Raw genomic sequence first — 61,994 nt, forward strand, 5'->3', positions numbered from 1 at the left:
CGGCGGGGGAGGGGGTGTCGGGCTCTCTGGGACGTGCTGCCCGGCGGGGGGGTTCGGGCTCTCTGGGGCGCGCTGCCCGACGCGGTTGGGGGCACTCTGGGGCGCGCTGCCCGGCGTGGGGGGGGGTTCGGGCTCTAGGGCGTGCTGCCCGGCGGGGGTGGGTGTCGGGCTCTCTGGGGTGCGCTGCCCGGCGTGGGGGGGGTTCGGGCTCTCTGGGGCGCGCTGCCCGGCGCGGTGGGGGGCTCTCTGGGGCGCGCTGGCCGGCGGGGGGTGGGGGGATGTCGGGCTCTCTGGGGTGCGCTGCCCGGCGCGGCGGGGGGCTCTCTGGGGCACGCTGCCCGGCGCGATGGGGGGCTCTCTGGGGCGCGCTGACCGGCATGGCGGGGGGCTCTCTGGGGCGCGCTGCCCGGCAGGAGGGGGGGTTCGGGCTCTCTGGGGCGCGCTGCCCGGCGCGGTGAGGGGCTCTCTGGGGCGCGCTGTCTGGCGGGGGGGGTGTGTGACAATGCGGTTCTGGCGGAACCCAACTGAGAGTGCCAACTCAGGACAAATTGCTCAAACAGGGCAGTTACAGCCCAAGGCTGGGGTTTTTCCACCTCTAAGGCAAACCAAACCAGCCAGACTAGGAGGACTTCGGTCTCACCCCCTGGCTAACCGCAAGTCTCACAAGCAATCTCCTTAGACACCCCAGTTTCCCAGTATTACCACCAGTGCCACTCGTTATGGGGACAAATGGTTATGAAAACCAATACCCCAGTAAAAGAAAAAGGTTCTCCTGATCCCAAAGGACCAAGCCCCAGTCCCAGGTCAATAGACAAATCAGGTCTTACCCACAAATCACGCTGCTGCCAATCCTTTAGAATCTAAAATCTAAAGGTTTATTCATAAAAGGAAAAAGATAGAGATGAGAGTTAGAATTGGTTAAATGGAATCAATTACATACAGTAATGGCAAAGTTCTTGGTTCAGGCTTGCAGCAGCGATGGAATAAACTGCAGGTTCAAATCAAGTCTCTGGAATACATCCCCCGCTGGGATGGGTCATTCAGTCCTTTGTTCAAAGCTCCAGCTTGTAGCGAAGTTCCTCCAGAGGTATGAAGCAGGATTGAAGACAAGATGGAGATGAGGCATCAGCCTTATATAGTCTTTTCCAGGTGTAAGAACACCTCTTTGTTCTTACTGTGGAAAATTACAGCAAAATGGAGTCTGGAGTCACATGGGCCAGTCCCTGCATACTTTGCTGAGTTACAAGGCGTATCTGCCTTTTCTCAATGGGTCCATTGTATAGCTGATGGTCCTTAATGGGCCATCAAGCAGGCTAGGCAGAGCTAATCTCAGCTTGTCTGGGATGTCACCCAGAAGCATAGCATAAGTTTGAAATACAGATAGTATAGAGCCAATGTTCCTAACTTCAACTACAAAACTGATACACACATATAGACAGCATAATCATAACCAGTAAACCATAACCTTGTCCTAGACACCCCATTTGACCCCCTTTATACCAGATTTGGGTGCCACTACAGGACCTTGGTTGCAACAATGATCTATATGGTCCCAGATTATATCAATAACGTCACAGGGGGTGTTGGGCTCTTTGGGGCGCTCTGCCCGGCGCGGTGGGGGGCTCTTTGGGGCGCTCTGCCCGGAGCGGGGGGGGCTCTCTGGGGCGCGCTGCCCGGCGTGGGGGGGGGCTCTCTGGGGCGCGCTGCCCGGCGCGGTGGGGGGCTCTCTGGGGCGCGCTGCCCGGCAGGAGGGGTGTTTCGGGCTCTCTGGGGCGCGCTGCCCGGCGTGTGGGGGGGTGTCGGGCTCTCTGGGGCGCGCTGCCTGGCAGGAGGGGGGGTTCGGGCTCTCTGGGGTGTGCTGCCTGGCGCGGTGGGGTCTCTCTGGGGCGCGCTGCTCGGCACAGGGGGGGGCTCTCTGGGGCGCACTGCCCGGCGGGGGGGTCGGGTCAGGCTCTCTGGGGCGCGCTGCCCGGCGCGGTGGGGGGCTCTCTGGGGTGCGCTGCCCGGCGCGGTGCGGGGCTCTCTGGGGCGCGCTGCCCCCAGCCGGCCCGGCTCTGAGGCGCGGTGCCCCGCAGTGGCAGTGGTGAGGACTCCCTGGACACACTGTTGAGCCGCCTGCCGCTGGCGCCCGTGCCGTCCCCGCGGAAGAGGACCATGAGCCAGTCGAAGACGGAGCCCCCGCTGCTGCGGACCAGCAAACGGACCATTTACACGGTGGGGCGGCCGCCCTGGTACACCGAGACGGGCACGCCCTTCAAGGAAGCCTTTGTCATCGGTGAGACACCCCCCTGCCCGGCTGCAGCTGTGTCAGGCGCGGGACCCGCCAGGAGGGGCCTGCCCCAGCCGCATGCGCAGCTGGGCTCCCCGATCCAGCTCCTGGCCCCACGGGCAGCTCGGGCTGCCCCCGCCGCTCCATATTCGTGGGGGTTATAGTGGACCACAAGCTAAATATCAGTCAACAGTGTGATGCTGTTGCAAAAAAAGCAAACCTGATTCTGGGATGTATTAACAGGTGTGTTGTGAGCAAGACACGAGAAGTCATTCTTCCGCTCTACTCTGCTCTGGTTAGGCCTCAGCTGGAGTATTGTGTCCAGTTCTGGGCACCGCATTTCAAGAAAGATGTGGAGAAATTGGAAAGGGTCCAGAGAAGAGCAACAAGAATGATTAAAGGTCTTGAGAACATGACCTATGAAGGCAGGCTGAAAGAATTGGGTTTGTTTAGTTTGGAAAAGAGAAGACTGAGAGGGGACATGATAGCAGTTTTCAGGTATCTAAAAGGGTGTCATGAGGAGGAGGGAGAAAACTTGTTCACCTTATGTGACAATGCGGTTCTGGCGGAACCCAACTGAGAGTGCCAACTCCGGACAAATTGCTAAAACAGGGCAGTTACAGCCCAAGGCTGGGGTTTTTCCACCTCTAAGGCAAACCAAACCAGCCAGACTAAGACTTCGGTTTCATCCCACTGGCTAACCGCAAGCCTCACAAGCAATCTCCTTAGACACTCCAGTTTCCCAGTATCACCACCAGTGCCACACGTTATGGGGACAAATGGTTATGAAAACCAATACCCCAGTAAAAGAAAAAGGTTCTCTTGATCCCAAAGGACCAAGCCCCAGACCCAGGTCAATATATAAGTCAGATCTTACCCACAAATCACGCTGCTGCCAATCCTTTAGAATCTAAAATCTAAAGGTTTATTCATAAAAGGAAAAAGATAGAGATGAGAGTTAGAATTGGTTAAATGGAATCAATTACATACAGTAATGGCAAAGTTCTTGGTTCAGGCTTGCAGCAGCGATGGAATAAACTGCAGGTTCAAATCAAGTCTCTGGAATACATCCCCCGCTGGGATGGGTCATTCAGTCCTTTGTTCAGAGCTTCAGTTTGTAGCAAAGTTCCTCCAGAGATAAGAAGCAGGATTGAAGACAAGATGGAGATGAGGCATCAGCCTTATATAGTCTTTTCCAGGTGTAAGAACACCTCTTTGTTCTTACTGTGGAAAATTACAGCAAAATGGAGTCTGGAGTCACATGGGCCAGTCCCTGCATACTTTGCTGAGTTACAAGGCATATCTGCCTTCTCTCAATGGGTCCATTGTATAGCTGATGGTCCTTAATGGGCCATCAAGCAGGCTAGGCAGAGCTAATCTCAGCTTGTCTGGGATGTCACCCAGAAGCATGGCATAAGTTTGCCATACAGACAGTATAGAGCCAATATTCATAACTTTGACTACAAAACTGATACACACATATAAACAGCATAATCATAACCAGCAAACCATAACCTTGTCCTAGACACCCCATTTGACCCCCTTTATACAAGATTTGGGTGCCACTACAGGACCTTGGTTGCAACAATGATCTATATGGTCCCAGTTTATGTCAATAATAGAACAAGAAGCAATGGGCTTAAACTGCAGCAAGGGAGGTTTAGGTTGGACATTAGGAAAAAGTTCCTAACTGTCAGGGTGGTTAAACACTGGAATAAATTGCCTAGGGAGGTTGTGGAATCTCCATCTCTGGAGAGATTTAAGAGTAGGTTAGATAAATGTCTATCACGGATGGTCTAGACAGTATTTGGTCCTGCTATGCGGGCAGTGGACTGGACTCGATGACCTCTCGAGGTCCCTTCCAGTCCTAGAATCTATGAATCTATGAATCATAATATAATATATTTAATTTAAACCATGGTTTTGGGCAGTTCATTTCCCTTGTTTCTTGAGGAAGAGGCGTTAGTGAGGGAGCATGACTGGAGGGCACCTATGGGAGGGGAATGATCTGCTATTTTAGCTACCAGCTCTGCCCTCCTCCTGGCCCCACCATGTCCCCGGTAGGGCTGGAAGGGCCATGGGAAGAACGGAGGATGGTAACTGATGGGGTGTGAGGAGCACATCCACCAGCTGGAGGCAGCAAGAAGAATAACAGAGACCTCCAGGAGCTCTCCACTTCAGGGAGCTAGTGCAAAGGAAGGGGCTCTGCACAACCCTCTTCAGTGTGGGAGTGTCACGGAGTATTGGGGAACTCAGGGCCCTGCACCCCCGGCTTCCTGCGATTCACTGCGACTCTCAGCCAGCCAGTAAAGCAGAAGGTTTATTTGGATGACAGGAATACAGTCCAAGACAGGTCTTGCAGGCACAGACAACAGGGACCCCCTCAGTTAGGTCCATCTTGGGGTCCCAGGGCCCCCAGCCCAGCCCCCCTTGGGAGGTCAGAGCCATCTCTGCCTCCCAGCCATCTCTCCAGCCTGCTTCCAACACCCTGCCTTCAGCGACCCCTCCCACAGCCTTTGTTCAGTTTCCCGGGCTAAGGAGTCACCTGGCCTTCAACCCCTTCCTGGGTTCTTATGTTACACACTCAGGTATGCGCCCTCGGGCAGTCTCCCATCCTCCAATGCAGACTATCCCAGCCACACTCTCCTGTCAGCATTCACAGACCACAGTGAGAACAGGCCCAGTTCGTCACATCTCTCCCCCCTTCGAGACCGAACTGAGCAGGGTCACTTTAGCCAGTGACCCGGGGAAGTTCGAACCTACCCCCGTTCCCATGGATGCCCCCGCATGCCTCCCAGTCCTTGGTGAGAATTACACCAGGCCCCTTCAGTTTCACGCCCCCCCTTAGGTCGGGGGTGCTCGATGGCACTTGCAGTTCGCATGTGGGAAGGTTTATGCGGCCTGTGCCCTTTCCCCACCCCCATACCTCTGGGGCTCCAACTGGGCTGTGGTCTTCTCCCAGCGCTCCAGTCTGGAGGTCTGTGCTTTGGGCTCTCTTGGTTTAGAGCCGCCCTTTTAACCTTGGCCACCCTCCGGAAAGGCTCCTCTATGCTGGGCAAGGGTCCTAAAGCTGTTTTCCCCTTGTCCCAGGCCTTCCTCCCCCTCTGACAGGGGTCACAGGATCCGCAGTACTGTCGGACAGTAACAAAGACCCCAGGCCAGTAAAAGCTCCGTAGCAGCCTCTGCTGGGTACGCCAGGTTCCCTGGTGCCCTGAGAGGGGAATGTCATGGGCCTGGCACAGCAGCTGGCGGCAATACTTCTGGGGTACCACCAGCTGCCTCCTGATCCCCCCTGACTCCATTTTCCCTGGGGGAGCCCATTCTCGGTACAGGAACCCCTTCTCCCACAGGAACCTTTTCCGGCCACCTCGTCCCATGGTCTGTACCGCATTGAGGTCGGCCAGGTCCCTTATCTTCCGCAAGGAGGGATCTCTCTGTAACTCGGCCTGGAACTCAGCAGCTGGGACAGGGATGGCCACCTGCTCTTTCTCGCCCGCTGGGTCTGAAGCTGCAGCCTCCCTGAGCCGTGTCCCTGGGCGTTCCCTCCCCACCAGGTTAGGGTCCTGCGCCTCAGGCAAGGCACCCCCCCCAAGGCCAGGGCGCAGTGCCCCTCGCTGGCTCTGACTGCGGGTCACAACCAGTGCCCTTTGGGGGTTGCTTGGCCAGTTCTCCAGGTCCCCCCACATCAATACCTCAGTGGGCAAATACGGGTGTACCCCCACATCCTTGGGGCCCTCCTTGGCCCCCCACTTCAGGTGTACCCTTGCCACGGGCACTTTGACTGGTGTTCCGCCCACCCCCGTTAGGGTCAGGTAGGTGTTGGGCACCACCTGATCTGGGGCCACCACCTCGAGCCGGGCCAGCGTCACCTCTGCGCCCGTATCCCAGTATCCACTGACCTTCCTCCCATCCACCTCCAGGGGAACAAGGTACTCTCTCCGGAGGGACAGCCCTGCGCCTACCGTATAAACCAAAAACCCTGAATCTGGAGCATCCAGCCCCCTAGAGGAGCTGGCCTGGAGCTCTCCTCCCTCCTTAGCAGGTGGTACTCTGCCAGCCCCCCTTCCCTGGGAATGCTGCCTCTCGCCGGGCTGGGTCTCTACCCAGTCAACCCTCTGTGGGTTCGGTCTGCTCAGTCTGTCCCTGAGCCTGGGGCACTGGGCCCGTATGTGGCCTTTTTGGCCACAGTGGTAGCAGCCCATGTCCCATGGGTCCCCCCGGGTGGGTCGGATGGTCCTGACGCCGGATGTTCCCCTCTGATGGGGTTTTTCTGTACTTTCCCACAGGGAGGTCCCATGGTGACTCTCTCTCTGCGTTGTGGTGGGACTGTTCCTTTGGGACTCCTCCCTTCTATCTCCTGACCGGCTCTTTACAAACTCATCGGCCAGCCGGCCTGCATGTCGCGGGTTCTCTGGCTTTCTGTCCACCAACCACAGCCTCAGGTCGGATGGGCACCGCTCATACAGTTGCTCCAGTACCAGCAGTTTGACCAGGTCCTCCTTCGTCTGGGCCCCATCAGCCCACTTGCTGGCGTATCCTTCCATGCGGACGGCTAGTTGCAGATATGAGATCTCAGGGGTTTTATCCTGACTCCGGAACCTTTCCCGGTACATCTCAGGAGTCAGCCCAAACTCTCGTAGCAGGGCCTTTTTGAATAGCTCGTAGTCCCCTTTCTCTGCCTCTTCCAGTTGGCGGTACAATGCCACGGCTTTGGGGTCCAGTAAGGGGGTAAGGACCCGGAGTCTGTCCGCGGGATCAACCCGGTGCAGCTCGCAGGCCGTCTCAAAGGCCTCCAGGAAGTCATCCATGTCCTCCCCCTCCTTGTATGGGGCCATGATGCACTTATCAAAGCTCCGTGCAGTCCTGGGTTCCCCCTCACTCACCGCAGCCGGGGGTTCGCTGCCCTTCAATCTCGCCAGTTCCAGGTCATGCTGACGCTGTCTCTCTTCACGCTGATGCTGTCTCTCATTCTCCTGTCTCTGTCTCTCATTCTCCTCCCGTTCATGCTGACGCTGTCTCTCTTCATGCTGTCTCTGTTGTTCCCGATCCTCCAGCTCTCTCAGTTTTAGCTCTTTCTCCCATTCCAGCCAATTCCGCTCCACGGATGCCGAACGTCGCCGGGAGGGTCCCCTGCTGGCCGGGGGGCCACGGCGCCTTCGGTATTTGCTGGGCTCCTCCCCACCCTTCCCCTAGGCATAGGAAGGAGGGGTCTCGGGAAGCCCTCAGCAGCCGGCTGACCACTCCCAGCTGGGACAGACACTGGTGCCTGCGCTGCATTTGCCAGGCTGCTTCCCTGAGACACAGGGATCAGTTCATTCGCGCGATCTTCCGCCTCCAGCTGGGCAATGAGCTGTTCTTTGGTGAGCCTCCCAATGCACAGCCCCCTCTGCTTGCACAGCTCCACCAGGTCGCTCTTAAGCCGCTTGGCATACATCTTCCTGCTGGCCACTCACCGGCCTGTGTGCTCACAGCTCCCCACAGTTCCCAGGGGGTCCCCTAGTGTGCCAGCCCTTCTCGAGGTCACCACCTCTCTGCCAGGGTCGAGCTGCAGACTTCTCCGCCCCTGGGACCACTCGCTGCGATCCCCCCGGGGGACCCTGTTACTGCAAAAGTCCTTCTCGCTGGTCACACACTCACAGGGGTAATAACCGTCTCTCTCTCACTCTTCAGCACGCCTGGTCCCCGTCAATCCCCCTTCGTTTTACTGCTCCCCAGTCACTTACTGCAGGAAGCGCCGTCCACGGGGTGCAGTAGATCCCAGCGCTGCCACCAGTTGTCACGGAGTATTGGGGAACTCAGGGCCCTGCACCCCCGGCTTCCTGCGATTCACTGCGACTCTCAGCCAGCCAGTAAAGCAGAAGGTTTATTTGGATGACAGGAATACAGTCCAAGACAGGTCTTGCAGGCACAGACAACAGGGACCCCCTCAGTTAGGTCCATCTTGGGGTCCCAGGGCCCCCAGCCCAGCCCCCCTTGGGAGGTTAGAGCCATCTCTGCCTCCCAGCCATCTCTCCAGCCTGCTTCCAACACCCTGCCTTCAGCGACCCCTCCCACAGCCTTTGTTCAGTTTCCCGGGCTAAGGAGTCACCTGGCCTTCAACCCCTTCCTGGGTTCTTATGTTACACACTCAGGTATGCGCCCTCGGGCAGTCTCCCATCCCCCAATGCAGACTATCCCAGCCACACTCCCCTGTCAGCATTCACAGACGACAGTGAGAACAGGCCCAGTTCGTCACAGGGAGTCCTGTTGAGGTGTGGAATGGCCCCGTCAGTGGGGTGTGCTCAGATGAATTAGGATGCTTCAAAGAGATGAATAGTCTCGGTTCTGGAATACCAATGTTCAAGGCAACAGAGTGTCCTGTGGCACCTTTAAGACTAACAGAAGTATTGGGAGCATAAGCTTTCGTGGGTAAGAACCTCACTTCTTCAGATGCAAGTAATGGAAATCTCCAGAGGCAGGTATAAATCAGTATGGAGATAACGAGGTTAATTCAATCAGGGAGGGTGAGGTGCTCTGCTAGCAGTTGAGGTGTGAACACCAAGGGAGGAGAAACTGCTTCTGTAGTTGGATAGCCATTCACAGTCTTTGTTTAATCCTGATCTGATGGTGTCAAATTTGCAAATGAACTGGAGCTCAGCAGTGTCTCTTTGGAGTCTGGTCCTGAAGTTTTTTTGCTGTAAGATGGCTACCTTTACATCTGCTATTGTGTGGCCAGGGAGGTTGAAGTGTTCTCCTACAGGTTTTTGTATATTGCCATTCCTGATATCTGACTTGTGTCCATTTATCCTCTTGCGTAGTGACTGTCCAGTTTGGCCAATGTACATAGCAGAGGGGCATTGCTGGCATATGATGGCATATATAACATTGGTGGACGTGCAGGTGATTGAGCCGGTGATGTTGTAGCTGATCTGGTTAGGTCCTGTGATGGTGTTGCTGGTGTAGATATGTGGGCAGAGTTGGCATCGAGGTTTGTTGCATGGATTGGTTCCTGAGTTAGAGTTACTATGGTGCGGTGCGTGGTTGCTGGTGAGAATATGCTTAAGGTTGGCAGGTTGTCTGTGGGCGAGGACTGGCCTGCCTCCCAAGGTCTGTGAAAGCGAGGGATCATTGTCCAGAATGGGTTGTAGATCACTGATAATGCATTGGAGAGGTTTAAGCTGAGGACTGTAGGTGATGGCCAGTGGAGTTCTGTTGGTTTCTCTTCTGGGCCTGTCTTGTAGGAGGAGGCTTCTGGGTACACGTCTGGCTCTGTTGCTTTGTTTCTTTATTTCCTTGTGTGGATATCGTAGTTTTGAGATTGCTTGGTGAAGATCTTGTAGGTGTTGGTCTCTGTCTGAGGGGTTGGAGCACATGCGGTTGTACCTCAGTGCTTGGCTGTAGACGATGGATCATGTGGTGTGACCGGGGTGGAAGCTGGAGGCATGAAGGAAGGCATAGCGGTGGGTGGGTTTTCGGTATAGGGTGGTGTTAATGTGGCCATTGCTTATTTGTACGGTGGTGTCTAGGAAGTGGACCTCCCGTGTAGATTGGTCCAGGCTGAGGTTGATGGTGGGGTGAAAGCTGTTGAAATCATGGTGGAATTCTTCCAGGGTCTCCTTCCCATGGGTCCAGATGATGACGATGTCATCAATGTAGCGTAGGTAGAGAAGGGGCATGAGTGGACGAGAGCTGAGGAAGCGTTGTTCCAGGTCAGCCATAAAAATGTTGGTGTATTGTGGGGCCATGCGGGTGCCCATAGCGGTGCCACTGGTCTGGAGGTATATATTGTCACCAAATTTGAAATAATTGTGCGTGAGGATAAAGTCACAGAGCTCAGCAATAAGTTGTGCTGTGTCATCATCAGGGATACTGTTCCTGACAGCTTGTATTCCATCTGTATGTGGGATGTTTGTGTAGAGAACCTCTACATCCATGGTGGCTAGGATGGTGTTTTCTGGGAGGTCACCAATGCATTGTAGTTTTCTCAGGAAATCTGTGGTGTCACGGAGATAGCTGGGAGTGCTGGTGGCGTAGGGTCTGAGTAGGGAGTCCACATATCCAGACAGTCCTTCAGTGAGAGTGCCAATGCCCGAGATGATGGGGAGTCCAGGATTTCCAGGTTTGTGGATCTTAGGCAGTAGATAGAATAACCCCGGTCGGGGCTCTAAGGGTATGTTGATTTGTTCCTGTGTTAGTGTAGGGAGTGTCCTGAGCAGATGGTGCAGTTTCTTAGTGTATTCCTCAGTGGGATCTGAGGAAAGTGGCCTGTAGAATTTGGTATTGGAGAGTTGTCTGGCAGCCTCCTTCTGGTAGTCAGACCTGTTCATGGTGACAACAGCACCTCCTTTATCAGCCTCTTTGATGAGAATGTCAGGGTGGTTTCTGAGGCTGTGGATGGCATTGCGTTCTGCATGACTTAGGTTATGAGGCAAGCGATGTTGTTTTTCCACAATTTCTGCCTGTGCACGTCGGCGGAAGCATTCTATGTATAGGTCCAGACTGTCATTTCGACCCTCAGGAGGAGTCCATGTGGAGTTCTTCTTCCTGTGTTGTTGGTGGGAGGGTATCTGTGTATCAGTGCGCTGTTCAGTGCTATCTTGAAAGTATTCTTTGAGTCGGAGGCGGCAAAAGAAGGCTTCCAGATCACCGCAGAACTGTATCATGTTCGTGGGGGTGCTGGGGCAAAAGGAGAGCCCCCGAGATAGGACAGACTCTTCTGCTGGGTTGAGTGTGTAGCTGGATAAATTGACGATATTGCTGGGTGAGTTAGGGGTACCCCCGTTGTGGCCCCATGTGGCAGGTAGGATTTTAGACAGCTTACGGTCCTTTTTCCTTTGTAGAGAGGAGAAGTGTGTAATGTAGATCTCACTGTGGTCTGTGCAGGTAATCGCACTATGCAGATCAGTTTTAGAGCAACTGGAATATTAACATTTTCTTCTCTTTGGGGGGGCGGTATCTGAGGAACGCCTGAGCCAAAGATGTGGTCTCCTCATCTCAAAAAAGACATACTGGCATTAGAAAAGGTTCAGAGAAGGGCAACTAAAATGATTAGGGGTTTGGAATGGGTCCCATATGAGGAGAGATTAAAGAGGCTAGGACTCTTCAGCTTGGAAAAGAGGAGACTAAGGGGGATATGATAGAGGTATATAAAATCATGAGTGATGTGGAGAAAGTGGATAAGGAAAAGTTATTTACTTGTTCCCATAACATAAGAACTAGGGACCACCGAATGAAATTAATAGGCAGCAGGTTTAAAACAAATAAAAGGAAGTTCTTCTTCACGCAGCGCACAGTCAATCTATGGAACTCCTTGCCTGAGGAGGTTGTGAAGGCTAGGACTATAACAGTGTTTAAAAGAGAACTAAATACATTCATGGAGGTTAAGTCCATTAATGGCTATTAGCCAGGATGGGTAAGGAATGGTGTCCCTAGCCTCTGTTTGTCAGAGGGTGGAGATGGATGGCAGGAGAGAGCTCACTTATGTTCTTATGTTCTAAATTATTCCAAACTTGCACCATTGCCCCTGTTGTGGCATACCGATATCCTAGATAATCTAATTATGCATGTGGATTTTAGAGTACTTTGAAAATTAAAAGAAGCTCATAATGCAGAGGGAGGACATGTATTGGGAACCTCTTGATCAAATGACCTAAATTTGCACCATAAATTCTACCCCAGTCCCTGAATAGCTTTTTAATTATTGCTTCCCCAAAATGGAAGTGGGTGGTGGAATTTATCCATGACTGATCCCGAGAGAGTAATATCAGGATCAGAGCCATAGTTTGAGCTCCAAGCATGTGTAAAAAAAAAAAGTTAGAAGTGTAAAATTTGGATGTTGCTTGATTATTTCAGTGGGACTGTATCTCACTTAAACAACCTCTAAAATCTTGACTACTAAACCAACCCTGTGGCTATTTTCAAAACAAGATTTTTTGAGAGCCTCTTTCCCCTAATCAGCCTTCTCTTACCCTAACCTATTCTGTCATGCTACCAGCACTCTGTTCTATATGTACTTGCAATGGTGGAAAGGAGAAATTTTCACACCTGGATCCAGTCTTTCAGGCCCACAAAGTCAGCAGTTACTCTGATTTGGGGGAATTAGGAATGTAAAGGATAATTTCATTTTTAAAGTTGATCTGTAAAGGGGCAATAACAGAGACTGTGCCTTCGTTTGATTTTCTTCTGATGTGTAAAGAAGGCATGAAGATTTGGGGGCCTAGGTGGTGGTGTTGTGGTTTTTTTTTTGTTTGTTTGTTTTTTTTGTATGTTTGTTTTTGTTTGTTCTGAGGACGGAAGATACATTTATGTTGCCTCCTTTTATATTAAAAATCCAGGTCCTGCCTAGCCTGGGGGACTCATGCTTTGGCTTTGTCTAGACTAGAGTTGATGGTCCTGTTCTAATTTGAGCTAACTGATCGTAAATGCTAATTGTGTTGATAACGGTGGCTCTCCACAAATGTTTGTTCTGGGGCACAAGTTTTGTGGTTTGCCTGAGACTGAGTCACCATGTCCTGATACTTTGCAAATGTTTGTGTCTAGATTTCAGAGTAGCAGCTGTGTTAGTCTGTATCCGCAAAAAGAACAGGAGTACTTGTGGCACCTTAGAGACTAATAAATTTGTTAGTCTCTAAGGTGCCACAAGTACTCCTGTTCTTTTTGTGTCTAGATTAGCATTCACAGTCACTTAACAAGCAACTGACAAGCCTATGATACCAGGAGAACTAGTTAGATGATATCACAAGAGTCAAGAGACAGAAAATTGAGCAATGGAGATGGGAAGGGATTTTAAATCACACTTCGAAAAACTCTGTTTTGTCTGATTTTGTTAACACCTATTTAACTTCAGTGCCAAATGAGCCTTTTGGATAAAGAATGCCTGGGTGCAAGGGAGGATGAGAGAGACAAATTTGCCCCCAGATTTTTACTATCCTGGGGGGCCAGTACAGTCCCATCCCTTCCTCCCCTAAATGGCACCCCGAGGACAGACACGTCCCCATCTAGGCAGAGCAGCTCGGCACTGGCAGAAATGGGGGAAGGCAGCGGCAGTGACTCTGCATACCCCCAAAATGCATCCAGGGTGGACTCCCGTCCCCCTCTCCTGACACTGCAGTGGGCCTGCCCGGCCGGCTCCCTCTGCCTGCAGGACTCACCCAGGGCTGCCTGCAGTTGGAGCCGGCTGGGAGCTGCAGCTTTCCCAGGAGATCTAGGGATCACGCTGGGCTTGTGCAGAGCAGAGGAAGCATGGGCGGCCGGTGACCCGGCCAGTGACCCAGCTGCCCAGGGAGGCTAAGCCCCGGACCCTCCCCTTCTGTCACATTGTGGCCCGGGCCTTCAACATTCCTCTAATCTCCTTAACATAGACACAATACAAGATCCTGTCTCTTACTTACTAAACCTTAAAACAAAGAAATGTATATTTAACTAGAGTGCCTAATTTATAATACATATAGGAAACCATAGTAGACATTATATCCTAAAACAAAAGGGTGACCATATTCAGTCATAAGGATTGTTCTGGTCTGTCCCTGCCTTAACATCAGTACAGACACTGGCAGTCTGTCAGATGCGTTTCTACCAATGCCCCAGACGGTCATTCCTTTGTGCTTTTCAAAAAGAGTGGCTGGCAGGATGATCAAATCATACATTAATTCTTATAGTACAAATTCTTATAGTAAAATCCTGCTCCTACACCCCTGTGTTGCCCCAGCTCTGCGCAGACAACAGGCATGGCAAACCTCAAGCAAACTGCCCAGTGACCACAAGATCCGTTAAGGTACGAAGGCGCAGAATTTTACATTTTTTGTTGCAGAATTTTTTATTTTTTGGCACAGAATTCCCCCAGGAGTAGGAGATGCAGGGGCGTCCTACTGAGGACAGGTTTTGGGGGGGTCGCACGACTCATTCCAAAGAGAGGACAAGTTGGGACAGTCACTACATTAGAGTAAAACAGAGTCTGAGCCATTTATGAGTGGGATCATATTATGGGATTGCTTGCGATGGTGAAAGACCAGAGGCGGTGCCAGGCTCTTCCCGGCCAGGGGGCTGAGGTGGGCTAGACAGAAAATTGGAGGGGTGCACCCCCCACAAGGCTCTGCCCCGTCTGTGACCCCACCCACTGCTCCTCTCCCAGCAAGTGCCAGCCCCGCCTCGTCCTCTCCCCCTGAGACTCCACCCCCTTGGCCAGGTGTGACATTATGAGTGTAATATAATATCTCATTGAAAGGTGACAGGGCCAAAAAGAGTTAATTAACTCACAGACTGACCTGACCTATGGCCGAACCTAGACTGGTTAGGAAGATCTGTAAATGAACAGAGCTTTGAAATGCAAGTCTGCATTGTTAAAAGTAAAAGGGTAGGTGTTTGCTCAGGTCTTGTGATGTAAGCAAACAAGTCTTGTCCATTGCTTTTAAATCAAAGATCAAAAAAGGAATATTAACATTTAGGAAGACACTTGAGTAAAATAGTATTATTGTCTCTATGTCTCTTTGAAGGTTGTGGTAATCTGTATCTGAACTGTTTAATGGATAAATGACCCTGTGCTAATTGCCAGGATGTTTGGGAGAAGGAGAGTTAAGCCTATCGTTTTCTCAGGCCAAAAGGCTGCTGGAAATGTATAAGAACCCTGGGACACGATCCTGCTTCATCTCAGATCTGCTTTGGGTTTCAAGAGAGGGAAACCTTAAGCCACAAGGACTGAGATCCCCAGTCACTGACTGGAGCCACCCTGAATATGGACATTGCACTATAACCTCTGGACTATTTCTAAAAGGACTTTTGGCAACTACAAGCTCACCTCTGCTATGTGTCTGAACCTCAAGAATTGAATTCAAGTCTGTCTGTAGATTGATCTTTTAACCAACACTCTCTCTTTTCTTTTTTAATAAATTTTAGCTTAGTTAATAAGAATTTACTATAGTGTGTATTTTGGGTGAGATCTAAGCTATAATTGAACCTGGGTATGTGGCTGATCCTTCGGGGTTGGAAGAAGAGGCCTGAGGCTGGGCACTTTAAGGGAACTGCGTTGTTTGGACTCTGAGTAACCAGTGAGGTCGTATAGAAGCTGTTTTGTGCTGGTTGGTAAATCTAAGTATTGGAATATCCACCAGCGTTTGGGGTTTGTCTGCCCCGTTCTGTTTGCAGTTCACCCGAATTGAGTGACCTCAGCTGGCTCCCACGGGCAGCACCGTCACAGGCAGCAAAGAATCAAGGCACCAGGGCAGGCGACCAGGAAGCGCCTCCCCCAGCTTTGTCCCTGCTCACGGCATCCAGGGGAAGTCCGACCACAGCCCCCCCGCAGGAACTCCCCCAGGGGAGATAATCTTAGCATTCAAGAGGCTGCCATAGAGCAGATGAGTCTCTGTGGGAAACGCTGGTTCTGTTCTTGTTCCAGATCCACACACGCCCCGCCCCCGCAGCAAAGTATCAGGTGCTTGTCCCAGCCCTGCAACTCGCCCCATACTCTGTGCTCACAGTAGAGCCCCCCTTGGCCCTCCCCGACCTCGATTGTCGCCAGCTGCCCCCCACAGCCCCAGGCCGGATCCCCCTCGCAGCGCGCCCTGGAGAGCCCCCCCCCCCCCGGGCAGGGTTTGGGCAGGCAGTGGGCGGAGCCATGCAGGAGGTGGGCGGAGCAGTGGGCGTGGCCGTGGGTAGGTGGGCGGGGCCATGAGCAGGGTTTGGGCAGGCAGTGGGCGGAGCCATGCAGCAGGTGGGCGGAGCAGTGGGCGTAGCCGTGGGTAGGTGGGCGGGGCCATGAGCAGGGTTGGGGGGCAAGCGGGGGGCCAGTTTATGGGGCAGGACTGGTGGGGGTGACCATGGGGCAGGCAGTGGGCGGAGCCATGCAGCAGGCGGGCGGAGCAGTGGGCGGGGTTTGGGCAGGCAGTGGGCGGGGCCGAGGCCCGCTGCCCCCGCGCGGGGGCTGCCGGGAGCTGTAGTTCCCGCGATCCCGCCCGACGGAGCCACGAGACACGGCCCTGGGGACCGCAGCTCCCGGCAGCCCCTGCGGCAACCGGCAAGATGGCGGCGGCGGGCGCGGAGGAGCGGCCGGGCTCGCGGCGGGACAGGTGAGGGCGGGGGGGCTCTCTGGGGCGCGCTGCCCGGCGCGGGGGGGGGCTCTCTGGGGCGCGCTGCCCGGCGGGGGGGTGTTCGGGCTCTCTGGGGCGCGCTGCCCGGCGCGGTGCGGGGCTCTCTGGGGCGCGCTGCCCGGCGCGGTGGGGGGCTCTCTGGGGCGCGCTGCCCGGCGCGGTGGGGGGCTCTCTGGGGTGCGCTGCCCGGCAGGGGGGTCAGGTCAGGCTCTCTGGGGCGCGCTGCCCGGCGCGGTGCGGGGCTCTCTGGGGCGCGCTGCCCGGCGGGGGGGTCGGGTCAGGCTCTCTGGGGCGCGCTGCCCGGCGCGGTGCGGGGCTCTCTGGGGCGCGCTGCCCGGCGCGGTGGGGGGCTCTCTGGGGCGCGCTGCCCGGCGCGGTGGGGGGCTCTCTGGGGCGCGCTGCCCCCAGCCGGCCCGGCTCTGAGGCGCGGTGCCCCGCAGTGGCAGTGGTGAGGACTCCCTGGACACACTGTTGAGCCGCCTGCCGCTGGCGCCCGCGCCGTCCCCGCGGAAGAGGACCATGAGCCAGTCGAAGACGGAGCCCCCGCTGCTGCGGACCAGCAAACGGACCATTTACACGGCGGGGCGGCCGCCCTGGTACACCGAGACGGGCACGCCCTTCAAGGAAGCCTTTGTCATCGGTGAGACACCCCCTGCCCGGCTGCAGCTGTGCCAGGCGCGGGACCCGCCAGGAGGGGCCTGCCCCAGCCGCACGCGCAGCTGGGCTCCCCGATCCAGCTCCTGGCCCCACGGGCAGCTCGGGCTGCCCCCGCCGCTCCCCTGCCTGCCCTGCTCTCCGGTGCCGTGCGTCCCGGCGAGAGCGCAGCATCGCTGGGCCTGCGTCGGGCTCGGGCTGGCGTCCAGGGCGGCTCCCCAACGTTGCTAGACTGGCGAAAGGTTCAGTGTAGACCTGGCCTCACGCTGCTCGGTCGGCTGGGCCCGGGCCCCGGGGCGCCCCAGAGGGAAGGGCCGAGACCTTGAACCTGGCCTGATGCCCGTGGGCAGGTGGGATGTGCTGGCAGGAGCCTGGCTGCGGTGGAGACGTGCTGCGGAGGCTGGGCTGGCTGGAGTCCCCGCAGTGCCCAGGGCTCCCTGCCCAGGTGTGTCGCGTTGCCGTGATGCAGATGGGGGCTGAAGCCCGTATAACTGGGGCAGGTCATTGCCCGCCAGGAAGGAGACCCGGATGGGGTCTCCTAGCCAGCCGGAGGTTGTAGGCAGTGTTGCTTGTGGGTGTTGCTGAGCGAGGACTCCAGTATGGATTGCCCTGACTGTCTGTGGGTGGGTGTGAACCTGCCGCTGTGCACCCCTGTCACGGAGTATTGGGGAACTCAGGGCCCTGCATCCCCGGCTTCCTACGATTCACTGCGACTCTCAGCCAGCCAGTAAAGCAGAAGGTTTATTTGGATGACAGGAATACAGTCCAAGACAGGTCTTGCAGGCACAGACAACAGGGACCCCCTCAGTTAGGTCCATCTTGGGGTCCCCGGGCATCCCAGCCCCCCTTGGGAGGTCAGAGCCATCTCTGCCTCCCAGCCATCTCTCCAGCCTGCTTCCCACACTCTGGCTTCAGCGACCCCTCCCACAGCCTTTGTTCAGTTTCCCGGGCTAAGGAGTCACCTGGCCTCCAACCCCTTCCTGGGTTCTCATGTTACACACTGAGGTATGCGCCCTCGGGCTGTCTCCCATCCTCCAATGCAGACTATCCCAGCCACACTCCCCTGTCAGCATTCACAGACCACAGTGAGAACAGGCCCAGTTCGTCACAACCCCTCAACCTCCAGGCCTCTCCTGCCCACCCAACCACTCCCCCACCCCCTGATCAGGCCCGGCTCTGCGCTGCTAGCCTCACCCCTGCAGCCTGGCGCCGTTCCCCCGCTCTGCCTTCCCCCCACTGGGCCTTGCTGTGAGTAGATGAGCTGCCTGCTCCAAGCACTGCTGCCCCTGGCACCAGCTGTGGAATACCCCCTCTCTTTCCCCAGTCTGAGCTCTCTGGGGCACAGTGGGGCAGAGAGCAAGGGGGGAGGGAGGCAGTGTGGCTGACATGTCAGAATGGACATGCTGACTGCCTTGAAGGGTCCAAGGAGGCCCTGAGTCAGCAACTGACAGGGTGGACACAGGGATCAGAGGGGATCATGCTTTGGGTGGGGTGACGGCAAGCGAGCGTGGGGGTTATAGTGAGCTTAAGGGGGCAGGGGGTGATGGGAAGTGGAGGGAGGAGCGGGGGGGATGAGAGGGTGAGGAGGGAAGTGGCCAGTAGGCAGGGGATGATGGGCAGTGGGAGGGGCAGGGTCAAGGGGTGACAGTGAGCTGGAGGGGTCAGCGGGTGCTGGTGAGTGGCGGAGGGGGCGACACAGGCGGGAAGGGGCAGGGAGGGGACGGGGGAGCGGGGTGAGAGTGAGCTGGAGGGGTCAGCAGGTGCTGGTGAGGGGGGGAGGGGTGACATGGGTGGGGAGGGCAGTAGTAGGGAGGCACCAGGGGGTCTAGGAGTGACAGTGACTGGAGGGGTCAGCAGGTGCTGGTGAGTTGTAGAGGGGGTGATGCGGATGGGAGGGGGCAGTGGCAGGCAGGGAGGGGACAATGGAGAATGGGGGGGCAGGCTCAAGGGGTGACAGCAGGTGCTGGTGAGTTGGGGAGGGGGTGTCGGGGCAGTTCTCAGAGCTGCTCTAGGAAAGGCCTTGGCCCTTTGCCCAGCAGTCTGCACCGACCCACCTGGCCTCTGCCCCTGAGGTTAGCCCCGGGCAGAGTCTGCTAAGTTTGGAACAATGCTACCAGACAGCATATTCGGGAGACGATGTGGGTCAGACCAAGTCTGTCCCGTCCTGCTCCCCAAGCAGGGACCAGCTGCCCTGAAGCCACGGGGACGGGCATGTGTTGCCTGCCGTCTGTCCGGTGTTCCCCCGTGTGGCCCCGAGGGTGCCAAGGGCCTGCAGGGGCAGCAGCGTGCATGGTGGGATGTTGATACCCCTTGGGGGTGGGGTAGGGTGACTGTCATGGCTGAGGGTGTGGCTTAGCAGGGGCTGGGAGCCCTCGCTAACTGGCCCAGAGGGTTCCCTGAGGGGCTTGCTGGGTATGTGGGGGGCGGGCCCGAGCTGCAGCGTGCTGGTGACAAGCCCTTGTCGACAGGGTTCCCGTGCCCCTCCCCAGATGGCGGGTGGGATGTGGCCATTTTCTCCATGCTGACCTTCCTGTGAATCTCCTGGAGGGGGAGGCAGCTCTGGCCCCTCTGCGTGGCACTGGGGAAGCAACGGGTAACGCCAGCGTCCCGGGTGGATTTCTCTTCCCAGGCCTGAGTGGAGGGAGCGCGTCAGGCAAGACCACGGTGGCCAATAAGATCATTGAGGCCCTGGATGTGCCCTGGGTGGTGCTGCTGTCCATGGACTGCTTCTATAAGGTGAGCCGGTGCGCCCCTGGGAGAAGAGGGAGCCCTGACAGGGCTGGACATCTCTGCTGCACAGCGCTCTGGCACTCCGCTGCCCCAGCCCTGAGGCTGACCAGCTGCTGGGAATGGGGGTGGGGGGCCAGAGCCTAGCTGAGGCTGAAGGCTTGGGGAGCTGGGCTCCCTGGGAGACAGCCCTGGGTCCCCACCAGTGGGGCAGCTGCTTGGGGGGTGTCAGGGTGGGGGCACTGGGCTCCGTGTCTGAACTTTGGCAGATCGAACGGACTAAGTTTCTTCCATCTTATCAACCCTTCCCCGTGCCCCTCTCCCTCCCTTCCGCGTACTGCCCCCCTGCCCCTCTCCCTCCCTTCCGCGTACTGCCCCCCTGCCCCTCTCCCTCCCTTCCGCGTACTGCCCCCCTGCCCCTCTCCCTCCATTCCGCGTACTGCCCCCCTGCCCCTCTCCCTCCCTTCCGCGTACTGCCCCCCTGCCCCTCTCCCTCCTTTCCGCGTACTGCCCCCCTGCCCCTCTCCCTCCCTTCCGCGTACTGCCCCCCTGCCCCTCTCCCTCCCTTCCGCGTACTGCCCCCCTGCCCCTCTCCCTCCCTTCCGCGTACTGCCCCCCTGCCCCTCTCCCTCCCTTCCGCGTACTGCCCCCCTGCCCCTCTCCCTCCCTTCCGCGTACTGCCCCCCTGCCCCTCTCCCTCCCTTCCGCGTACTGCCCCCCTGCCCCGCTCCCTCCTTTCCGCGTACTGCCCCCCTGCCCCGCTCCCTCCTTTCCGCGTACTGCCCCCCTGCCCCGCTCCCTCCCTTCCGCGTACTGCCCCCCTGCCCCGCTCCCTCCCTTCCGCGTACTGCCCCCCTGCCCCTCTCCCTCCCTTCCGCGTACTGCCCCCCTGCCCCGCTCCCTCCCTTCCGCGTACTGCCCCCCTGCCCCTCTCCCTCCTTTCCGCGTACTGCCCCCCTGCCCCGCTCCCTCCCTTCCGCGTACTGCCCCCCTGCCCCTCTCCCTCCCTTCCGCGTACTGCCCCCCTGCCCCTCTCCCTCCCTTCCGCGTACTGCCCCCCTGCCCCGCTCCCTCCCTTCCGCGTACTGCCCCCCTGCCCCGCTCCCTCCCTTCCGCGTACTGCCCCCCTGCCCCTCTCCCTCCCTTCCGCGTACTGCCCCCCTGCCCCTCTCCCTCCTTTCCGCGTACTGCCCCTCTCCCTCCTTTCCGCGTACTGCCCCCCTGCCCCTCTCCCTCCCTTCCGCGTACTGCCCCCCTGCCCCTCTCCCTCCTTTCCGCGTACTGCCCCCCTGCCCCTCTCCCTCCTTTCCGCGTACTGCCCCCCTGCCCCTCTCCCTCCCTTCCGCGTACTGCCCCCCTGCCCCTCTCCCTCCCTTCCGCGTACTGCCCCCCTGCCCCTCTCCCTCCCTTCCGCGTACTGCCCCCCGCCCCTGTACACTGCTCCACCCTCTTCCCTCTGCGTCCGCCCCCCCAGGTGCTAAACAAGGAGCAGCAGGAGCTGGCTGCCCACAACGAGTACAACTTCGACCACCCCGACGCCTTCGACTTCGACCTGCTGATCAGCGTTCTGCGCAAGCTGAAGAAGGGCAAGAGCGTCAAGGTGCCGGTGTACGACTTCGCCACCCACAGCCGCCGCAAGGACTGGGTGTGTGGGGGCAGGGCGGGGAGCCCCTCCAGCCGTACGGCTTCCCGGGGGAAGGGGAGGGCTGGGGAGCAGTGGGGGCAGGGCGGGGAGCCCCTCCAGCCGTACGGCTTCCCGGGGGCAGGGGAGGGCTGGGGAGCAGTGGGGGCAGGGCGGGGAGCCCCTCCAGCCGTACGGCTTCCCGGGGGCAGGGGAGGGCTGGGGAGCAGTGGGGGCAGGGCGGGGAGCCCCTCCAGCCGTACGGCTTCCCGGGGGCAGGGGAGGGCTGGGGAGCAGTGGGGGCAGGGCGGGGAGCCCCTCCAGCCGTACGGCTTCCCGGGGGCAGGGGAGGGCTGGGGAGCAGTGGGGGCAGGGCGGGGAGCCCCTCCAGCCGTACGGCTTCCCGGGGGAAGGGGAGGGCTGGGGAGCAGTGGGGGCAGGGCGGGGAGCCCCTCCAGCCGTACGGCTTCCCATGGGCAGGGGAGGGCTGGGGAGCAGTGGGGGCAGGGCGGGGAGCCCCTCCAGCCGTACGGCTTCCCAGGGGAAGGGGAGGGCTGGGGAGCAGTGGGGGCAGGGCGGGGAGCCCCTCCAGCCGTACGGCTTCCCATGGGCAGGGGAGGGCTGGGGAGCAGTGGGGGCAGGGCGGGGAGCCCCTCCAGCCGTACGGCTTCCCGGGGGAAGGGGAGGGCTGAGGAGCAGTGGGGGCAGGGCGGGGAGCCCCTCCAGCCGTACGGCTTCCCGGGGGAAGGGGAGGGCTGGGGAGCAGTGGGGGCAGGGCGGGGAGCCCCTCCAGCCGTACGGCTTCCCGGGGGCAGGGGAGGGCTGGGGAGCAGTGGGGGCAGGGCGGGGAGCCCCTCCAGCCGTACGGCTTCCCGGGGGAAGGGGAGGGCTGGGGAGCAGTGGGGGCAGGGCGGGGAGCCCCTCCAGACGTACGGCTTCCCATGGGCAGGGGAGGGCTGGGGACAGTGCACAGTGTGTGTGTTTGTGGGGAGGATGGGGTGTGTGGGGACGGATTGGGGTAGGGCAGGGGCATGGGGTGCAGTGTGGGAGTGGACGGGGCAAGGTTACCGGTCTCTGAAGCGTGGTGTGGCCCTTCTCTCCCTGCAGAAAACCATCTATGGGGCCAATGTGGTAGTGTTCGAGGGGATTTTATCTTTTTCCAACAAGGAGCTGCTGAAGGTATGGGGTGCCTGTGGGGCAGGGAGGGCTTCCTGAGTGCCTGCGGGGGCTGGGCGCTGCCTGGGAACCGGTGGGGAGGACAGGTCTGTCCTCAGAGCACCCTGGCGGGGTTGGGGAGACTGGCCTGGCCAGCTGGCCACTCCTGAGAACCCCCCTCTGTGTGGTCAGAGCTGGGTGTGCGGGAGGGGCCCAGATGGGTGCTGACCCTCCCGGCCCCCCAGCTCCTGGACATGAAGGTGTTTGTGGACACGGACTCTGACATCCGGCTGGTGCGGCGGCTGCAGCGTGACATCATGGAGCGCGGGCGGGACATCGTGGGCGTCATCAAGCAGTACAACAAGTTCGTCAAGCCGGCCTTCGAGCAGTACATTGAGCCCACCGTGCAGGTGGCCGACATCGTGGTGCCCAGAGGTGAGGCCAGGCCGGGGGGAGCGGGTCTCCGTGGATCTGGGCCTGAGGCCAGGTTCCAGGTGGGCAGTGGGTGTCAGGGTGGGCGGGGCTGTCGGGCAGACAGGAGAGGCAAGGGGGGTGAGGCAGTGCTCTGGGTATCTGAAGGGGTGTCAGGGTGGGCAGGGCCGGGCGGTCAGGGTGGAGAGGTCGGCGGCTGGGCTCCAGGGGGGTGGAAGTGTTGGGGTGAGTGGGTGGGGAGCTGGGCTGGGGATCAGCGTGGTGTGTGGGCAGGGCTTGGGGATTGGGGTGGCAGGACAAGGGTGTCGTGTGGGCAGGGCTGTGTTCCAGGTGGGTGGAGTTGTGGAGCGGGCAGGGCTGGGGTGCTGGGCTCCAGGGGGTGGAGATGTCGGGGTGAGAAGGTGGGGAGATGGACTGGTGGGTCGGGGTGGTGGGTGGGGAGGGCTGGGCTCCAGGGAGGGGGAAGTGTGGGGTGGGCTCCGACGGGGGGGGGCTGGGAGGAGCTGTAGGGCTGGGGGCGGGGGGGCGCTGTGGGGCTGTGGTTCATCTCCGATTCTTGCTCCCGTCAGGTGGGGAGAACTTTGTGGCCCTGGATCTCATTGTGCAGCATGTGCACAGCCAGCTGGAGAAGGTGAGAGGGGGCTGGAGGAGGTGGGGGGGGCTGGGCCGGGGCCAGGGCAGGGGGGTGTCACGGAGTATTGGGGGACTCAGGGCCCTGCATCCCCGGCTTCCTGCGATTCACCATGACTCTCAGCCAGCCAGTAAAGCAGAAGGTTTATTTGGATGACAGGAATACAGTCCAAGACAGGTCTTGCAGGCACAGATAACAGGACCCCCCTCAGTTAGGTCCATCTTGGGGTCCCAGGGCATCCCAACCCCCCTTGGGAGGTCAGAGCCATCTCTGCCTCCCAGCCATCTCACCAGCCTGCTTCCACCACTCTGCCTTCAGCGACCCCTCCCACAGCCTTTGTTCAGTTTCCCGGGCCAAGGTGTCACCTGGCCTCCAACCCCTTCCTGGGTTCTCATGTTACATGCTCAGGTATTCGCCTTCGGGCCGTCTCCCATCCCCCAATGCAGACTATCCTAGCCACACTCCCCTGTCAGCAGCATTCAAAGACCACATTAAGAACAGTCCCAGTTCGTCACATCTCTCCCCACTTCGAGACCGAACTGAGCGGGGTCACTTTAGCCAGTGACCCGGGGAAGTTCGAACCTACCCCCGTTCCCATGGATGACCCCGCATCCCTCCCATTCCTTGGTGAGAATTACACCAGGCCCCTCCAGTTTCACGCCCCCCCTTAGGTCGGGGGCGCTTGATGGCACTCACAGTTCGCATGTGGGAAGGTTTATGCGGCCTGTGCCCTTTCCCCACCCCAATACCTCTGGGGTTCCAACTGGGCTGTGGTCTTCTCCCAGTGCTCCAGTCTGGAGGTCTGTGCTTTGGGCTCTCTTGGTTTAGAGCCGCCCTTTTAACCTTGGCCACCCTCCGGAAAGGATCCTTTATGCTGGGCAAGGGTCCTAAAGCTGTTTTCCCCTTGTCCCAGGCCTTCCTCCCCCTCTGACAGGGGTCACAGGATCCGCAGTACTGTCGGACAGTAACAAAGACCCCAGGCCAGTAAAAGCTCCGTAGCAGCCTCTGCTGGGTACGCCAGGTTCCCTGGTGCCCTGAGAGGGGAATGTCATGGGCCCGGCACAGCAGCTGGCGGCGATACTTCTGGGGTACCACCAGCTGCCTCCTGATCCCCCCGACTCCATTTTCCCTGGGGGAGCCCATTCTCGGTACAGGAACCCCTTCTCCCACAGGAACCTTTTCCGGCCACCTCGTCCCATGGTCTGTACCGCATTGAGGTCGGCCAGGTCCCTTATCTTCCGCAAGGAGGGATCTCTCTGCAACTCGGCCTGGAACTCAGCAGCTGGGACAGGGATGGCCACCTGCTCTTCCTCGCCCGCTGGGCCTGAAGCTGCAGCCTCCCTGAGCCGTGTCCCTGGGCGTTCCCTCCCCACCAGGTTAGGGTCCTGCTCCTCAGGCAAGGCACCACCCCCAAGGCCAGGGCGCAGGGCCCCTCGCCGGCTCTGACTGCGGGTCACAACCAGTGCCTTTTGGGGGTTGCTTGGCCAGTTCTCCAGGTCCCCCCCATCAACACCTCAGTGGGCAAATACGGGTGTACCCCCACATCCTTGGGGCCCTCCTTGGCCCCCCACTTCAGGTGTACCCTTGCCACGGGCACTTTGACTGGTGTCCCGCCCACCCCGGTCAGGGTCAGGTAGGTGTTGGGCACCACCTGATCTGGGGCCACCACCTCGGGCCGGGCCAGCGTCACCTCTGCGCCCGTATCCCAGTATCCATCGACCTTCCTCCCATCCACCTCCAGGGGAACAAGGTACTCTCTCCGGAGGGACAGCCCCGCGCCCACCGTATAAACCAAAAACCCTGAGTCTGGAGCATCCAGCCCCCCAGAGGAGCTGTCCTGTAGCTCTCCTCCCTCCTTAGCAGGTGGTACTCTGCCAGCCCCCCTTCCCTGGGAATGCTGCCTCTCGCCCGGCTGGGTCTCTACCCAGTCAACCCTCTGTGGGTTGGGTCTCCTCAGTCTGTCCCTGAGCCTGGGGCACTGGGCCCGTATGTGGCCTTTCTGGCCATAGTGGTAGCAGCCCATGTCCCATGGGTCCCCTTGAGTGGGTCGGATGGTCCTGACACCGGATGTTCCCCTTTGATGGGGTTTTTCTGTATTTTCCCACGGGGAGGTCCCATGGTGACTCTCTCTCTGCGTTGTGGTGGGACTGTTCCTTTGGGACTCCTCCCTGTTGTCCCCTGTCCGGCTCTTTACAAACTCATCGGCCAGCCGGCCTGCGTGTCGCGGGTTCTCTGGTTTTTTGTCCCTCAACCACAGCCTCAGGTCAGATGGGCACCGCTCATACAGTTGCTCCAGTACCAGCAGTTTAACCAGGTCCCCCTTCGTCTGGGCCCCATCTGCCCACTTGCTGGCGTATCCTTCCATGCGGACGGCTAGTTGCAGATATGAGATCTCAGGGGTTTTATCCTGACTCCGGAACCTTTCCCGGTACATCTCAGGAGTCAGCCCAAACTCTCGTAGCAGGGCCTTTTTGAATAGTTCATAGTCCCGTTTCTCCGCCTCTTCCAGTTGGCGGTACAATGCCACGGCTTTGGGGTCCAGTAAGGGGGTGAGGACCCGGAGTCTGTCCGCGGGATCAACCCGGTGCAGCTTGCAGGCCGTCTCAAAGGCATCCAGGAAGTCATCTATGTCCTCCCCCTCCTTACGTGGGGCCAGGATGCACTTATCAAAGCTCCGTGCAGTCTTGGGTCCCCCCTCACTCACCGCAGCCGGGGGCTCGCGGCCCCTTAGCCTGGCCAGTTCCAGTTCATGATGCCTCTGTCTCTCATTCTCCTCCCGTTCATGCTGATGCTGTCTCTCTTCATGCTGTCTCTGTTGTTCACGATCCTCCAGCTCTCTGTTTTAGCTCTTTCTCCCATTCCAGCCAATTCCGCTCCACGGATGCCGAACGTCGCCAGGAGGATCCTCTGCTGGCCGGGGGGGTCACGGAGCCCTCGGTATTTGCTGGGCTCCTCCCCACCCTTCCCCTAGGCGTAGGAAGGAGGGGTCTCGGGAAGCCCTCAGCAGCCAGCTGACCACTCCCAGCTGGGACAGACACTGGTGCCTGCGCTGCATTTGCCAGGCGGCTTCCCTGAGACACAGGGATCAGTTCATTCGCGCGATCTTCCGCCTCCAGCCGGGCAATAAGCTGTTCTTTGGTGAGCCTCCCACTGCGCAGCCCCCTCTGCTTGCACAGCTCCACCAGGTCGCTCTTAAGCCGCTTGGCATACATCTTCCTGCTGGCCACTCACCGGCCTGTGTGCTCACAGCTCCCCACAGTTCCCAAGGAGTTCCCTAGTGTGCCAGCCCTTCTCGAGGTCACCACCTCTCTGCCAGGGTCGAGCTGCAGACTCCTCCACCCCTGGGACCACTCGCTGCGATCCCCCCAGGGGACCCTGTTACTGCAAAAGTCCTTCTCGCTGGTCACACACTCCCAGGGGTAATAACCGTCTCTCTCTCACTCTTCAGCACGCCTGGTCCCTGTCAATCCCCCTTCGTTTTACTGCTCCCCAGTCACTTACTGCAGGAAGCGCCGTCCACGGGGTGCACTAGATCCCACCCCTGCCATCAGTTGTCACGGAGTATTGGGGAACTCAGGGCCCTGCGCCCCTGGCTTCCTGCGATTCACCATGACTCTCAGCCAGCCAGTAAAGCAGAAGGTTTATTTGGATGACAGGAATACAGTCCAAGACAGGTCTTGCAGGCACAGACAACAGGACCCCCCTCAGTTAGGTCCATCTTGGGGTCCCAGGGCATCCCAACCCCCCTTGGGAGGTCAGAGCCATCTCTGCCTCCCAGCCATCTCACCAGCCAGCTTCCACCACTCTGCCTTCAGCGACCCCTCCCACAGCCTTTGTTCAGTTTCCCGGGCCAAGGTGTCACCTGGCCTCCAACCCCTTCCTGGGTTCTCATGTTACATGCTCAGGTATTCTCCTTCGGGCGTCTCCCATCCCCCAATGCAGACTATCCTAGCCACACTCCCCTGTCGGCATTCAATGACCACATTAAGAACAGTCCCAGTTCGTCACAGGGGGGCTGGAGGAGGTGGGGGGGGCTGGGCCCGGGCCAGGGCAGGGGGGCTGGAGGAGATGAGGGGGGGCCGGGGCCGGGGTGGGGGGCTGGAGGAGGTGAGGGGGGCTCCTGCTGACCCGGGATTGTCCCCGTCTCCAGGCTCCGGTGCCCCATGTGGTGCCCCTGGCCAGGCTGATGGGGGAACAGTGAGAGCGAGCAGGGACCGAGCTGGCTGGCCCAGGGCACCACATTGCACATCTCCCACACCCTCTTGTTCTCCAGTCTGGCGCCCCGCGCTGGTAGCTGGCCCCTGCTCGCCTGGTTCTGCAGTCCTGACCTGCAGTCCCCGGCCAGCCCAGCCCAGCGCTCCCCACACACAGCTCTGCCAGTGCCCCAATCCCGCCCCACAGCCCCCTGGTACCTCAGCCCTGAGCTCCCCACACACAGCTCTGCTAGTGCCCCCAATCCCGCCCCACTGCCCCCTGCCAGTCCTGAGCTCCCCACACACGGCTCTGCCAGTGCCCCCAATCCCGCCCCACTGCCCCCTGCCAGCCCTGAGCTCCGCACACCCGGCCCTGCCAGTGCCCCAATCCTGCCCCACTGCCCCCTGCCAGCCCTGTGCTCCCCACACACAGCTCTGCCAGTGCTCCCATCCCGCCCCACAGCCCCCTGCTACCCCAGCCCTGCCCCTCCATGGATATACGTGCACCCACTGCTCTTGGAGTTAGCAATGGCTGGAGGTGCTGGGTTGCCGCCGGGGCGGGCGTGGGGGCTGGCGGGTTTGTGGCCAGTTGCGTGCAGTGACAGATGTTCTGTATTTCTCTCCCCATCCCCTGCCCTGTAATCACCTTGTTTTCTCCCGACGTGGGCTCCTACCATTGCAGCGTGAAATCACAGTCAGGTACGATGGGTGCAGTGCGGCCCTCTCCTCTCGCACCTCAGCCCAGGGCGCAGTGCGGGGACGGGGAGCAGCCCAGTCCTGGCCCTGGGGCGCAGTGCGGGACAGGGGCGGGGAGCAGCCAGCCAGGCCTGGCCCCGGGGCGCAGTGCGGGGCGGGGGCGGGGAGCAGGCAGCCAGGCCTGGCCCCGGGGCGCAGTGCGGGACGGGGGCGGGGAGCAGGCAGCCAGGCCTGGCCCCGGGGCGCAGTGCGGGACGGGGGCGGGGAGCAGCCAGCCAGGCCTGGCCCCGGGGCGCAGTGCGGGGCGGGGAGCAGCCAGCCAGACAAGGCGTGGGGAGCACCGGCCCCACTGAAGGGTGGCAGTGCTAGTGGCCACTCGATTCCCGTGGCGCATGGCGTGCGTAGACTCCCTGCTGCTGCTCCTGTAGCCAGCTCCCTGGGAGCCCCGCACCCGCCACCTGCCCACCGGGGATGGCTCGAGCCCCTCCGCAGCGTGTGCTGGGGTCCCCCAGGGGCCTGTGCTTTGCGCGGCTGAGCCCACGGCTGGGTGGCCTGCAGCACGGGAGCTGCCGATCCCGTCCCCTCTGGAGTCGGAGGGGCTCCCCGAGCCCGGAGAGCTGCTGTGGCTTGCTGGCAGCTTGGGCACAGCTCCCCGGAGGGAGGTGCAGGGCACAGGTCCCGGCGCCTCCTCTTGGGCAGCCGAGTGGAGTGTGTGTATGCGAGGGGGGGTCTGGCCGCTCTCCTTGCTGTCGCACCGGGCCAGGCTGTGCTGCTGAGTCGGGGGGCTCAGATGCTGGGGGGGGCTGGAAAGGGGCAGCAGCCCCAGGCCACACTCCCACGCGGGGGACGCAGCGCTGCTGGGCATGCTCTGCTCAGACACTGCCGTGCTGCTGCCACCACTGCTGCTGGGGGCGGGGGGGGCCCTCCATGGCCACCTGCTGGGGCCAGGCTGCTCCACCCCCCTCCCTGTCCCTGCCGCCAGGTGCTTCCAGCAGCTTCTCCCCTCGGGTCCTGTTGGGCTGCCCCCCTCTCCCCCGGCACCCTGTGTCCACAGCAGGAAGGTGCCGCTGCCTGCTGCCCTCTAATGCCCGTTTGTCTCTCTTTTGTCCCCCTGTCGTGCCCTCCCCTGTCCCTGTTGGCCCGCGGTGTCTGCACCAGAGGAAGCTGCGCTGGGATATGTGAGGACAGTTTGTCTCCGTTCCTCCCCTGCCGCGCTGGCCGCTCCTGTGTGTGTTGCTTGGCTTGGGGGGATGTCTCCTTGGCTGGTGACTTGCTTTGTTTGTCTCTGAGCCCCAGCGCCCCGGAGCGGAGCAGACCCTTCCCCCAGTGCTGTGTGTGTGTGACCTGCAGGGCTGGTGCTGTCACCCAGGCCTCTCCGCAGCCCCTTGGCACTCACCCTCTGCCAGGCAGGGCCCTGGTGCCCACTGGGCTCCCTGCTCTGGTCACCGGGGGGAAGCGGCAATTCCTGCACCCCAGCTCAATAGCTGCTAGCCCTGCCCCTGGAGGAGCTGGGAGGCAGTGAGTTTTGCGGCCTTCGCAGTCGGGATAGGGGCTTCGCCCAGGGGAGCACGGGGCAGGCTGCTCCTGCCTTTCCTCCAGTGAGACACACGCTTCATTGGCCTCAAACTGCACCATAGCCGTGAGAGCAGCTGGGCCCGGAAGGGGCACCCAGCTGGGGTCAGGGCTGCGCGGGTGTCACGGGATCGGTGCTGCATCCCCAGCTCAGGAACAGACTCTTAGAGGAGCCCTTCAGTGGGCCAGACCCCACGGGTCCCACTCCTCCTTCCTGAGTGTGAACCGCTGGGCTCCAGCACTCCTGCTTCACACCAAGAGCTCTGGTCAGCGAGTCCCGCTGAGACCCATCCGAGTAGAGACTTGGCACCTCGCTGCATGTTTGCAGTGACGCTCACAGCTTCTTTAAACAGGGTGAGCCCGGAGAGGAGAAGCTTGAAGCATGGACCATGGTGGTCAGTGCAGAGCCCAGCCAGGCCGCAGTGAACTCCATTTTCAACCCCCCCTCCCTCCCCGACCTGGTTTAAATTGGGTCAATGTAGCAACGTTGCTCAGGGGGTGTGAGAAATCCCCCCTCCCCCCCCGGGGGGCGTAGTTGAGCTGACCTAAGTGCCCGTCTAGACAGCACTAGGTTGACAGAAGAATTCTTCCATCGACCTAGCTGCTGCCTCCTGGGGAGGTGGATCTACACCTTCGGCGTGGATCGTGTCTGCACTGAACAGCTGCAGCATTTTGAGCATAGACCTCCTCAGTCACGGCTCATCCACACCAGAAGCACCACATTGGCACAGCCTGCAGCACATCTGGTGGAGACGCGCTATGCCAGCGGGCCAGCGCTCGCCCATCGGTGTAATTACTGCACCTCGGCAAGAGGTGGAAGCGATGGTGGTGGGAGAGCATCTCCCGCTGACCGCGCCGCTGTGGACAGCGCCTAGGTGGCTGTAACGTGCGTCGCGCGGGGGGGAGGTGGCCTTTTCACACCCCTGAGCGACGGAAGTTAGATCGACAGAAGCGGTAGCATAGACCTGCCTAGTTCCTAGGTGAGAGAGTTTCCTCCAGAAGCCAGCACTCATCCCACCTCTCACCAGCCACTCATTTGTTCTCTGCTCAGCTTCCTTGCTGAGAGCGTGGATCCAGGAGTCATCGGAGCTGGTCTTGTCTCTCTGGCCCCCTTCTTGATCTGGGTGGGTGTCAGCTGGTTCGCTGATGACTCTGTCGTTCCACCCAGACGGGGAGATGACACCCACCTGGGTCTCTTAGCCTGCCCTGAGAGCCAGTGTCATCCCTTTTCCCCAGTGAGTACCAGTGCAATGCATAGGGGAAACTGAGGCACAGCTAGGCTTCAGAACAGCTCTTCCAGTTTCCTTGTCGCAGCAGGCCCTTAGGGCTGTCTGTACTGCGTGGGGAGGCTGCACCTGTGTTAGCGTCCATCTAAACTAGTCTCCTTCTAGCTAGATCACAACTCACTTGAGTGAGAAGTACGTACCAGGGCCCCGGCGGCGGGGACTAGCCTGCAACACCACCCAGGCTACTGCAGCTTCACTGCTATTGCTAGTCCAGCTGCTTGGAGGTGGGGCCCGCCCTGCGTGCCAGGGCAAGTGTCCACGTGGCCCCCCCATGCAGCTGGTTTCGGGGAGGTGGGGGTCTGTGCCCTGTGTTTGGAGGGGGCCCCGGGAGCAGGGCATGGGACTGCCTGGCAGCCCCCCTGGTGGACGGAGCTGCCGTGCAGGTGTCAGACACACACGTGCCTGCGGGAGAGTGAATGGGGCAGAGCTGGCGGGGCCACCGGCACGTCCCTGCATGTGCTGCTGGCGGGGGGGCTGGCGCGTGCATGCCTGTGCCAACGCCTGGCAGAGGGTTGCTGGGCCAGACTCACTTGTGTGTCTCTGCAGAGCGGCCCTGGCCTCTGCCCACCAAGGGCAGCCGCTGCCCAAGTCACTGAGTGTCCTCGAGAGCACGCCGCAGGTGCGAGGCATGCACACCATCATCAGGTACTGAGTCTTCCCGCCTGCTCTGTCTGGGGGGTGTGTGTGTGTGGGGGGGTGCCTCTCCTTTCCCCCCCTGCCCTCTCCCTGGGGGGTGCCTCTCCTTTCCCCCCCTGCCCTCTCCCTGGGGGGTGCCTCTCCTTTCCCCCCCGCCCTCTCCCGGGGGGTGAGGGGAGGGAGGCTGGCCTAGTTGCAGTCCTAGAGCACTCATGTCTCCCTACCTCAGTTTCTCTTCTGACTTTCCCAGTAACTCACTCTCAACCAGGCATGTTTCAAATCAAGCCCCCCACCCTTGAGGTGTGGTTGACGAAGTCTCTCAAACATGGGCTTCCTTTGGCCCTGGTTCCCTTTGCTGCAGGGTGTCCAGTCTACCCTGATTCTCCCAGTTCATTAAGTGGAGCAGGGCTGCTGGTCTGTCACTGATCCACGGGATTGAGGGTACGCTCCCCCCGCTTGGGAACAGTCTCTGGGAGGTGCCAGACCCCGAGGGGTCTCTTCCTTCAGGGTAGGCCACACAGCCTCACCACCTGAGACTGGGCCTCTGGGGCCCCCCTGTGCCGACGGGAGCCAGCCTTGGTCAGCACAGAGAGATGAAGGGGAAAGCATGGCCCAAGTCATTCTGGTCAGCCCGGTGCCCAGCTGTGGTGAACCCCGTGGCTGATGTGCTCTCTCTCTTCATTCAGATCCCAGGTGAGAGCTCCAGCTCCTCCCCGCAGCCAGCTCTTGCCCCCCGCCTCCCAGCTCCTTTGCTCTTGAGCTGACGGTGCTCAGCTTCCCTGCTGAGAAGTGGAAATTGGTGTCCGGTGTCCCGTCCGTCCGTCTTCCCCCCCGTCCCCCCCACGGTGTCAATGTCCTAGTGATTTTCCATTGCTATGGGTTGGCCTTGGCCAGTCCTTCCCCATGGCCCCTCCCAGCAGGCATACAAAATACAGGGGAAACGGAGGCACACATAGGCTTCATAAAAAATATTACAGAAAATTCCCACGTTGTCACAGGGTCCCACTCTGGTCCCTGGCCTTTCTGCAGAGCCTTTTCTAGTCCCAGGCCTCTGGCAGGGCCCTTCCTGGGGCCTACAGCCTTTGCCCAGCCCGGGGGCATGGAAACGTCCCCCTCAGCCGTCTTGGGCGTGGGAGGCTGGGACATGCTGGTAGGGGACGGGCTGGGGGTGGCCTCTGGTTACCCCTGGACTAACCCGACCAATGTGCTGTTGGTCCTGGGGATGGCTGGTGGCCCTGGCAACAGGACTGTGTCAGAGGGACATGAGGGGTGGCTTGGAGGCAGATTTGCATGGGGTCAGGATGCAGCGTGAACAGACCCTGCTCCTGGGAATAGCATAAGCTCGGATCTTCTAGCCAGCAGTGTCTGTGGGGCTGGGTCTCTTCTTCCTTGGGGTTCTGGCCCCACCCTGGCTGAGGCAGCAAAGAGCCCTGGGCATCACGCGACGCTGGCGCTTGTGGTGGCATGTGCTCTGCCGATGCCCATGGGGACTCTGCCTGGGCATCTCAGCTACTCCCCATCCTTGGTGCCTGGACACTAGGGCACTCAGAGCCGTTAGATCCCTGGCTGCCAGCGCCCGGCTCACCCAACATCACTGTCCCCCACCACCAGCACACGACCAGCTCCCCCCTGGGTTGCCCCAGAGCGAAGTTCACCGGGCCCCATTCAGACTGTTGGGTTTGTCTCTGTGTCACCCTGTAGCACCAGACCTGGGCTGAGCCGCCTTCCATCCGCATGAATGTCCCCCCGATTCCTCTCCAGCGTGGTCTCTGGCTTTCGTCTGCCTGTCACTGCCCTTCCCCAGGCGCTCCCGCCCTGGGCTGTAGCAGCACATCTTTGAGTCACCGTCCCTGGAGGTGCTGCACCATAGGGGGTGTGTGCTCACCTTGCCTGGAGCTGTTCGTCAGCAGTGTCCACCCCACCCTGTGCACCCTTGGGCTGCGGTGTGAGGGCATGTTGGGAGCCACCATGGCTGCAGTTCCTTTTCATAGAATCATAGACTTTAAGGTCAGAAGGGACCATTATGATCATCTAATCTGACCTCCTGCACCATGCAGGCCACAGAATCTCACCCACCCACTCCTGTATCAAACCTGTGTCTGAGCCACTGAAGTCCTCAAATCGTGGTTTAAAGATTTCAAGGTGCAGAGAATCCTCCAGCAAGTGACCCTTGCCCTATGCTGCAGAGGAAGGCAAAAAAAACCCAGGGCCTCTGCCAATCTGCCCTGGAGGAAAATTCCTTCCCGACCCCAAATATGGCGATCAGCTAAACCGTGAGCATGTGGGCAAGACTCACCAGCCAGCACCCAGGAAAAAATTCTCTGTAGTAACTCAGATCCCACCCCATCGAACATCCCATCACAGACCACTGGGCATATTTACCGCTAATAGTCAAAGAGAAATTAATTGCCAAAATGAGGCTATCCCATCATACCATCCCCTCCATAAACTTATCAAGCTCAGTCTTGAAGCCAGATATGTCTGTTGACCCCACTGCTCCCCTTGGGAGGCTGCTCCAGAACTTCACTCCTCTGATGGTTACAAACCTTCAACTAATTTCAAGTCTAAACTTCTTGATGGCCAGTTTATATCCATTTGTTTATATCCGTGTCATCAGCCGGTGGTGCCAGACAGACCCGCGCAGTGTCTGCTGCTAGTGTCTCAGCTCCCACCTTTTCTTAGTATTGTCGTCTTGTTTTATTATATTTGCTTTTCAACTGGTTTTTGGTCAGACTTGTGCTTTGGGGGCTGGGGGTTCCCCTTCAGCCCGTTTTCTTTGTGGCCAGGACCTTACCCTCAGCCGTTGTTTTTTCTGTGCCCTCGTTGCTCAAGTTATGCCCATGACAATGGGTTCAAACCCTGCCAGACCTGCCACAGGTCTTTCCCCCACGGTGACAGGCATTCCACTGCCTCAGGGAGTCCTACGCCCCACGTGAGGGCAAGGTCTGCTTGAGTGTGAGCGCATATCTTGCAAACTGAAGGACGGTAGATTGAAGCTCCTGCAGGGTCCGACTCTTTCTAGCTCCCTGCATGGGTGACTGCAGCCTCACTGAGCAAACGCCATGGGGCTGCTTCAGAAGTGAAACCTTCTCAAAAGAAGAAACCCGGTTTCCCTGAGGGAGTCTCCAAAGGAAGGAGAAGGTAACCCCTGAGGCAAGGAAAGGAGACCACATCCCAGCATGGATACTGCTGAGGCTTCTACGCGTCCTGGTCCCAAGAGGACTTATGGTATGCCCCACGCTGAGGAGCCTTTCAGCAAGTCACAACAAGCTGCACGATTGTCAGTCCTGGAAGCAGAGACGAAGGATCCTTCCAGGAACAGGGACTCTTCTAAGAAGCCTTCTTCATCTCATGCTCTGGGCTTGCCCTCCTGTGTCGCAGCCCCAAGAACCACATTGGCCAAACCTCTGCACCATGTCTGTAACCACCCTCCTCCGCTTGCGTATCTGCGGAGCACGCGGACTGTACCTGTGCACTGTCCCCGGTGTCTGTGCAGGTTCCTCTTCTATGAAGAGATACTAGTTGCAGAAGGGCCTGGATCTCCCCTCTTAAGGGCATCTGTCACACCCTTCGGAGCCAGAGCTGCCGTTGGTTCTGCTGCACCCCAGCACAAGATCTCAACCACTGGTATTGACCCAGCCGCCAGCCCCTCCTCGGTCTCCTGGTACTGATGCTTCGAGCTCCTCCACAGGATATGGGAGAGGACATCTCAGCTTGGGACATTTCTGCCCAAGACTCTGGGCTTTTCAAGACCAGATGAGGAGAGCGGAATCATTCCAGATCCCTTGGGAGGAAATCCAGGAAACTCCGCACTCCCTGCTGGACCACCTTGCCTTAGCCCTTAACGAGGCTTTACTGTCAGCCGTCTGTGCCATGTGGCACACGCCTGCTACCATCCTGCCTGTTTGCAAGAGGGCAAACAACAACTATATTGTACTGACCAAAGGGCTGGAATATTTTTTTCTCCCATCCTACCCCCAACTCCTTGGTAATGGACGTGGTCAACAAGAGGAGTCGACAGACCCAGCTCCAAATTGACTCCCTCAGATAAAACACTCAAGAGAATGGTCCTGCCGGGCTGAAAGAGCTACTCATTGGCTGCTCTGGGATTTCACAAACTATGCCAAATTTTCACATTTTATTGACCACCTGCCGCAAGACCAAAAGGAACTGGCTCAGGCCCTCACAGTTGAAGGCCAGATGATTGCGAAGGGTTCGCTTCAAGCTTCTCTTGACGTTGCTGACACAGCCTCGTGCTCGATGGCAACTGCTGTCTCCATGCGCTGAGCCTCCTGGCTATGGTCTGCCGGCCTCCCCGGTGGTACAGAACATGGTGTTGGGCCTTCCTTTCTAAGGCCTCAAGCTCTTCAGTAGTGACACACCAGCAATGGAGAAGCCACCACGATCCTTGGTCAATTGCTCCAATGGTTAATTACTCTGTTTAAAAAATACGCCATCTGTCGAGTCCAACTTTGTCTAGCTTCCAGTTACTGGATCATGTTAGACCTTCCTCTGCTAGACTAAGGAGCTCATTACCAAGTATTTGTTCCCTGGGTAGTTACTTATCGACTGGGGTCAAATCCTCTCTTAACCTTCTTTGTTAAGCTAAATAGATTGAGCTTGAGTCCGACACTGTAAGGCATTTTTTCTAATCTTTTAGTTATTCCTGTCTCTTCTCTGACCCCTCTCCAATTTATCAACCTCCTTGAATTGTGGGCACATGAAATGGACGCGCTATTCCAGCAGTGGTCACATCAGTGATAAATACAGAGGTAAAATAACCTCTTGACTCCTACTTGAGAGTCCCCATTTATGCGTCCAAGGCTGGCATTAGCCCTTTCGGCCACAGCATTACAGGAGGAGTTCACGTTGAGCTGATTATCCATCCCCACTCCCAAATCTTTTCCAAAGTGACTGTGTCCCCTAGGCTAGTCCCCTAGGCTGAGTACGGGCTGCATTCTCTGTTATAATCATTAATGGAGATATCCTATCTCCTAGAACTGGACGGGACCTTGAAAGGTCATTGAGTCCAGCCCCCTGCCTTCCCTAGCAGGACCAAGTACTGATTTTGCCCCAGATCCCCAAGTGGCCCCCTCAAGGATTGAACTCACAACCCTGGGTTTAGCAGGCCAATGCTCCAACCACTGAGCCATCCCTGTCCCCCCCCCCCCCATCTACATTTAGCCACATTAAAAGACCCACCTTACTGAGTGATCTGGATCTCTGTGTGACCTGTCCTCTTCATTATTTACCACTCCCCCAATCTTTCTCAGAGTTGGTTTTGTTTTCTTTCAGAGGGCTCAAGAACAGATCCCTGTGGGACCTTACTAGGAACACCCACTGGAGGAGGATTCCCTGTTTATAGTTACATTTTGAGACCGGTCAGCTAGCTTTTAATCCCCTTACTGTGTGCCATTTTGAATTTGTATTATTTTAGTTAGTGTCAGGTGGTACCAAATCAAATGCCTTGCAGAAATCTAAGTCTATCACATCACCACTATTACCTTTATCAGCCAAACTTGTAAGAGAGATCCTATCAAACTATTTCCATAACTCCACGTTGATTGAAAAAGAGAGTAATATAATTAATGCCATTCTTTAAGTGACTCCCATATCAGTTCTTCCCTTATTTCCCCTGGAGGGGAGGTGATGGCTAGGTCCCCTCTATGCCCTGGGACCCCCACATGGGAGAGGTGACAGGCTCCTGGTGGTGGGGGTGCAGGGATCTCACTCTGGCGAGTGCCGGGATATTTTCCCCAATATGCCTACTCTGCCCCCATCCACTCCCCTGCGCTGTATTCTCCTGCCCGTGGGATGGGGCTGGAATTGGGGGGAGGGGGGGACGCAGGGGCCCCAGGGCCTGGAGTCTGCTCTCACCTCTGTGTCACTGGTCCCACAGGAACAAGGACACAACCAGAGATGAATTCATCTTCTATTCCAAGCGCCTGATGAGGTTGCTGATTGAACATGCCCTCTCCTTCCTGCCACTCAACGTATGTGACCTGTAGGCCCTGCCCCTCCTGCCTGCCACTCATGCTACAGGCTCCGCCCCTTCCCTGGTGACCTGCCCCATCTGCCTGCCACTCATGCTACAGGCTCCGCCCCTTCTCTGGTGACCTGCCCCTCCTGCCTGCCACTCATGCTACAGGCCCCACCCCTTTCCTGGTGACCTGCCCCTCCTGCCTGCCACTCATGCTACAGGCCCCACCCCTTTCCTGGTGACCTGCCCCTCCTGCCTGCCACTCATGCTACAGGCTCCGCCCCTTCCCTGGTGACCTGCCCCTCCTGCCTGCCACTCACGGTACAGGCCCTGCCCCCAACCTGCCATGTAAGGCCCAGGCCCTGCCCTTTGCTACCTGCTCTCATGCTGTCTGGATGAAGTTGCTGCGTCATGCTGCAGCCTGGCTCAGGGTCTGCCCCCACATTAACAACCTGCTCTTCTCCTGCAGCCAGTGACGGTGGAGACGCCTCAGGGGACTGTGTATGAAGGGAAGCGGTTCCACAGGCAGCGGGTGAGACTGGCCAGGTCCCCCCAGAACTCTGGGAGGAAGGGTGGCCATTCCACAGCCCTGGCTTGGGGAGAGCTGGTTCCATTCCCTGCTCTGCACAGACTGCCTGTGTGACCCGGGTCAGTCACTTAGCTTCTGTGAGGTCAGTTCCCCCGTCCCGTGCAGTGAGGCAGGATTGGGAGAAGATGGCGAGGCTCTCAGGTCCTGGGCTGATGGGGACCAGAGAAATGTCTATTCTCCCATCTAGGACAACACCCCTTGGGCTCCAGGAGGGGGATGCAAGGCTTCCCAGACTGCTTTGGGGAATAGGAAGGGTGGCTGGGGGTCCTTGCCCCAGTCTGAGGGCTGGGGGGCTGTTGGGATGTGCTGCCCCAGTGTGGGAGGGAAGTGCTGCCCTGGCCGGGGGTCTGAGAGGCGGGAGGCGGTCGCTGCCCCCTCGGGGTAGCTGCATGCCCAGTCCAATCTAAGGTGGCTGTTGTCTTCCCTCTGCACCAGATCACAGGTGTGTCCATCCTGCGGGCGGGGGAGACCATGGAGCAGGCGCTCACTGCTGTCTGCAAAGACATTCGACTGGGCAAGATTCTGATCCAGACCAACCACGACACAGGGGAGCCTGAGGTGAGCGTTGCCCTGTCCGTCCCTTCTCTGCCCCCAGCGTCCACAGAGTGCTTGTTAATTCCACAAGGGGCTGCGGGGTGGGGGCAGGGTGTCGCACTTGACTCCTTCATAAGCCCTGTCCCCCATCTGTCCTCAGCTTCACTATCTGCGGCTCCCCAAGGAGATCAGCGAAGATTATGTCATCCTGATGGACAGCACCGTGTCCACGGGGGCTGCAGCCATGATGGCCGTGCGCGTCCTGCTGGTGAGCCTGCCGGGCTGGCCCTACCCTCTGGGAATCGGGGTGGGCTGCCTGGGGTTTCCAGCATGGAAGCAGGGAGGCTACTGCTCTGAGAGCATGGGGCACTTCGCCATAGGTGGTAGTATAATAGGCTAAGCCTCCCCTGGCCTAGCCGCTGCTGCCAGGTTGCAGGTTTTGGCAGTTTGCATGGGGAAAGTTTTTGCTTATTCTGCGCCAGGCAGGTGCTGAGGTGGTTGAGGACGTGGTATGTGCTACTCAGCTCCCCCAGTTCGTCAGTAATCTCCTGAAGTAGCAGATACCACCTCCTCAGCTGCCTCGGAACCTGCACACGGCTTTTCCAGCGGGGCGTCTCGGGAGCGGAGGTACGGCGTGGCTGGGGGTGGGCTCAGGGCTCCTGGCGGCCTGGGGCTCCTCTAGCCGGGGGAGGAGGACAGGGGAGTGGGCTTGGGGCGGCCCGGAGCTTCTCCGGCGGGCAGAAGGGGCAGGGCTGGGCCCTAGCCTCCTGGAAGGGGGCTCCACCTGCCGCCCATGCACTTCGCTCTGGGCCCATTCTGCTCAGCACTGTCTGTGCTGCAGGATCACGATGTCCACGAAGAGAAGATCTTCCTGCTGTCCCTGCTGATGGCGGAGATGGGGGTTCACTCCGTGGCCTACGCCTTCCCCCGTGTCCGCATCATCACCACAGCCGTGGACAAGAGGGTCAACGAGGAATTCCACATCATCCCTGGCATCGGTAAGGGGGGCGGGGAGCTCAGCCTGGCTTGGGCGACTGCCGGTGGCCGCTCAGACCAGACCCTATGGTGCCCTTCCTCGGCCCGGAGACAGCTGTGCTCCGGCCGGGCCGGGCCGCAGACCTGGGGGGATTGATGTGAGGCAATGGTTTCATTCTCCTGGGGCTTCCTCGGGGGAGAGGGGCTGGCATCATGGGGTATGGTGCTGCTGCTGATCGCCTTACTGTGTTGCTTTTGTGTTTAGGTAACTTTGGAGACAGGTACTTTGGTACTGATGCCCCCTCCGCCTGGTGTGAGAGTGAGAGCACGGACTACTGAGCTGGCCTCCCTGCCTGCCAGCCTTGCCCCCACTGCCTCCTCCCTCCCTCCAGCCTTGCCCTTCTGCTCCCCCAGGATGGCCCCACCCTGCTGGCCTCACAGGGCCCTGATGCTACTTCCCTCTGGACCACATGCTGTCGGGCGGGCAGCTATTTGGAAACTGCCCACCAGTGCCTCCAGTGTGCATGCAAGGCAGAGACTGCCTGTGGCCTGCAGTGTCCGCACGCTGGCTACACACTCCTCGTGCCTCCCTCTGGTTGGTGGGTGGAGCGGGAGTCAGATTCTCCCTCTGGCCCCACATGGATGTGGGTGCATGTGGAGTGGTGGAGGTGGTAAGGGACTCTCCCTATGGCCTGGAAGGGGCGAGGTGAGGCCCGTGCACTGGCTGGGGCAGGCACTCTGTTTATTTGCTCAGAGCAGTTACTCCCCCCATGTTCCAGCTCATGGGCCAGCTACTTGAAAAATTGTCAGGGACCAAGGATCAAATGGAAGGGAACAGCCCCGTCTCCCTCAACCCCCAGCTCTACTCTTCCCCTCCCCCCCCCTCCCCAGTGCCCTGATAGTCCTGAATGTGGGGCAGGGCCCTGGGGCTCTTTAGCCTGGAGCAGTCTGGTGCTGGAAGGGATCTAGGGCTGGTGCAGAATAGGAGGTGCCCTCGCATTCCAGCGCACGGGCCAGGTTCATGAGTCTGGCAGCTCTGTCTTCTGTGGGGCGCTGGCCATGGGTGGGCGGTCAGGGCCAGCTCTGCTGGAGACGCTCAGCCTGTCCGGGAGGCAGGTGGGGGATTGCAGTTCATCCCTCCACGGGTGTGGGCTTGGGAGGAGACCCTGAGCTCCTTCCTTGACTCCTGTCTTGTGCTCAGGGCAGGATAGCTACTTGTCGTAGAAGCTGCTCCAAGGGGGAGCACGGCAAGGCGTTCTTAACGTGTTTCACCATCCCCCCCTCCGAGCCCCTCCCCGCAATGCTGCCTCCTTGCCCGGGGCATGGGGAGACGGCTGCTGTGCCAGCGCTGGCTCATCCATTACTTCAATGCACAGGAAATCAGGACCACAGAGTGGGACAAGAGGATTTCCGTCTCCTCGGAGAGCTGGTTTCAGTGGGGTCTCCCATGGCCACGCACGGTGCTAGAAGCCAGAGGCTGCCTCGTGTCTTGCTGGGGCTGTGGGCCCGGGCCCAGGAATGGTGGCAGCGGCACGCTGGTGGGGCATGCGTTTCTTGGTCCTGTACTGAGACTGGCAAGGGCACGCGAGGCTTCTGCAGGATCTCTTCAGCCCGCCTGACATGCCTGGGAAAGGGCAGATGCCCCAGCGCCTGGTTCCTGCAAGCAGCTCTTCGCCAGCCCCGGGAGCGGGCGCCCCCTGCTCTGCCCGTGCAATGCTGTACAGGGCGGCCTTCCTTGTGTTCGCACTAATAAAGGGTCTGCCCGGAGTCCCCTGCTCGCCTCCTTTCGCCCCGCAGCGCCAAGGAGCACTGCCTGGCCAGGCCTCTCCACTGCCTGGGGCGCGGGGCATGCCGGGAGTTGGTGTAGCTGCACGGGAGCGGGGCATGCCGGGAGTTGGAGGGGAGCGGGGGGGTGACGGGGAGCGGGGCATGCCGGGAGTTGGAGGCGAGCGGGGGGGCTGACGGGGAGCGGGGCATGCCGGGAGTTGGAGGGGAGCGGGAGGTGACGGGGAGCGGGGCATGCCGGGAGTTGGAGGCGAGCGGGGGGGCTGACGGGGAGCGGGGCATGCCGGGAGTTGGAGGCGGGCGGGCGGGAGGGGGTCATGCCGGGAGTTGGAGGCGAGCGGGGGTGACGGGGAGCGGGGCATGCCGGGAGTTGGAGGGGAGCGGGGGGGGGCGGGGAGCGGGGCATGCCGGGAGTTGGAGGCGAGCGGGGGGCTGACGGGGAGCGGGGCATGCCGGGAGTTGGAGGGGACCGGGGGTGACGGGGAGCGGGGCATGCCGGGAGTTGGAGGCGAGCGGGGGGCTGACGGGGAGCGGGGCATGCCGGGAGTTGGAGGCGGGCGGGCGGGGGCTGACGGGGAGCGGGGCATGCCGGGAGTTGGAGGCGGGCGGGCGGGGGCTGACGGGGAGCGGGGCATGCCGGGAGTTGTAGGCGGGCGGGGGGCTGACGGGGAGCGGGGCATGCCGGGAGTTGTAGGCGGGCGGGGGCTGACGGGGAGCGGGGCATGCCGGGAGTTGTAGGCGGGCGGGGGCTGACGGGGAGCGGGGCATGCCGGGAGTTGTGTCTCTGGGGGGGACTCCCAGGCCCGGTGGTCCCTAGGGACGGGCTCTGCCCTTTCATCTCCGTGCAAGGATCTGCACATGCGCAGGGTCCGGTCAGGGTTAAGGCGCCTGCGCAGGGCTCAGGCTGCGCATGCGCAGTTGTGACGAGGGTCTGGTTCTACCGGGTCGGTGGCGGAGGCTGAGCGGAGCCGCCGGTGAGAGACGGGGGCGGGGGCGGGGGCGGGGCGGGTCAGTCGGGCCCAGCCTCCCCCTCCTCCCGCCGCCGCGGGCCTGCGGAACTCCCCGCGACGAGACGGGCGAGGCCGGGGCCGCCCCTCGCTCTGCCGCGCGGCCCCGGGTTGCGGGGGGGGCCGGGCTCGGGGGGGGCTGTGAGTCGGTGTGCGGCCGGGCTCGGGGCTCGGGGGGCGCTGTGAGTCGGTGTGCGGCCGGGCTCGGGGGGGCTGTGAGTCGGTGTGCGGCCGGGCTCGGGGCTCGGGGGGGGCTGTGAGTCGGTGTGCGGCCGGGCTCGGGGGGGCTGTGAGTCGGTGTGCGGCCGGGCTCGGGGCTCGGGGGGCTGTGAGTCGGTGTGCGGCCGGGCTCGGGGGGGGGGCTGTGAGTCGGTGTGCGGCCGGGCTCGGGGGGGGGGGGGCTGTGAGTCGGTGTGCGGCCGGGGCTCGGGGGGGGCTGTGAGTCGGTGTGCGGCCGGGGCTCGGGGGGGGCTGTGAGTCGGTGTGCGGCCGGGCTCGGGGCTCGGGGGGGGCTGTGAGTCGGTGTGCGGCCGGGCTCGGGGGGGGGGGGGCTGTGAGTCGGTGTGCGGCCGGGCTCGGGGCTCGGGGGGGGCTGTGAGTCGGTGTGCGGCCGGGCTCGGGGCTCGGGGGGGGCTGTGAGTCGGTGTGCGGCCGGGCTCGGGGCTCGGGGGGGGCTGTGAGTCGGTGTGCGGCCGGGCTCGGGGCTCGGGGGGGCTGTGAGTCGGTGTGCGGCCGGGCTCGGGGCTCGGGGGGGGCTGTGAGTCGGTGCAGCCGGGCTCGGGGGGGGCTGTGAGTCGGTGTGCGGCCGGGCTCGGGGGGGGCTGTGAGTCGGTGTGCGGCCGGGCTCGGGGCTGGGGGGGGCTGTGAGTCGGTGTGCGGCCGGGCTCGGGGCTGGGGGGGGGCTGCGAGTCGGTGTGCGGCCGGGCTCGGGGGGGGCTGTGAGTCGGTGTGCGGCCGGGCTCGGGGGGGGCTGTGAGTCGGTGTGCGGCCGGGCTCGGGGCTGGGGGGGGGCTGTGAGTCGGTGTGCGGCCGGGCTCGGGGGGGGCTGTGAGTCGGTGTGCGGCCGGGCCGGGCTCGGGGGGGGGCTGTGAGTCGGTGTGCGGCCGGGCTCGGGGCTCGGGGGGGCTGTGAGTCGGTGTGCGGCCGGGCCGGGCTCGGGGGGGCTGTGAGTCGGTGTGCGGCCGGGCTCGGGGCTCGGGGGGGGCTGTGAGTCGGTGTGCGGCCGGGCTCGGGGGGGGCTGTGAGTCGGTGTGCGGCCGGGCTCGGGGCTGGGGGGGGGCTGTGAGTCGGTGTGCGGCCGGGCTCGGGGGGGGGCTGAGAGTCGGTGTGCGGCCGGGCCGGGCTCGGGGGGGGGCTGAGAGTCGGTGTGCGGCCGGGCTCGGGGCTCGGGGGGGGGCTGAGAGTCGGTGTGCGGCCGGGCTCGGGGGGGGGGGGGGGGGGGCTGTGAGTCGGTGTGCGGCCGGGCTCGGGGCTCGGGGGGGCTGTGAGTCGGTGTGCGGCCGGGCTCGGGGCTCGGGGGGGGCTGTGAGTCGGTGTGCGGCCGGGCTCGGGGGGGGGGCTGAGAGTCGGTGTGCGGCCGGGCCGGGCTCGGGGGGGGGCTGAGAGTCGGTGTGCGGCCGGGCTCGGGGCTCGGGGGGGGGCTGAGAGTCGGTGTGCGGCCGGGCTCGGGGCTCGGGGGGGCTGTGAGTTGGTGTGCGGCCGGGCTCGGGGCTCGGGCGGGGCTGTGAGTCGGTGTGCGGCCGGGCTCGGGGGGGGCTGTGAGTCGGTGTGCGGCCGGGCTCGGGGGGGGCTGTGAGTCGGTGTGCGGCCGGGCTCGGGGGGGGCTGTGAGTCGGTGTGCGGCCGGGCTCGGGGCTCGGGGGGGCTGTGAGTCGGTGTGCGGCCGGGCTCGGGGCTCGGGGGGGCTGTGAGTCGGTGTGCGGCCGGGCTCGGGGGGGCTGTGAGTCGGTGTGCGGCCGGGCTCGGGGGGGCTGTGAGTCGGTGTGCGGCCGGGCTCGGGGGGGCTGTGAGTCGGTGTGCGGCCGGGCTCGGGGCTCGGGGGGGGCTGTGAGTCGGTGTGCGGCCGGGCTCGGGGGGGGCTGTGAGTCGGTGTGCGGCCGGGCCGGGCGCGGGGGGGGGGCTGTGAGTCGGTGTGCGGCCGGGCCCGGGCGCGGGAGCTGGTGAGCCGAGTCCCCCCGCGGCTCAGCCCTGCCCGTGCCGGGAGCGGCGGCGCCCTGGGAGCTGCCCCTCCGTGGGGCCGGGACCGGGGCCGGGGCGAGCTGCCCCCAGGGACCCGGGCCGACCCCCCCAGGCAGTGAGGGAAGGGTCCGGGATCCGGCTCATCACCCCCCCTCCCTGCCGCCGCCTTGGGCAGCCGCGCCCCCTCCGCCACCGGGCAGAGCCGGGGCCAGGCGCGGGGCCCCCTCGGTTCGTGGTGCCCGGGGGTGCTGTGAGGGCCCCGCTCCGAGCAGTCCGATTGACACGGGTCCGTCTCAAAGCCTAAATCCGTCGTCACCCCGCTGCCCCCCGCTCCCGCCCTGCAGCCGGAGCAGGAAGTGATCCCCCAAGCCAGGGACCAAGCCCCGGACCCCCGGCACATCCATGGGGCCGGGCAGGGGCTGGCTGGTTGCTGGGCTGGCTGGGCCCTCCCTTGGGTCGTGGGCAGGCTGGTTGCTGGGCTGTCTCTGTGTCCCTGCCTGGCCAGTTCTTGCCCTGCCTTGTTTCACTTCCTCATTCCTGCTGCCGGGTGAGCCTGGATTCCCAGGGCCTGCTAGGTAAGTGCTGCGTCCTGGCCCCTGTCCTGCTGCTGAGCTCTCGTGCCTTTCTGGGGTAGGGCAGGGGGAGAGAAGCCCCGAGCTCTGACAAGCTGCAGACAGCGGGTTTGGGGGTGTCTGTGTGGGGAGATGCACTTCCATGTCTCTGCAGGTAGTGCATGGCTGGGAGTGGGGCGTGCTGCGCTGGCGTGTATCTGGGATTGCTGTGGGCCCTGGGGCCAGGAGTGGGCAGTGCTGGCCATTGGCCGCCCTGACTCGTGAGGGTGAAGGGGAGGCAGAGCAGCTGCTGCGAGCGGCCTGCCCAGAGTGTCTGCGCGTGTGGCAGGGTCGCCCCAGGCTGCTGGGGGCCCGTGGTGCTGGTGTGCTTTGCTGCACCTGGCACTGATGTAGCCTTGTCTCCGTTGTCCAGGGCTGTGCGTGTTATGGAGGTGGGGAGGGAGCTGTAGGCACTGCTGGCCTGGCCTTGCGTGTGGGAGCCCCAGGCCAGGTGGTGCATGCGGGGCCTGACGGAAATCTGCTGTTCCCTGCTTCCTCGCTGGTATTGTGAGCACTGGCTGCAGCGTGGGAGCCCCACGCTTGACCCTCTGCTGGAGAGCTGGTGTCTGCATGGTTTCCTAATCTCCCGGGGGGCTCTGCTGAACGGGCCCTGTGATGGGAGGGGGACCGCCATGGCAGCTGTGTCCCGCTGCTTGCCTGGATTGCCATGATGAGATGGCCCTGCAGTGGGTGACAGGACCCTGGCCAGCACATGCCCTCCCCCGGCTGCTCACTCTGGGGAGCTGGAATAGCTGGCGTGCCAGGCCCTGCGCCCAGCTCCCTGTGTCCTCACCAGTCCTGCCCCACAAAGTGGGGGCTACAGCTTGCAGCACATGGGCATGTTGACTTACACCCCCCATTCCCCCTCCAATACAGAGCAACATGGCGGAACCCGGCCGACCCCAGCGGAAAATGTCCCGGGCGGGGGAGAGTTTGTACAGAGTCCTGGGCCTGGAGAAGGGGGCTTCTTCAGAGGAGATCAAGAAGGCGTACAGGTAGGGAGCCCGCCTGCTGGGCCCAGCGACCCCAGCCTCTCCCACAGGCCCTTTGTGGCTGCACCTCCGCTGCCGGACTTGCTGGGGCAGGGAGAGCCCAGCCAGCCATGCAGGCGAGTGCCTCCGCACGCATGCTGGGCTCTGGCCCTGTGTCTGGAGAGGAATGCACACCCTGGAACTGCAGGGTGGAGTTACACCATGCCGTCCCAAGGGTCCTTCTGCCCCCAGCATGGGGCAGGGTCATACCAAGGAGCTCAGGGTCTCCAAGCCCCAGGGAAAAGGGAGGGAGGATTCTCTGGGTGCCCTCCTGAGATCTGGGGGAGCAGCTTTGGACGTCTCCTCAGCCCTGCCGCTCCCCTGCACCATGCAGGAAACTGGCCCTGAAGTACCACCCGGACAAGAACCCCGAGAATCCCGAGGCAGTGGAGAAGTTCAAGGAGATCAACAATGCGAACGCGACGCTGAATGACGAGAACAAGCGGCGGATCTATGACGAGTATGGCTCCATGGGGCTCTACGTGGCGGAGCAGTTTGGCGAGGAGAGCGTCAAGTACTACTTCCTCATGTCCAAGTGGTGGTTCAAGGCGAGTGCCCGCTGCCTGCTGGGCACAGTCCCCCCCCTCCCCCCCCCGGCCTGTTCTGTGCACCTGTCGGGCTCCCACAGAGACACCACGGGCCACTCTCCAGCTCTGGCTGCTCCAGCCACGTGGCTCGATGCAGAGAGGTCTCCTGGGCTCTGGGTCCCCCACTGGAGGTGGGTGGGGTGCCCAGGCCCTGAGCCACCCATGGTGGGAGTTCAGTCAGTTTGACCATCGGTGTAAATGGGGCAGGATCTGAGGCTAAACTAAGAAAGAACAAGAATTACATAGACAAGTTAGGTGACTTCAGGTGGCAGGGCCTGATGAAATACATCTTAGAATACTTAAGGAACTGGCTGAAGAGACCTCTGGGCCATTAGTGATTATTTTTGAGAACTCCCGGAAGCCAGATCCCAGAGGACTGGCAAAGGGCAAATATAGCCCTTGTCACTAAACGGGAATAAGGACAAACCAGGGAATTACAGACCAGTCAGTTTAGCTTTGGTACCTGGAAAGATAATGGAGCCAATATTCAAACAATGTATTTGTAAAGACTTGCAAGATAATAAGGTGATAGGTGACAGTGAACATGTATTTGTCAAGAACAAATCATGGCAAACCAATGTAATATCCTCCTTTGACAGGGTAACAAGCCTTGTGGATAGGGGGAAGATAAAAGCCTTACTGAAGTTGAGATACGATACTGTCTCATAAACTAGGGAAATGTAACCTAGACGAACCTACTGTAAGGTGGGTGCAAAACCCTTCCCAGAGAGTCGTTGTCAGTGGTTCACAGTCAAGCTAGAAGGGCATATCAAGTGGGGTCCCACAGGGATCTATCCTGGGGCTACTTCTATTCAATATCTTCATCTGTGATTTAGAGAATGGCATAGAGATACATTTGTAAAGTTTGCAGATGATACCAAGCTGGGAGGAGTTGCAAGTGCTTTGGAGGACAGGATTAAAATTCAATATGACCTGGAGAAATGGTCTGAAGTAAACAGGACGAAATTCAAGAAGGACAGATGCGAAGTACTCACTCAGGAAGGAACAATCAGTTGCACACACACAAAATGGGCAATGACTGCCTAGGAAGGAGTCCTGCGGAGAGGGATCTGGGGGTCATAGTAGATCACAAGCTAAGTATGAGTGAAGAGTGGAACACAGTTGCATAAAAAGCGAACATCATTCTGGGATGTATTAGCAGGAGTGTTGTAAGCAAGACAGGAGAAGTCATTCTTCCGCTCTACTCTGTGCTGATTAGGCCTCAACTGGAGTATTGTGTTCAGTTCTGGGTGCCACATTTCAGGAAAGATGTAGAGAAATTAGAAAAAGTCCAGAGAAGAGCAACAAAAATGATTATAGGTCTGAAAAGCATGACCTTCCAGGAAGAACTGAAAAATTGGTTTGTTTAGTTTGGCAAAGAGAAGATTTTGGGGCGGGGGGGGCGGGAAATAACAGTCTTCAGGTAGATAAACAGTTGTTATAAAGAGGAGGGAGGTAAATTATTTTTCTTAACCCCTGAGGAAGCAATGGGCTTAAACTGCAGCAAGGGCGGTTTAGGTTGCACATTAGGAAAACTTCCTGAGTGTCAGAGTGGTTAAGCACTGGGATAAATTGCCCAGGGAGGCTGTGGAATCCCCGACGCTGGACAAACCCCTGTCAGGGCTGGTCAGACAGTCCTTAGCCCTGCCTCAGTGCCTCTCCCAGCCCCTCGGAGTCTGACCCGGCTGCTCCCTTCCATGCAGGCCTTGGCCGTGTGCTGTGGCATCTTCACCTGCTGCTGCTGCTGTTGCTGCTGCTGTTTCTGCTGCGGGAAGTGCCGTCCGCCAGAGGATGAGGACTCCTACAAGTATGTCAACCCGGAGGACCTGGAGGCGCAGATCCAAGCTGAGGCCGAAGGTGAGGAGGAGTTGCCCTGCACTGTGCTGCTGCCAGAGGGGAGCCCAGCTCGGCCCGTGGCATGTCCTTCGTCCGAGCCTCGCTCTGAGCGGGGCAGGGCACCCCCAGGCAGGCGTGCGGTTGAGCAGTGAGAGTAACGGGGGGGGTTGGGGCAGGAGGGGAGGCCCTGAGGCTGCAGGCACACGCCCAGCACCGGGGGTGGGCAGCACGGGGCAGGCGCTGGGCAGATGACAGCAAGAGCAGGAGCTCAGGGAGGGGGCAGTACTGGGCTCTGGCCCAGGGTCCCAGCTCTGCCACAGCTTGCTGTGAACTCTGGGCAAGTCTCTCGTCTGCCCTGCCCCATGCTGTCTCTACATGAGCCTGTGGCTGGCTTGGCCTGGCCCATCCCAGGGGCTGCGGGGGGCCTGGCTGCCGTCACCAGGGAGGGGGGACGTGGAGGAAAGGGAGGTCAGGAAAGGGGGTCCCCTCTGGGCTGGGGCAGGCAGTGCTGGGCCCTAGTGCTTGGAGCTCTTGGGGGATTGTGCTCTCCTGCCCCCTGCGGGGCGGGGCCAGCAGCCCATGTGGGAGCAGGGGCTTGGCGGAGCCGGAGGTCAGTCCCTCCCGCGGTGTGGCACTCAGGCACCAGGGCTGCGTGTGAGCAGGGTGTGGGGCAGAGCAGACCGGCTGGGATCCAGGCACCCGGAGGGAGCTGAGCGTCCCTGGGGCCTGCCCTGTTGCCCCGCCTGACGGGCCCAATCCGGCTCTTGCGGTTACCGGTTGCAGTGGGGGGCACCCTGCCCTCCGGGATGGGGCTGAGCCCTCCTTGCCGTTGGCCCCAGCGAGAGGCTGACCGGCCTGGTGACAGTGCTTCGAGTGGCCAGGAGGGGGGGCCCAGCACAAGGCGATTGTCTCCCTGTGCTTGGGGCAAGGCCGCCCTGGGACTCACCCCAGCACTCACCAGGCCCTGCCTGCCACAGCCTCCCCCACCTGTGTGTCCCCGGGGCCCCAGGCAGGCATGGAGGGAGACAGCAGGGGTGGGCCTGGCGGCTACGCCAGTCGGCTGATGGGGCACTCCTGGAGTCCCCACACTTGTGCCACCACCCCTCTGGTGCCGGCTGTGGGTGGCCCTTTGTCACGGACCCACAGGGTTTGTGGTACATCCTGGCTTTCACCAGCCCCTTGGAGGAGCCTTTCAGTGACTCAGAGGAGCACTTACAGCTCCCTTGTCCCCCGAACCCACCCTCTGCTCCCAGCCCCCCAGCCTGGGCTCCCCCCCCGACCTGCCCAGCCTGGGCTCCCCTAGGTCTCCCTGGCTGCCAGTGCCCCACAGTCGGGGGGCCAATAATAGCCATTTGGGCTGGCCAGGTCCACACCCTGCTCCATGGCTCTCACCTCCCTGGGGCCTCTGCTTGGGTTTGCTCTGGGAGCCTGGAGCAGCTGTCGGGAGCCCCGACTCCCATGCCTGTGGCTGCCAGGTTCTGTGCCAAGCAGGTAGCCTGGTGTGGGCTCGGGGGTGCTCTGAGACCCCCGAATGCCCTGCCCCTCACTGAGCTGTCGCCCCTCAGAGACCCAGACACCCATTGTGGTGCAGCCCCTGCCTGCAACAGCTGGAGAGGAGCCGCTGCCAGGCGCCAGCCCCAGGACTGATGCATGAGGCCAGCTTCGACCTGCCGACTGCCTGTCCCCTCGCCTGGACTCTGGGTGGGAACCCCACTGGACCTGCCGCTGCCCGGGGATCCTGTCCCCCGCTGGGGGCAGCCAGGCCACCTGGCTGTGGCTCGAATCTCAGGTAAACTGGCAACGCCTGTGGGGAGGCCGTTCCTGCAAGGACTCGTCCTGCGCCTGCCAAGGCTCCTCGTGCTGTGACTTTGGCTGCTGTAGCCTGCTGGCGGGCCAGGCTCCCTGCGCTGGCATTGCTGCCCAAGGAACCTGAGACTGCAAACCCCTGGGCACACCCCGCGCAGCCCCCCTCCCTCCCTCGGCCAGTCACTCACCAGCAGCACCAGCACCCGCCTGGCTTCTCCCCAGCGGGCCCCTCCCCCCACAAACCACGTGTTTACAGCTGCGTGGATGCCGAGCTCGCAGGGCCCTGGCCCGAGAAGCACAAGTCTGTGCCCCAGCCGCGCAGTCTGGAGGCAAACGAGACCAATCCCACTGTAACTAGCCCATGGAGACAGGGCAGCCGCGGGCTGAGCCGGCCGGGCACCCTGTCCCTTCCCTGTGTCGGGTGCCAAACAGCTCTCTGGGCTGGGCGTGGGCCTGGCGGGCTGGGCTGCCCCTGGCAGACAGCGCACTCACTGCCTGCTTGCACTGTGGCTTGCTGCCCCCCAGGGGCAGCACCCCCCCCCCCCCCCAGCGCTCCTGGCCTGGCCCCGACAGAGCCTCAGTCACTGTGTCTGAGCCTCGGTGGTGTCCCTGCCGGCGCCCTGGGGCCCACCGGCATGCGGTGTCAGGGCAATAAAGGAACCTGTGGTCTGGCTTTGACACCATTAAAGGCTGCTGGGGGGCGTCTCTCACCGTGGTCTTTGCCCTGCCAGCACCACTCTGAGCCCATGACTTGCACCTGTGCAGCCAGCTCCCGACTGTGTCTCTGGCCACACTCCTGAGGACCTCTCGCCCGTGCCCCAGGACTGGCCCCAGCACCGGGGGCTCATTACTGTGTGCCCAGAGCCAGCGACGGGTGCGTGGTCACAGCTGAGCGGGAGCCCTCCCTTCTTCCCTGCAGGGGCTGTCAGCTGGCCAGTGAGGGACCAGAGAGGGGAAGGGACATGGCTGGGCCTCCTCCCTGGGAGCCCGGCGGAGCAGGGGCAGGGTCCTTGCTCAGCCCTCAGCCCCTGGCAGCTGCACGCGGGGATGCGGGGGGTGTTGCCAGCCACGCAGCCTGGCTTGAGGGAGGAGGGAGCCCGTTGATGCAGGCCCGTTGGGCAATCAGAGGGTCCCTGAGAAGAGCCAAAGCCGCCTGGTTCTTGTATAACCTATAACTCGCCTGCGGAACTTCCTGCCACTGCGTGGGGTGAGGAGAGAGCCAGGCCAAGGCACCCTGGGCTCGGGGGCTGGGCTCGCCTAGCAGCGCCCCCTGTGCCACTCTCGGCTTCCCCAAGCAGCCGCACGTAAGGCTAATGTTATCACACCGCCAGGCCAGGTTCTGCTCCTCCTTGGGTGGGGGGAACATGAGTGAACCCAGCTGTTCTAGCTTGGGACTCCCTGCCCAAGGCCCCCCGCCCCACTCCCCCCTCCCAGTGTGTGCCTGTGGCCGGAGAGTGGCTGCCATCCTGTCCCCTGCAGCCCGGGGCTGGGCACTGCAGCTGTGAGCGGCGGGGGCTCTTCGGGGTGTGTGTGGGGACCCGTCCCTCTGCTGAAGTCAGGAGGGGCCGTGGAAGTGCCATGGGGGCAGGGCTGGGGGGGTCAGCTGGGGTGTCATTGGCTGGGGCCCAGGTGTGATGGGGGTGGAGTCCAGCTGGAAGGGCCCAGTGTGTCCCCCACCTCAGCTGGCCTGGAGAGCCCCCCAGCACCTCCTCTGTCCATCCCCCGGTTCCTGGCTGAGCTCAGAGTGGAGCGGTTACAGCCAAGTGCCCCTGGCCTGCTGGACACTGCTGCCCGGCTCTCCTGGGCAGCAGCCCCCCCTGTGCTGTGCTAAGGGGGGGCAGGGCAGTGCCTGCCCCATGGTTGCCTAGCAGGCACCTGGCAGCGCTGGGAGTGGGGTATGGCCTTGCTCTAGAGGCTGATTGGGTCTGGGGGAGGGTAAGGGGCCATTGGAATCTCTTTCCCCCACCCCCACCACACAGCTGCTCCCTGCACTGCACCTCCCCTGGAGGTTGGTTCCCAACACAACACTCCTCCCCCACCTGGAGATTGGCCTGGGGAAGACGCCTGCCCAGGCCTCTGTTCTCAAGGGAGTCGCTGTGAGCTGGAGCCACCAATGCTCGTCCCCTGGCTGCCCTCCCTAGGGGTGCTGCGTAGGGAGGGGGCAATGGGTCCAGGTTGCCGCCCTGCCAAGGCCACAGATGGCTTCTGGGGCTGCGGTGTAAGCAGAGCCTGCTCATTGTGCCAAGGGTTCATTGTCTGCTCAGGCTGCCCTGTCCTGGGGGCTGGAAACAGCTGGGCGGGTGGGGGTGCCAGGGTGCGGCTGGGCAGGGGCAGCACATTCCTCAGTGCCATGGTTGGTGCCACGCCTGCCGTCCCATGGGGCAGAGAGGCCATGGGGATATGCTCTGGGGAGGGGCCAGCCAGTTTCACATGCTGGTAGCAGAGACCAGGCAGGGACTGACCAGGCCAGGCGATGACCTGGCCCTTTAACCAGGGCACATTCGTGGTGCTCAGGAGGGAGCCCCTCCCCTGACCCACAGGGTCAGGCTTGTTGGCCTTTCTCTCCGACAGGTGGCTCAACCCCACAGCCATCCTCCCCCCGCGCCGCTGGGCCCCCACCAATGGTGCTGCATCAGGCCAGCCCCCAGTGCCCCCTCCCCCACCAGTGGCACCATGTCAACCTTGGGTTCCCCCTCCCCCAACAGCAGCACGCCAGCCCCCCTGTAACAAAGTGGGAATTTCTTGCAGTGTTTTCCTGAAGGCTGAGCCCGGTGAGACTTCCCGGGGGGCAGAGGGGTTAAATGCTCCTAGGACAGGAGGGGTGTGTCAGGCCTGGCGGGGCGCTAAGGCCAGGCTGACCCCACCTCAGCTCAAGGGAGGATCTGGCTGGACAATGGGAGCCCCAGGATTGAACAAGCTCCAGCAGGCGGGGCTGGGGACTCACAGGGCTCAGCAGAGGGGACCGAAGGTTGGGATAGGAGCTGGCCTTTGGTGGGACCTGGGGCTGTCTGGCACAGACAGACAGAGGAGGGAGCGGAAGCGGTGCCCACAACTGCTTGGCCAGCTGGACTGTGTCTTAACCCGAGGGCCCCCCACACCGCACCCAGGGGACCGAGACTGGCTCTTGGTGTCGCTGCAGGCACTGGCGGGCGCAGGGGTCCCTGCAGAGCGGCTGAGGCTGTCCCGGGCGTCTGGCTCAGCGGGACTCGCTGGGCAGAGCGATGGGCGGAGGCAGGAGCCCAGGGGCTCTGTTTCAGGAGGCAGGGAGGCCGTGTGGCTCACCCTGGGGGAAGAGTGAGATCCAGGGGGGGGGGGTCTGGCCCACTGAAGGCCCCTCCCAGAGACTGTTCCCAGGTTGGGGCCAGAGCCCTGACCCTGTGGGTCCATGACACCCCCTCTCTAGGAAGAGCATGGCAGAGCGGTGCAGGGAGTGGGGGAAGTAAAGCAAGGTGCAGCTGGAGAAGGCTGGCCAGACCCAGGCAGGGCGCGGAGAGCCCAAGCGCAATGAAGGCAGTAGCAGGGCGTCCTCACGCCCAGTTCCCCTCTCTGGAGCTGCAGCAGAGGGAGGGCGGGAGGGGCTGGCAGAGACACTGGCTGTCCCAGGACAAGCAGCTGCAGCAGCTTTTGGAGGAAGGAGGAGCATGAGGTCCTGTTGAGGGGCGAGTCCACGGGAACCTGCGGTGTACAAAGTGCCCTGTTTAAGGGAGGGTGCTGGAGACTTGGCCTTTGAGAAGGTTGCGCTTTGAGCCTGGTCCCCCCTGCAGGCTGGCCCCACCGTCTGGCCCCCCGCCCCATCCCTGGCGGTAGAGGTGCACAGCCAGACGGAGGGCGTGGATGCTCCCAGGACAAGGTTTTGGCGTGCGCAGTGCCCAAGGGATCGATGTACATGGAAGTCACCTCCCTGATGGGAGTGTCTCCACACACATTTTCACGAGCTGTTCGGGTTCGAGCAGCGCCTCCGAGCTGAACCTGGAGCTAGTGGGAAGCTGAAGGAGCAGGGCTGTGCAGGCTGGTTGGCAGATGTTTGTGGCCAGTGGGTCTGGGTATGAAAAGAAACCCAAAGGGATGGGGCTAAGCCTGGGTCCTGGGAAACAAACCAGTGGGGGTGCCCCAGACATGGGACTTGGGGAAAGGCAAAAAGTGTGTGTGGGGGGGGGTAGCTGACCCCAGTAGATCCCCACCTAGGGATCTCGAAGCCCCGAAGGGTAATGTTTGTGAGAAGGGTGGGCAAAAGGGGAGAGGGAGGGGCACTCTGTTACCTGGTTGTGAGTCACTGACAACTCAAAGGAAAAGTCTCTTGAATGCCTTTGGCGCCAAGGGCGAACCGATACAGCACATGCTGGGCATTACTTGGTGCCTGCTGCAGACAGGAAACCAGCCCAGGCCTGCAGAGAGATGGCAAGGACGTGCTGGCTTTAGGGGTGACCCAGCCATCCGCCAGCCCCTGGGCCTTGCCGATGGTGCTGGTCCCCAAGAAGGACGGGTCGATCCGGTTCTGTGTGGACCATTGGAAGCTCAGTGCCATCACCATCTCCAATGCCTACCCCATGCTTATGACTGATGAGACCCTAGACAAGTTGGGGTGGGGCCTGGTACCTCATTACCATGGATCTCACCAAAGGCTACTGGCTGGTGCCTTTGGACCCAGAAGTAGGAAGTGCTAGAGCCGCGGAAGCCCAGTCTCGGGAGCCGCTGAGGCTGCACGGCCTGCCCTGAAGGAAGAGTGGGACCCGCTGGGACATCTGGCCCGCTGAAGAGTTCCTCCAAGAGACGTCCCAAGCTGGGGGCCTACCACCGATCTGGGGCAGGCGTGACAAATGGAGCAGCTGATACAGAACTTGGTTAATAAAGAATTAAAGGAGGGTGGTATAATTAATGGCAATCATCACAGCTTTATGGGAAATAGATCCTGTCAAACTACCTCAATGTATTTTTTGATGAGATGACCAGTTTGATTGGTAAAGGTAACAGTGTTGATGTAACATACTCAGACTTCTCTAAGGCCTTGTCTACACTACACGGTTTTGTTGACAGAAGTCAGATTTCGTTGACAAAACACTGGACGAGTATACGCTGCGCTGCATCTCCCGCCGACGGAACTCCCCTGCTACGCTGACATCAGAAAACCACCGCGACGAGAGGCAGAGAGCTTTGTGCGATGTAGTTAGAGCGACGCAGTGTCAGTGTAGACACCTCACTTAGTGTCTACATTGGACTTGGTATCACACGACATTTTGATTAAAAAACTAGAATGAAATAAAATGAACCTGTCCCACATTAAATGGATTAAAAACTGGCTAAGTAGTAGGTCTCAAAAGGTAATTGTAGACGGGGGTTCTCATTATCAAGCGGGTTTGTTTCCAGTGGGGTCCCACAGGGATGGGGTCTTGGCCCTACACTATTTAACAGTTTTATCAATGACCTGGAAGAAAACAAAACCAACACTGATAAAGTTTTCAGATGACCCACAGATTGGGGGAGTGGTGAATAATGAAGAGGACAAGTCAGTGACACAGAGCGGTCTGGCTCCCTTGGTACGCTGGGCACAAGCAAGCAGTGTACATTTTAGTACGGCTAAATGTAAATGTACCACTAGAAACAAAGGATGACAGTCAGACTTACAGGCAGAGGGACTCTACCCTGGGTGTCATGGTGGACAATCAGCTGGACATGAGCTCCCAGTGTAACACCGTGGCCAGAAGGGCTAATGCCATTCTGGGAGCATAAACAGGAATCTTGGGTAGGAGCAGAGAGGTTATTGTACCTCTGTTTGGCACTGGTGTGACTGCTGCTGGGATCCTGTATCCAGGTCTGGTGCCCACAATTCAAGGAGGAGGTTGATAAATTGGAGAGGGGTCAGAGAAGAGCCACAAGAATGATTAAAGGATTAGAAAACTTATAGCGATAGACTCAAAGAGCTCAATCTAATTATCTTAAGGGAAAGCTAAGGAGTAACTTGATTTATTTACTTATTTATTTATTTGGCGTACGCAATCCGGTCAAGCCAAGACCCAGCGTCCTTATCAACAATGTTTCAGGCATGAAGAGTCCAGGAAGTTGAGTCATTTTGCAGTCCTCAACACAGTGTGTCAGGGTTTGTGGTTGCCCACGCTGACAGAGTGACTGGCTCTCAAACACCACTGAAATTCCCCTGAGCACAAATTCCACATCTGGTACAAAAGCGGTTGAGAAGCTCCAGTGCCTTTGTGGTAAATCAAACCCGGGTTGATGTTGAGTGGGGTCAGAGACAGGCTAATTATGTGTCACTTTCTCTGCGAACCATGAAGCTTGCCACGCGTCCTCTACCGTAAATCCTTCACCCGGTAAACTTATCCACAGTGGGCACCGTGAGGGCAGACGACCATGTGGCGGATTAAACGGTAGATGTGGCATATCACACAATTTCATCCTAAGCTTTGCTACGCTTTCCTCTCTGCGAACACTGGGTGGAGCAATACTGCAGAGAACCGGTAACCATGGCTGAGGAGTAGATTGAAGTGTGCCCGAAATAATACGCATGGTGGAATTAAGTTGTACGTTGATCATTGTTGTGTGAGACGAGCGAGCCCAGACTGGAGCGCAGTGCTCTGCCAGTGAGTGCCAAGGCTAACGTGTGTGATGTCTGGGCACTGGTGCCCATGGCGTTCCAGCCAGCTTTCTGAGCAGGTGGTTGTGTGTTTTGACCCTAGTTGCTGTTTTTGTCAGATGGTCACAATAGGTGAAAGGGGGACTGTGGCAGGGTGGACTTAGGTCCGGGGCCCCCTGCTGGAGGCCTCGCCGCCCTGGGTCACCCTGCCCCAGAATAGAGCAGTGAGGAGTCCTCCAGGCTGCCTAGAGCGGCTGCAGAGGAGTGGCCAATCAGAGGGGCTGCTGGACTGACCAATAAGGGACCAGAAGGGTCAGATAAAAGGCAATCAGCAGAGCAGAGCCTTCATTGCTGTGTGGAGCTCAACAACAGAGGACTGGGTGCCTGGCTGGCTGGCATGCACAGCTCACTGCAGACAGGACTGAAGCCCAGGGAAGGCTGCTGAAGACCGGGTGCCTGGCTGGCGGGAAGAGCAGCAGGACCAGGGGAAGGTCAGTGGAGGCAGGCTGCGCCCGGGGGACTGAGCACAGAACTTGGCCAGGCCCATGAGGTACCGAGATGGGCCCCGCTGGGCTGGTCATCCACTGAGCCCAGTGGGGCCTGCTGAAACACCACCAACTGTGGGTACCGAGATGGGCCCCAGCCCAGGGGAGAAGCCTTAGCGCTGTGGCCCCGTACCAGGGCCGAGATAAGTACTTGGACTGTCTATCCCAGAAGGGGGAGCAGCGTGTGTGGCTCAGCTGGAGGGCTGAGCTGCTGAAGACCCACTGAGAGAACCATCAGCCAGGGGGGTGCTCGCAAGAGGCGGGTGCCACCCTGCTGTAAGAACTGAAAAACAAGCAGGCTCACACCCAACGGAGAGAAAGGGGCTGTCCACGAGAGGTGGGTGCTGTCCTCTGAAAAGACCTGTGTTTGCAGGCATGTCAGCCAGAGAAAGGGGGTGCTCATGAGAGGTGGGTGCCAGCCCCGTTACGGGGCGATGGATCGGCGCTCACGACGCGTCCCCTGTAAGTACCCAGTGGCAACTTGTCTGAGGTCTGGAGAAACAGACGATGCAATTAGCAGATTGAATTTGATGATTACCACAAATCTTGGTCAAACAGGTTTCAGATGATGATTTCCTAGTCGTAGGTCTGGCACTTACGGTCCATCAGCCGAACGTTGAGGGGTTGTCTGCCAAACAGGGAAGAATTAGTAGGGGAAGCAAAAGTGGATAGGAACCTGGGAGGCAGTGACCATGAGATGGTCGAGTTCAGGATCCTGACACAAGGAAGAAAGGAGAACCGCAGAATACGAACACTGGACTTCAGAAAAGCAGACTTTGACCCCCTCAGGGAACAGATGGGCAGGATCCCCTGGGAGAATAACATGAAGGGCAAAGGGGTCCAGGAGAGCTGGCTGTATTTTAAAGAATCCTTATTGCGGTTGCAGGAACAAACCATCCCCATGTGTAGAAAGAATAGTAAATATGGCAGGCGACCAGCTTGGCTAAACAGTGAAATCCTTGCTGATCTTAAACACAAAAAAGAAGCTTACAAGAAGTGGAAGATTGGACAAATGACCAGGGAGGAGTATCAAAATATTGCTCAGGCATGCAGGAGTGAAATCAGGAAGGCCAAATCACACTTGGAGTTGCAGCTAGCAAGAGATATTAAGAGTAACAAGAAGGTTTCTACAGGTATGTTAGCAACACGAAGAAAGTCAAGGAAAGTGTGGGCCCCTTACTGAATGAGGGAGACAACCTAGTGACCGAGGATGTGGAAAAAGCTAATGTACTCAATGCTTTTTTTGCCTCTGTCTTCACGACCAAGGTCAGCTCCCAGACTGCTGCACTGGGCAGCACAATATGGGGAGAAGGTGACCAGCCCTCTGTGGAGAAAGAAGTGGTTCGGCACTATTTAGAAAAACTGGACATGCACAAGTCCATGGGGCCGGATATGCTGCATCCGAGGGTGCTAAAGGAGTTGGCGGATGAGATTGCAGAGCCATTACCCATTATTTTTGAAAACTCATGGCGATCGGGGGAGGTCCCAGATGACTGGAAAAAGGCTAATGTAGTGCCCATCTTTAAAAAAGGGAAGAAGGAGGATCCGGGGAACTACAGGCCAGTCAGCCTCACCTCAGTCCCTGGAAAAATCATGGAGCAGGTCCTCAAGGAATCAATTATGAAACACTTAGAGGAGAGGAAAGTGATCAGGAACAGTCAGCATGGATTCACCAAGGGGAAGTCGTGCCTGACTAACCTAATTGCCTTCTATGATGAGATAACTGGCTCTGTGGATGAGGGGAAAGCAGTGGATGTGTTATTCCTTGACTTTAGCAAAGCTTTTGATATGGTCTCCCACAGTATTCTTGCCGCCAAGTTAAAGAAGTGTGGGCTGGATGAATGGACTGTAAGGTGGATAGAAAGCTGGCTAGATCGTCAGGCTCAACGGGTAGTGATCAATGGCTCCATGTCTAGTTGGCAGCCGGTTTCAATCGGAGTGCCCCAAGGGTCGGTCCTGGGGCCGGTTTTGTTTAATATCTTTATTAATGATCTGGAGGATGGTGTGGACTGCACTCTCAGTAAGTTTGCAGATGACACTAAACTAGGAGGTGTGGTAGATACACTAGAGGGTAGGGATCGGATACAGAGGGACCTAGACAAATTAGAGGATTGGGCCAAAAAAAACCTGATGAGGTTCAACAAGGACAAGTGCAGAGTCCTGCACTTAGGACGGAAGACTCCCATGCACTGCTACAGACTAGGGACCGAATGGCTAGGTAGCAGTTCTGCAGAAAAGGACCTAGGGGGTCACAGTGGACGAGAAGCTGGATATGAGTCAACAGTGTGTTCTTGTTGCCAAGAAGGCTAACGGCATTTTGGGCTGTAGGAGTAGGGGCACTGCCAGCAGATCGAGGAACGTGATTGTTCCCCTCTATTCGACATTGGTGAGGCCTCATCTGGAGTACTGTGTCCAGTTTTGGGCCCCACACTACAAGAAGGATGTGGGAAAATTGGAAAGAGTCCAGCGGAGGGCAACAAAAATGATTAGGGGGCTGGAGCACATGACTTATGAGGAGAGGCTGAGGGAACTGGGATTGTTTAGTCTCCAGAAGAGAAGAATGAGGGGGGATTTGATAGCTGCCTTCAACTACCTGAAGGGGGGTTCCAAAGAGGATGGAGCGCGGCTGTTCTCAGTGGTGGCAGATGACAGAACAAGGAGTAATGGTCTCAAGTTGCAGTGGGGGAGGTCTAGGTTGGATATTAGGAAAAACTATTTCACTAGGAGCGTGGTGAAGCACTGGAATGCGTTACCTAGGGAGGTGGAGGAGTCTCCTTTCTTAGAGGTTTTTAAGGCCCGGCTTGACAAAGCCCTGGCTGGGATGATTTAGTTGGGATTGGTCCTGCTTTGAGCAGGGGGTTGGACTAGATGACCTCTTGAGGTCCCTTCCAACCCTGATAGTCTATGATTCTATGATTAAGCGGGAACATATTGGTGCTCTGGTGACCTGAGCCCAGTCTGTAAGTACCTACATGGGAACAAATATTTTATAGTGGGTGCTTCAGTCTAGCAGAGGAAGGTCTAATGCCAGTGTCTGGAAGTCAAAGCTAGACTAATTCAGACTGGAAAGAACATTTTTAATGCTCAGAGTAATTAATTAGCCATTGGAACAGTTTACCAGGAGCTGTGGATTTTCAATCGCTGGCCATTTTTCAGTCACAAGGGGATGTTTTCCTCAAAGCTCTGCTCTGGGAATTATAGTGGGGAAAGGCTCTGACCTGTGTTATTCAGGAGGTCAGATGAGATTAGGGGGACCAGACAGCAAGTGTGAAAAATTGGGACAGAGGTGGGGGGGTAACAGGAGCCTATATAAGAAAAAGACCCAAAAATCGGAACTGTCCCTATAAAATAGGGACATCTGGTCACCCTAGATGAGATGGCTGCAGTGGTCCCTTCTGGCCTGGAGTCAATGAGTCTATTACTCCTGAGGGAATTCTGTGCAAAAAAATTAAAAATTCTGCGCACAATATATTAAAATTCTGCGTATTTTATTTATCAAAATAACACAATATAATCACACCAGTTTCAATTATTTTGGTCATTTATTTCAAAATACCTGTCAGCAAGTATGTCTGTAACAATACAGACAACAAAAAAGATTCAGGAAATGATTTTTGACAAATAGATTCATACTAGGCATTTTTAATTAGATTGACTAGGCATATTAATACAGAATTCTGAGTAATAATTCATTTAAACTACAACACAGAACCGGATTTCCCGCCCCCCTCAGAAGCAGTACAAAGGCTGGGGGGAGTCGGGGTAATGGACAAGCTGAGGGAGAGGGAAGTAATTGCTGGACAGGAGCCTGGGAGCAAACCTGGAGGGTTGTTGGGTGTGGGTGGAAGAAGAATGGAACAGGTTTTTTGGGGGATGGGGATTGTTGTGGAGCCTCCCCCATTCAGACCTGGCTGACCCCTAGCCTCTCCCATTCAGTCAGGCATCTGCCCTGTCCCCATGTGTCCTTGCACCCCCACTCAGCCATGCCCTCCCCCATAGCTGGGCTCCTGACA

At 59.8% G+C, this 61,994-nt stretch overlaps 2 protein-coding genes across 6 annotated transcripts; both read left to right on the forward strand.

Annotated features, from left to right (window-relative positions):
- The first annotated feature begins 16,212 nt into the window (after positions 1–16,212).
- LOC128833871 (uridine-cytidine kinase-like 1) lies at positions 16,213–41,777 on the forward strand. 3 transcript variants are annotated; one of them, XM_054022096.1, is made up of 15 exons: positions 16,213–16,308; positions 16,770–16,969; positions 19,613–19,719; positions 21,185–21,355; positions 22,439–22,510; positions 22,732–22,921; positions 23,488–23,549; positions 28,425–28,441; positions 31,843–31,941; positions 37,832–37,925; positions 38,382–38,444; positions 38,937–39,059; positions 39,196–39,303; positions 39,877–40,033; positions 40,276–41,777. In XM_054022096.1, exons 1-15 carry the CDS (start codon positions 16,262–16,264, stop codon positions 40,347–40,349), a joined length of 1,584 nt encoding a protein of 527 aa, XP_053878071.1. In that variant the 5' UTR covers positions 16,213–16,261; the 3' UTR covers positions 40,350–41,777. The 3 variants fall into 3 exon arrangements, with proteins under 3 accessions (XP_053878071.1, XP_053878072.1, XP_053878073.1); XM_054022097.1 differs by having other exon boundaries at positions 21,185–21,310; XM_054022098.1 differs by lacking the exons at positions 16,213–16,308; positions 16,770–16,969; positions 19,613–19,719; ... (3 more) ...; positions 23,488–23,549; positions 28,425–28,441 and adding an exon at positions 28,448–29,616.
- An 823-nt stretch (positions 41,778–42,600) lies between these two features.
- Positions 42,601–56,147, forward strand: DNAJC5G (DnaJ heat shock protein family (Hsp40) member C5 gamma). Of its 3 annotated transcripts, XR_008444344.1 has the most exons (6): positions 45,197–45,554; positions 46,467–46,585; positions 46,956–47,169; positions 48,912–49,065; positions 50,610–50,833; positions 55,885–56,147. XR_008444344.1 is itself a non-coding variant. In XM_054022123.1 (5 exons), the coding sequence occupies exons 2-5, from the start codon at positions 46,473–46,475 to the stop codon at positions 50,696–50,698; spliced, it is 570 nt and encodes a 189-aa protein (XP_053878098.1). In that variant the 5' UTR covers positions 42,601–42,769; positions 46,467–46,472; the 3' UTR covers positions 50,699–51,523. The 3 variants fall into 3 exon arrangements, 2 of the variants coding, with proteins under 2 accessions (XP_053878098.1, XP_053878096.1); XM_054022123.1 differs by lacking the exons at positions 45,197–45,554; positions 55,885–56,147 and adding an exon at positions 42,601–42,769 and having other exon boundaries at positions 50,610–51,523; XM_054022121.1 differs by lacking the exon at positions 55,885–56,147 and having other exon boundaries at positions 50,610–51,523.
- Positions 56,148–61,994: the final 5,847 nt, after the last annotated feature.

Source organism: Malaclemys terrapin, chromosome 3 (assembly GCF_027887155.1).
Source record: "Malaclemys terrapin pileata isolate rMalTer1 chromosome 3, rMalTer1.hap1, whole genome shotgun sequence".
Classification (NCBI taxonomy): domain Eukaryota; kingdom Metazoa; phylum Chordata; order Testudines; family Emydidae; genus Malaclemys; species Malaclemys terrapin.

Excerpts from the sequence above, each read along its gene's own strand:
- LOC128833871 (XM_054022096.1), top strand. The coding sequence starts at position 16,262 with ATGGCGGCGGCGGGCGCGGAGGAGCGGCCGGGCTCGCGGCGGGACAG. Across the intron at positions 22,511-22,731 it reads CCAACAAGGAGCTGCTGAAG|CTCCTGGACATGAAGGTGTT; the intron begins GTATGGGGTGCC and ends CCGGCCCCCCAG. Across the intron at positions 39,304-39,876 it reads TGGCCGTGCGCGTCCTGCTG|GATCACGATGTCCACGAAGA; the intron begins GTGAGCCTGCCG and ends TCTGTGCTGCAG.
- DNAJC5G (XM_054022123.1), top strand. The coding sequence starts at position 46,473 with ATGGCGGAACCCGGCCGACCCCAGCGGAAAATGTCCCGGGCGGGGGAG. Across the intron at positions 46,586-46,955 it reads GAGATCAAGAAGGCGTACAG|GAAACTGGCCCTGAAGTACC; the intron begins GTAGGGAGCCCG and ends TGCACCATGCAG. Across the intron at positions 47,170-48,911 it reads TGTCCAAGTGGTGGTTCAAG|GCCTTGGCCGTGTGCTGTGG; the intron begins GCGAGTGCCCGC and ends CCTTCCATGCAG.